Raw genomic sequence first — 72,089 nt, 5'->3', positions numbered from 1 at the left:
AACACGAGTGGACGACCCTGAAGCAACAGGATGCGGGGGTACAACGGTTTATGGAAACCCTGGACTTTCCTGAACGTCTAGAGCCCCGGGATGCGTTATTTGGGGGTCGTACCAAAGCCCTCTGTTTACATCATGAGGTAAAGGAGGGTGAGAGAGTAGATTACTATGATTTCACCAGTCTGTACCCTTATGTCAACAAGACCAAAATGTACCCGGTGGGGCATCCAACCATTGTTTATCGTGACTTTCTCGAAATCGGACAGTACTTTGGTTTGATCAAAGTCACCATGTACCCTCCTCGCGAGCTGTTCTTACCCGTGTTGCCTTACAGGTGTTCGGGAAAATTGATGTTCCCTCTGTGTAGAACGTGTGTGGAAACTGAAAATCAAAATACCTCTTGTCTGCACAGTGATGAAGAGAGAGCGCTGACGGGTGTCTGGTGTAGCATTGAGCTTGACAAGGCGGTGGAGAAAGGTTACAGAGTCGGTAAGGTGTATGAGGTTTGGCATTTTTCTGAAAAATCTGATACTCTTTTTGCTGATTACATTATGACCCATCTGAAAGGGAAACAGGAGGCATCGGGCTATCCCTCATGGTGTGTTGACTCCGCGGCCAAAGAGCGATACGTTCAGCAATATTTTGAAAAGGAAGGGATCCGTCTAGAGCCAGGGAACATAGCTGTAAACCCCGCCAAGAGACAAATGTCCAAACTGATTTTAAACAGTCTGTGGGGTAAGTTTGGGGAAAGAAATAACCGTCTAAACACAACCTTGATTAAAACCCCTGAACAGTTTATAGAATTTATGTTTTCCAAACAACATGCAGTATCACACTTTCAATTCTTAAATGACCACGTGGCACAGGTCCAGTGGAGGGCCCCTAAAGATTTCCCCACCAAACAGGGGAACGTTAATGTTTTCATAGCGGTTTTTACCACGGCTTACGCCTGGCTTGAACTGTGATCAGTTGCAGGAACGCACGCTCTATCATGATACTGACTCTGTAATCTTTGTCACCAGGCCAGGGGATTGGGTCCCTCCCCTCGGGGACTACCTTGGGGAGTTAACGAGCGAGCTAGATCCTCAGGACCACATAGTCTGACGACCCTGGTACAAAGTTTTGTAACCGAGAAAGACACGCCTCCTCGCGAGATTATTACAGCCGGAAATCAGATCTATCGCAATAAAAAGGAGTACACGTTGGAAAATAGATCACTAAACAAACGGTTCAGGGTGGTGTACAATAAAAGAGTGTTGAAGACTGATTATACCACTCTGCCTTATGGATATTAGCGGTGGTTTTGATAACAGACTTCAACACCCTTTCTCCTGTATTATAGCCGGTCCCTCCAATTCGGGTAAGAGCTATCTTATAAAGAACATCATAGAAGATGTGGACGCAACCGTGTCCCAAGCTCTTGACAACATAGTGTGGTGTTACTCTTGCTGGCAACCTCTCTACGATGATTTGGCTTCGAAAAAAAATAATCTGAAATTTGTGCAAGGTCTCCCCGCCTCGTTGTGTGACGATGACTTGTTCCCACCCGGTCAAACTAATCTAGTGATCCTTGATGACCTGATGGAGCAGGCCGGTGACAACAGTGAAGTGGAAAAAGCTTTCATTTATTTAGTTCAAAATCTATATTTTCAAGGTAAAAAAAGCCGCACTATTAATTTAAATGCCAATTATATAATTATTTTTAAAAACCCCAGAGATAAACTACAGGTCACCGTCTTGGCTCGTCAAATGTACCCTAACCAGACCAAGTTCTTTTTGGAGGCATTTGAGGATGCCACCAAAAAACCCTACGGGTACTTGATTGCGGACTTAAAAGCACAAACCCCAGAAGACTTTCACCTCAGAACAGGTTTGTGCCCGCCCGATTGGCTGGCAGTGTATGTGCTAAAGAAAAGGAAATAAATAAGAATGTCTGTTCGGATTAAAAGAAATCTGCCGCTTTTGCAAATGTTATTTGAGGGGAGCCCACGCCATAGGAAAGCTGTGCTGGCAGGGGCCCCCTCGGATTTGATCGAGACCCTGTGTGAAATAGCTTTTAACATCTTACGCGGTAATATACCCCTAACCCCTTCTCAACATTCTAAACTCAAAAAACAAAAAGCGGTTATCAAGATCATCGCTAATAAGAAGTATTCTATTAAAGGAAAAAGAAAGAAGATTAATCAAACCGGGGGTTTTATAGGACCGCTGTTGAGCATAGCCGTGCCTTTCCTAACCAGTCTTCTAGCTTCCAGAGTGGGTTAATAATGGAATATGCTCAGAAAATGTTTTTGATCCCTCAGGAGCAGCTTGAGAAACTGAGAAAAAATGTTGTCGGGCCAGAGCCCATTAGACAAACGGCCGAAAACAACCTGGACTCTGAAATGAAAGCTATACTGGCCAGGGCCGATTTAAATCAGTATTCCAAAGCCCAGTTGTATAGCAACACGTTACAGCGCTACCTCTACGTCTGGTTAGACAGGGTGAAAAAGATCAAAACATTTTAACTTTAACCATGGCCTCTCAAGAAAATGGTTCTGGGGCTGATGCGGGGGGTACGGTTGATAAAGATGTTGCGGTGACCGAACCTGTTGAGAGTTCAGAGGGAGATGTTGTAACGGATGTTTTGAGAAACATGCCGGCCAGAAGCAAAAGACATGCAGAATATATCGTGCACAAAATGGTTCAGAAACCGCGGGTAACGGCTTGGAATGAACAGGGTGAATTTGTTTTTAAAGGACAACTGATCAAAGGTTCACACATGTTTGATTTGTTGAAGAGTGTCACTAGCACTAATAAGGTACCCGATAGTCGCCGACCTGTAGGCTGGAATGCTTTCCTACAGGCGATGGCCTGTCTGAACATGCCCCAATCAACAGTTCCTAACCAGGAAACGCGACAAAAAATCCGTCTGTGTAAAGAGGTGGAGACTGATCTGACTCCGATATCTCATTACTCTGACCGAGCTGAGCGACCATCCTCAGGATCTATCCATCGTTGGGAAGCTTATTAATCTCATGTTTTTATTTGTCTCCCCTGTAAATAATGACCCGACAAACAATTTTTTATTTTTATTTTTTTTTTTCAAATGTTGTACATTTATTTATAACATAACCCCTGCTTTGTATAAGAATTGTGTTGAATAAAAACAAAACTAATGATTCAATGGCTGTTTTCATTATTTTTTCACCTTAACACGCATGACATCTTTTAAAATCCTCACAAGAACACCCCATCTGTATACATGGCTGGCTAGGGTCGTAAGTCATTGTGTTATAAGGGGGGGTCCACAGTGTCCTGACAAACTCTGCCACTTTTTTATCATTTTGGTCTAAATCCTCACTGTACAAGGCCATAATATCAGGGTATGACCTTCCTTTAGATCTATGATATAAGAAAAACACAGTGTTGACCACAAGTGAAGGTCTGAAGACTTTGTACTTGAAGACCGCTGTAAATGGTTTCTTGACAGTTGTTGAGCAGAAAGTTATTGATCTTCCGAGGGAAAGGTCTGAAATCCGGGGGGTTTCCATAGGAATCAAAAAATTCACCACGGTGGTCCTCCCTTAGATAAATAGCCAGCCAATGTTCTCCGGGCATATTTTTAGGGTGTGTGTTGATTATGTACATTGCAGGTAAATTCTTGATCTTAAATTTAGGCAGCTGGTCGCAGGTGTAGACTCCTTGAAACAGTTTCCGTGAGCCGGCCAGGGCATTCATGATGTGGTTGAGCTCTCTGGTGTTCATTTTAATAATAATCATACAGAACGTTTCTCCTCTGATTCACCTCAATAATGTTGTCAAACACAGCATACACGACCACATTTACAGTGTGTGGTAGAGGCTGCTTGAAACACATCTCCAAACGCATATTGCCCGTCTTCATCAGTGAAAAATGTTGTCCACACTCTTCGTCAGGGGTCAGGTTGAAACCGTACAGGGTGTAACCGCTGCAGTATTCCCGGCGATCGATCAGCAGAGGTTGATCCTTGAGATGGCGACCCGTAGCCAGTACTAGACTGTAATATTCACGAACCGTGTTGCCGTTTTCAAAGTCAGGTTGAAAAGGTCTGGATGGAACCTGCACACCATCGACGTACAATGCTATAAATTCCGCGTTATAATGTTTAAAGTTAAAGGGGTTCTTGTTGTAAACCCCGGTAAATGCATCCTTATCCACGAGACCTATAATAACCTGTTTTGGGAGCTGTCCTAGATACAGATTTTCCTGGTTCATCACCCGTGTCCCTGCGGGGATACTGTGGACTTTCATATAGACTCTTTCGATCGGGTACTTGGCGTTTGCCGTCATTAACGCCTGCGCGTGTCCTAGTTTAACCGCCGGGGAGACGGACACTTTTTTCACAAACAGCGAGGCCGATAATATGGTCAGTTTATATTTTTCAGTATCAGGGGTCATCAGACAAAAAGCACTTTTACTACGGATCATTTTAATTTTAATGTCTACCCCGTTGAGCATGAGTTTTTCTTGGAAAAATATGTCTGCATGGATATGTCCCATTAGCTCAAAGGTCCTCCCTTCTGTTGAAAAGGCCGTTCTTTTTTGCAAACCCTTATTGAGTCCCTCTGGATCCTTGTCGTCTATAGCTTCCGGGGTGTCTTAGAAGAAAAGGCCGGGGCTGAACTGTTTGCTTAGGGTCTCCTCACTATAATTAAGGATACACTCCATCATGGCTCTATAGGGGTAAGTATTGCTGCTTTGACTAATGAGCCGATCTCCCAGGGTCACATCCACCTGTGAAAACATGGTGGCCACCGGGTAATTGATGACCCCAGCGTTGGCCGTCTTCTCGATTGCATCGCCATCCTCATCAGTCACTTTACAGTTCATTAAAATAAATGTGTTATTCAAATCAATATAATCCTCGCCATTGCCAGCTATAAAAAACTCCAGAGGGGCCGTGTCTGAAATTGCGGAAAGAGGGGGAATCTCTACATATATGCTCTTATCTATACTCGTTTGAGTGTATGGAACTGTAAACAGATCCAGTTCTGATTTGACGCATTCTTCCGATAGACTGTGGACAAAAGACATGTTCCACGATATGTTGGAGAATGAGAGATTCTTCATTTTTTGTTAGCCACGGATCTTCGTCGCCCTGGTGGACACATGCTGTTTCTTCTTTTACCCCCCCTCCTCGCCATTACCATGAGACCCGAACCCTCCTGATGCTCATGGCTAGCTGCCCGGTTCATAACATTGGTGAACACGTCACTAACAATATTTTTAGCCGCTGATTTCAAGTGGGGTCTGGCTATAGCAAAGCCTCTCTTAAGCAGGGGTACGGCCATTCTAAAGAGACCACGAAAGAGTCCTCCTAGACCGGCGCCATACATTGTGGGGGCTCCTACAAAACCGGGCAAGCCGTTCCCGGCTTGCATCTTGTAACAATCCACATAGGTGCTAGGATCTACATAACCCCTCGAGGTAGCCATTTTAATAATGTACACACTGTTTCAGGGGTCGAAAATGTAGTTTGACAATAACTTTACCGAAGCGGAAGGGTACGTTGATATTCTGATCCGATTTTACTTCGATCGTGATGTTGTCAAAGTGGGTCTTTGAGACTGGTACGTAGTGTGGCTTGTCATAAGTAATTGTGACCATGTCATTGCTTTTACCTTTAATAAGTACATTTCTCAAAAGGGGGACATAACTATCCCCGACCCTCTGGTGTGTTATGATATCCGTATACACATAAAGAGTGTAAAAGCCGCCCCTGATGTCAGCCGGGAAGGGGGCCACCACTTCTGAGAACCTGCTCTCTGTGTCAGAATAGAACCCTAATATACGCCCCAGTTGGCCGCTGGTTTGAATGCTAATACCTGGTTTTGACACCTTGTACACTCTGTTTTTAATAGGGTTGTAATATAGCTTGATGTTGGGGGTGCCTTCTGAGAACTGTTTATGCATCTCATCTAATATTTTATCCACATTGTCATAATAACCTCCTTGTATCGTGAATGTCCATTGACTCTTTTTAACATCATCAAAAATGGTGGCATCCTTATCTTGTAAAACAGCCCAAGTGTAAGGATACTGTATTTCCGCTAACCCCACTTCCCACGACCCCCTTAGATCTATAGATTTTCCAAATTGTACCGTGTAACTGGATATTTCATTTTTAGGGTATATATCGAGAGAGGCGTTACTGGGTAGAGTCACGTAGAAGCCTCCTGATTCCATCTTGAGTATCGAAAGTAATGCCCCCAACACACCCGCGGGCATGTTGTAATAAGGATTGAATATCGCAAACCTGTTGTTCCGGGACCCAACTATTGAACTTTTCAGGCCATCCAAGCCATTTCACCAACACATATTTTTTCTGGTTCTGGGTTTTTTCAGCTAATATCTTTTCAACTCTGTATACACTGTCTTTACCCACAATAACTTTTTGTAACTCGAATTCGTAAAACGTTCCTTCTATATCCTCCCCGTCATAGTCTTTTAACCGGTACACGGGGGGATCTCTAGCCAACTGTTCGGTAACTGTAAAATATTCGTCAGAAAATGTTTGTTCATAACCTTTGGCAAAAGTACTCCTTAGCTTTGAAACGCGAACCACATCACCGATGTTGAACTTATAAGTAATTTTTCCCTTCTTAATAAATGGTCCGTATAATTTTTTATAGACCTTAAAAGAATTACTTTGATCAACATCTATAGGCTTCATTTTAATACTGGTGTGATACCCTTGGTTGTAAGCATCGATAAAATCCTGAACTTTATCAAAATACTTGAACGTGTTGACCGCTGTAAAATATCTCCACATTTTGGTCTTTATGGTGCGGTTAAACCTCTCCACTACCGAGGCCTTAAACTCATTACCGGTGGTGAAATGATGTATTTTGTGTCTCTTCAGTAGATTCTGAAATTCTCTGTTGAGAAACTCTTTAACTTTATCAGTCTGCAGTTTTTTAGGACATCGACCCTGGGACAATATATCCTCAAAGGCCCTTGTCACCGCCCGACCTGTTTTATTATGTAGAATGCGAGCCCAGGCATATTTTGATAACACATCGATACACATCAACATAAATTTGTGACCATTGTTATGTTTTGATAAATTTGACATATCGACTAGATCCATTTGCCATTGTGAGTCTATGTCAGTTGCATATACGCGGTTTCTTTTAAAGTTAATCCTGAGAGGTTTATGTAAGGTATAGGCGTCTTGTTCCCGTAACCATTCTGAAACAACCACATCATTAACCTTCACTCCGGCCTCAGCGAGTCCTCTTTGAAAACCCTTCTTACCCGCCAAACCCCCAATCTTGGCTGGGTTGTAGTATAGTTCCTGCATTTGGGGAGCTTGCCGAGTCATTCTGTCAAATAACCACACAGACCCACACTATGTGCAAAGTTTTTATACAAGGTTTTTTATTTAACTTCAGGAGAGCAGATACACCTTTTTAGACATTTGAGAAAAGTATAACATACACAACAATTTTTTCTACGGTCCAGACAAAAATAAATCAGATGATTGGTTACTTGATCTATATCAACAAATACCTGTTTCTTTATCTTGTAGGCACACACCTCAGTTACATATGTAAATAAAACAACAATATGACCTATTTTAAAAGTAAACAGAGGGGTATTAAACATGCTCAGTAAAAGGTCATACAGATGTTGATGAAATGGCCTAATATCATTCTTGGCCCCCTTGAGCACTTCATCCCAGTGTTCGTACCCCCCGGTCTTTGTTACAGCAGCCATTAACTTTTCCAGGTTTGAAAGTTGATCCTCATCGATGGTTAAATCTGTAGAGAAAAGGCTCGCATTGGCTACTTTTCTGTCAAGCACATGGTGTAATAGCGCTCTCAGGTTAGCTGCAGAGTGTTGATGACAGAACCAGTTGCAGAAGCAGTCCAGAACATTCCCCATGTTCAAAGTCCCTTAGTTCAGGTCAGAGTCTGAATCAGTGGCGTAGATGTCGAATTCTTCGTCGCTGCCCCCAGCTTTAACTTCTTTACAGAAGAAATAAGCTTTTAGCTTGCCAGCGTTTTTTCTACTCGGCTCATCCAGGTCATTGAGCAGCTGACCAAGTTTCTCTATTATAAACGGCTCCTTTTTCAGCTCCAGCAAAATCTCATCTATGATTTTCTGGACTTGTCCCGCAGTGACATGTATGTGGGAGTAAGACAGCGCCTTGATTAGTGCCGGTTTCAGCCACGGTTTGTTCAGTCTTCTGTAAAACACGTTGAAATAGAACAGGAAATAGTAACGGTCTGGTTCAAACAAACAACTGTGTCTCAACTGACTGGGGTGATTCACTTCACACCCCCGACAGACTTCTTTCAGAGCTCGGTCGATGAGAGCACTCAGAATATACACCAGGGTGCTTTTAACCACTCTGCTTACTTGGTCACATACCCCAGGCATAAATCCTGCATCTTCATCACGCCCCCGGGACAGTCCGATGCTCATTGGGTCGCCTGGTGGTTTGTGGGGTGTTTCTACATCCATTGGACTGACCCCCTCCTGAGACGCACAGACGGTAGACAGTTCGGCAAAATCGAGGCCCTCCATGAGCTCCAGAGGCTGGGGATCCCCAAGACTCATTTGGACATCCATCGCTTCGCATGTTGTTTCGTCCTGAGGGACCGGGGTCTGAGGTCTTGGAGGGTAACCGCAGGGTTCCGGAGTGTATACAAAATCTGGGGAATAGAACCAGGGGTGATCCCGGGTTTGAAGAGGCCTGTAGAGCCTGTCGACGTCTGCAGCTTTCGGGTAAGACATTCTCTTTAATTTTAAACCATGAATGAATTGTTGCGCCTTTTATCCTATCTCTTCACTACGTCACGACACACCGCCCTCTTAGAAGAGAGTAGCCCCTGAGCCATCAGACCCCCCTCCAAAACCCCACACGTCGTCTGTTTTATCATCGTCGTCGTCATTCAAGGGGGATATATAATCCATAATCCAGCATATTCTCCTTCTAAACGAATCCAGTTGCGAACATTTGGTCAAGATGTCAAAACCATCATTTATACAGTTTATGACCTTTTTCAAGAACGGCCAGTCCACGGCGTCAAACATAATTTCAGTAACCTGTTTTTCTGGATCCTCCACACCCCCTTCAATAGGGTTTGTAATCAGGGTACTGCTAAACAAAACCTTACGATCTGTAGTTAGAGATAGACTCTTCACCACTCTACCGTAGTTCTGCAAGCTTTCCCATTCACACCTTTCAAAACCCTGAGTCGGAGACTCCGTTTCGCATTCTCTTGGACCCTCTTGCAAGCCTTCTAGAGTCTTATCCACAAGCCCCAGGTCTCTCCAGGCCATCACCTTCAACCAGTCCTCATAAGAGTATTCAATCACCGTCTCAAAATGTTCCAACGTACCCTCCTTCTCTCCCAAAGCAAAAAGCTCCACTCCAACATAGCTGGGATCCCTTTTAAAGCGGTAACCCCGTCGAGCCCCCCAGAACAACACCCAGGAGCGTTCAATCTTCAAATTGGTGAGTACAGGAACCCTTGCCCGGGATTGTTTCTTGCGGGGTTTCATGTTGATGTCGCTGGACATGTTGAAGAAGCGGGATGTTTCAGATGCTGAGAATTAAAGAGGTATTGCCTAAAAGCAGCGTGGGTTCTTAAATAGAGAGGAGAGTTTCGGGGCGTTGCCTTCAGAGGGGTGGGGGTATTTATGGGTGGCCTTGTTGTTCAGGGTTTTATGGGTGTACACTTTCTGACGGATATGACGTAGGAAATAACTCTACCTAAAATCACGCCCCCCAATTATGACGTAGGAATATTAATAAGCTTAGGGCATACGTCATAACAAAATAGGCCGCGCCCAAAAAACCCTACTATCTACTTAAGTCTATTGGAATTGGCCTTGGAACAGTGTTAATTTTGTCCTAACTTTTGAGAAAATAAAGATGTTAATGTTTATACAAAGATCTGTACAGCAGTCAACACAAGGTTTAGTTTGTAGAATAAGGATGGAATTATGTAACCCATTATTAAAGATGAAGGTTTATTCAAAGAAAAAAAAATGGGTAAAACTAAAATAAAGACAATGGGCTTAGATATTTAAATTACATACAAAGGAAAGAGACAAGCACATTGTTTTGAAAGTTTGACAGCTCCACACAAAAAAAGTATTTACACTAGGAAGTAAAGTTGATTCAATAAAACACAGGAGATATGATGCTGCTGACGACAGCTGAGTGCTATACTGAAATCATGTGATAAATTGGAACCAAGATTATTATTGTTTTTAATTGTCCCTATACTGTAAACCTTATAGATTGTGCAAATGTGAACTACTGTACATCTGTTAGAGATGCCTTTTATAAGGAGGATCTCCAATGTCGTGCAAATCTACACATTGTGTCTTCAGATGATGGATTTATGCCACATGGAAGATATGCACAATAAGAATCGTATACTGAAGGAACCGATGTTGCCATTCTGGCAAAGGTACATATGGAGAAGACCGTGGTGTTCTCATTGAGACACAGTAGGCCGAGGTTGTGGCTTTAAAGACAGCCACACGGCATCTTGAACAGACCTGTCATGACTGCCTATGCAAACAGTCAGGAAAGTGTAAGACTCAGGTGTGGGAAGAAGCATGTATAACAGTCCAGGTCAAAGAGACGGCAAACAAAGCAATGGAGGCAATAGGAGTAGTGGGGGCCACAGGTAGTAGAGCGGGCAATCCAGTGGGCATAAACAAAGGTCAAGAACACATGTAATCCATACACAAGCGGAACACTTGGAAATGCAAGTAAACTGACATGACTTAGCATTGAATAAAACTAACAGGAGGTTTAAATACAGAGCAGAGGGAAGCAGGGGACGGTGAGGTGTAGTGCTGGTCCAATGGGAGTAGAGTGTTGATGGTGCATGTGCACATGGTGCTGAGGAATGTTAATTGGGTGATTGATCATTGTGCTGGAGAATGTGAAAGACAGGGTTAGAATTCAGGTGATGATGACCTCTGTAGGCAAACTGGGGAAGTGTGGAGAACTGATGTAACAAGACTGATGGTTGATTAATGGAGAAATAAGTTAAAAGATTATAATTAAAGGTTTCCCAGATTATAGAAATCTACAATACATTGTGAAACAGCTCAAATGGCGTCCACAGTAGCATACAGTAAATCCTTGTTGTAGAACCGTCTCGGAAATAAGTGGAGAAGTCCTGGAGATAAAGCAAATAGAACTTTAATCAAGCTGGCTCGGAAGCACCACGTCAGGAAAATTCCTTCAGTGAGAACTTAATGTTTACAAACATGAGTGCAGCTTTATAGGAAAGTGACGTGAAATCTTATGGTCGTTCATCCAATCAGAAGATACAATTCCGGGTCTGTTTACGATCTGTCGTACCGCGATGGATCCAAAAAGCAGATGTCTGTCTTTGATGTGCACTAGGAAGATGCGATCCCACAGTCGTCATTTACCTAGTGTCAATCACTCATTAACAGAAACAATTCCTGCCTATCTGGAGAAACAATTAAGTTACAAACAGATTTTCAACAAAACAGCAGTAGGCTATTTCGGCACTGTGTGATCTTTTATTACTGACAGGAGTTTCTAACAAATGAACCTTGTTGACCTTTTGCTTAGCCTGCTAAAGCTAATCTGCTCAGTCTGTATACAAGCTACTTCTAATGCTAGTGTTAATATAAAACACTATACAATTATCACAAAACACTTTCTTCAACTTTCCTATACAGAGTCTTCACTTGTATTGATAGTTTAATTCATAATGTACTTTTGGGAGAGATGTCAAATTATTCAAATGAATAGAATAAGAGCCATGAAGTAAGAATAAGTCCATTGCCCTTCTCTTAAGAGAGATTTCTAGAATGTGCAATGTTTAGAAGTAAAAATGCAACAGAAGTATATGTAAACTGAATTTGTAAAAATAACAGATTTTGCTGACTTTTGTATACTATATGTAACAACAGGAATTACTGAGCAAGAAAGTGACAACTTAAGATTTACTTTTGTATTCTGTAAGAAGCAACACAATGCATGTAATATGTAGGTAGTAGGGCTGGGCGATATGACTTAAAAATAATAGCTCCTAATCTCAGCTCGTTACCTGTATAAAAGACACCTGTCCACAGAAGCAATCAATCAATCAGATTCCAAACTCTCCACCATGGCCAAGACCAAAGAGCTGGCCAAGGATGTCAGGGACAAGATTGTAGACCTACACAAGGCTGGAATGGGCTACAAGACCATCGCCAAGCAGCTTGGTGAGAAGGTGACAACAGTTGGTGCGATTATTCGCAAATGGAAGAAACACAAAATAACTGTCAGTCTCCCTCGGTCTGGGGCTCCATGCAAGATCTCACCTCGTGGAGTTTCAATGATCATGAGAACGGTGAGGAATCAGCCCAGAACTACATGGGAGGATCTTGTTAATGATCTCAAGGCAGCTGGAACCATAGTCACCAAGAAAACAATTGGTAACACACTACGCCGTGAAGGACTGAAATCCTGCAGCGCCCGCAAGGTCCCCCTGCTCAAGAAAGCACATGTACAGGCCCGTCTGAAGTTTGCCAATGAACACCCGAATGATTCAGAGGAGAACTGGGTGAAAGTGTTGTGGTCAGATGAGACCAAAATCGAGCTCTTTGGCATCAACTCAACTCGCCGTGTTTGGAGGAGGAGGAATGACCCCAAGAACACCATCCCCACCGTCAAACATGGAGGTGGAAACATTATGCTTTGGGGGTGTTTTTCTGCTAAGGGGACAGGACAACTGCACCGCATCAAAGGGACGATGGTCGGGGCCATGTACCGTCAAATCTTGGGTGAGAACCTCCTTCCCTCAGCCAGGGCATTGAAAATGGGTCGTGGATGGGTTTTCCAGCATGACAATGACCCAAAACACACAGCCAAGACAACAAAGGAGTGGCTCAAGAAGAAGCACATTAAGGTCCTGGAGTGGCCTAGCCAGTCTCCAGACCTTAATCCCATAGAAAATCTGTGGAGGGAGCTGAAGGTTCGAGTTGCCAAACGTCAGCCTCGAAACCTTAATGACTTGGAAAGGATCTGCAAAGAGGAGTGGGACAAAATCCCTCCTGAGATGTGTGCAAACCTGGTGGACAACTACAAGAAACGTCTGACCTCTGTGATTGCCAACAAGGGTTTTGCCACCAAGTACTAAGTCGAAGGGGTCTAATACTTATTTCCCTCATTAACATGCAAATCAATTTATAACTTATTTGAAATGCGTTTTTCTGGATTTTTTTGTTGTTATTCTGTCTCTCACTGTTAAAATACACCTACCATTAAAATTGTAGACTGATCATTTCTTTGTCAGTGGGCAAACGTACAAAATCAGCAGGGGATCAAATACTTTTTTCCCCCACTGTATCCCACCCACTGACATGTGCCATGATAACAAGATTATTCACCTGTCAGTGGTCATAATGTTATGGCTGATCAGTGTAAGTCTGCTTTACAACCAGTTCTTCAGGCACTAATACGAGTTAAAAACTATTTTTTTTAAATCAAAAACAATCATGTATTTATGAATTATAAAAACTATATGAAGCATTTTACATTAGCATAGCAGTCAATGTAAAGTGGTACATTTGTTACATTACACACCACTCACCCATTGCTTCACTGTGGTCTGAAATGATGAGTACAACTAGTCTTCATAACCCATCACATTTAATTATCTCCCAAGATATCCAAGTGTCACTGAACTCCAGGGAGCTCTCACACTGTATATAAGTCTGCTTTACAACCAGGAGTCAACACATTCAGGGAATCCAGAAGATGGGAAGTACACACAGGGTCTTCATCAATGAAGAAGTTGTTATGTGATAAGGTAATGTATTTTACTAATAGTAGCACACAAAATTTTGGTTATATTTGTGTTTTAAGTTCATTATGTAGATTGCAGTGATTTGCTTTGTCTTTTAGTGAATTACAGTATCCTGAGAGTGAATAACCTCAGGCAACACAGCAAGTTATAATGCAACAGCAACTTATAATGCAACCATCTTCCTGATTTTTTCAATATTATAAGCATTTGTATTTTAATATTTAAATAGATTAAAAATAATTAGACATTTTGGATTTTATGAAAGTAAATGCATTTAATTTAAACATCTTTCTCTAAACAGATTTTTATTTTCTTTTACTTCTGACTGAACTTGCATCTTGTGGATTCACCAATATCTCACTTCCAACCTCTACAAGATGAATTCATCCTTCATTCAGATGGACTCAGTAGAGTACTGCTATGAAAATGTTACCAGATCCTGCATTAAACACTCCAGATCAGTTGTTGAAAGAGCAGTTATGTATTTTGTGTTTGTGCTAACATTGCTGATCACAATTGGTGGCAATCTGGTTGTGATTATTTCCATCTCTCATTTCAAGCAGCTTCATTCACCAAATAATCTGTTGGTTCTTTCTCTAGCAATTGTTGATTTAATTCTCGGCATTTTTGTTCTTCCATTCAGTATGATCATTATGGTTGAAAATTGTTGGTATTATGGATCATTTTTTTGCTACTTTCATGTATGTATTACAAATTTGTTTTGCAATACTTCCGTTTTTCACTTGTGTTTTATTGCTATTGATCGCTACTATGCAGTGTGTGAGCCTCTTCATTATGCAAACAAAATCAACATCAGAGTAGCCTGGATTTTTATTAGTTTTGCGTGGGTATTGGGAGCATTATATAGCTTTGCAGTGTTTTTCTCCTCATCCAATGACCAAAGTCTTCAGGAATTGGCTGCAATGTTATCATGTGAGGGTGCCTGTGTAGTTCTTTATAATAACATTTGGATATACCTGGATTTACTAACTTTTTTTTTACCTTGTTTTGTCATGATTGGGATATATGCATGCATTTACACTGTTGCCAGAAACCAAGCAAGACTAATACAAATAATGGAAGACAGAACATTTACACTTGAAAACAGTAGAAGAAGAGCACAGCGCAACAGAGAGCACAAAGCTGCTAAAACGCTAGGAATAGTAATGGGTGTCTTTATAGGTTGCTGCCTCCCTTACTACATAGCTGACATGCTTTACTTATTTTTCAATGTAAAGATTCCACGAGTAGTGATGGATGCTGTTTTATGTTTGTCTTACGTTAATTCCACATTTAATCCACTGATTTATGCTTTTTTCTATCCATGGTTTCAAAAAGCACTGAAGCTCATTGTTACTTTAAAAATATTTCACCCTAATTCCTCTAGAAAGAAACTGTACACAGAATAAAAAAATAAAAAACATATGTATACATATATACTATATATAGTGCTGCAAAGTTACATATTGAAACAGAATGTGTTATTTTAAAGCCTTTTTTAATGTATCCATTTGCATGCAGTATATCTGTGGTATATCTTTTTTCTTAATCAGGCTTGACAATGGGTTTATAGAATATGTTCAAAATTGTAAGGTTTTGTGTTTACATGAATGTACTGTGCAGAGTAAGTTGATTATGGCAAGCCAAATTACCATTTAGAGATATCTCTAAATGCATTTTAAGATATCTTCAAATATTTAGAGATATCTCTAAATCATTTCAAGATATCTGCAAATGACTTCCTGTGTTGTTGGATGAGCATATCACTACACTACATCATTTCATGTTCATGGTATTTCTTTGCAAAGTGCATTATCAGGGCACAAACGGAAGCTGTGATATGAACTCTCAGATGAATTAAGAATGTTGAGAGAAGGGCTCTTTTCAAGTTGGCAGTTCAAATTTTAGATTGCTACAAAATGTTTGATCGAATTTCCACAAAAATATCCAAATGCATTTGAGAGGAAATAGCAAGCTGTATTCAAGATTTATTGACTTTGCTTAAAAAGTATTCAGTAGAAGGTATTTATAATCTAATTGAGTGTATTATTATTATTATTATTATTGAAGGATTTAAATTATATATATATATATATATATATATATATATATATATATATATATTATTTATATGTAATGGGGTAATGTAATCTTGGAATTTGACGGATTCTGCATTGTAATTGTTATCTGTATTGTTAAAATGTGTTTAAAGGGGAGAATAATAGAATAATAGCATAGCTTCAGCTGAACCTCCGGCGCCGCGCTGCACCTTGTTCTAGGTATGAAATTGTAAGGACTGATCAAATCATTAACTGCATGACGGAATAATAATAATAATAATAATAATAATAATAATAATAATAATAATAATAATAATAATACAAACAGACTCCGATTTCAAAACAGTTGGAGACATTTCGGGTTGTATTGGTGCAGACTGTGTTCTCCTCATCATAGTCTATAGTTTAATTGCAGCTTGTGTGGCTCAAACTGCCCTCTTGTTCCCATCCTTGACACTTTAGTTGCGGGACTCGATTCATTACATTTCCCCCCCTCACTATAAACCTTGATTTTTCCAAGTAATCTATTCTAAATGCCATTACTGCCTACATTTAATCAATATGCATTGTTGGGGTAAAATTGCCCCCTATGTATTGTACATACACTTTCCAGTAAGTTACTAGTTAAAACTTGCTCTTATAAGGGTTTCTTTGTTCTTATTAGGATTTCTCTGCTCAGACTTATCTGTGTGGCAGATAGAGATAATTTCTACTGCTGTGGACATTCTTTAGTTAACAAACCAAAACTATATAACATGTTCTTATCAGTATAGTGTGTGCTGTGTCCTTGGAACCAGTGCTTCCATGTCTGGATGAAATATTGTTTCCCTAATTATAAAGAATACCTCATGAATTATTGCTTCCCGTGTCTCGGAGCTGCCCCGGGACATATGTCAAGAAAATATCATCCAGGTTCGGGACGGCCCCGAAACTCCTTTGAAATATTGCTTGTAGATGTATAAAAGGCCATGTGAAACTTTCAATAAACGAAGATAAACGAACAGACTTTATGTCAGTGACTTTACTTCCCAGGGCTGTGTCCTGCTGAGAGTCTACACTGTTACTGGAAGCACTCACTGGGGTGCCTAATTCACTGGGATCAGAAGGGTTGCTTCAACTGAAGCGTTGTACCTTAACATGCATGTAACACATAATGTTTAGCATATTTAACATATATTAAAAGGCTCTCTATTTGTCTTTACATTTTTTTATTAATGTGTTTTTATTTGTTGTTCTCACATGTAGTATTCATATTCATTGCTGGGTGTCTTTTAGATTGTCTGGAACATAATTGCTTTCTGCAAATATGTACAATAGATACCAGTTCACACCGAAATGTGTATACAATAATTCCCACATTTATTCTATACTTCCCAGATAGCACAGGACGTTGGGCCAACGTCGGCATATGGTTGGCATGGTCGGACAGTAAAATGGTCGGGGGAGTGACGTATAGCCAATGTCGGCATATGATTGGCATGGTCGGATAGCAGTAGCCCAGCTAACACACAACATGCTCCCAATGTTGTAGTAAGGTTGTGGATTAGTTGGGGCCAACACAATGTTGCTACAATGTTGTTACAGTGTTAGAAATGTTACTTTACTCCAAAAAAAAAAATGTTGTGGCAATGTTGCTACAATGACACTTAATAACATTGTAGAAATGTTTTGTATCAACTTAATCAAAATGTTGTGGTATGGTTGTGAAAACAGCTACGTTGTGACAATAGGCCATAGTACTGATCCCTGTGGAACTCCACTAACAATGTCACTGCGGTTAGAAGCAACTCCTCTTATCAACATCCTCTGTATCCTATACATCAACCAGTTCATAATCCATCTGCTTACATTACCCTGAATGCCTACAGCTTCCAATTTGAGGATCAGTCTTTGGTGTGGAATCAAAAGCTTTCTGAAAATCTAAATTAGTAAGACATGATCTGCCTTGTCTAAACCCATGTTGACTATCTCCAAGAATATGGTTTTCATTAAGATGCTCCTCTATTTTCTGTCTAATCATTTTTTCCAGTGATGCAGGTGAGACTGATTGGTCTGTAATTTCCTGGCTCAGTTTTGTCCCCTTTCTTGTGGATTGGTATTTTTTTTTGCCATCTTCCAGTTAGTTGGCACATCCCCTGTTCTAAGTGTCATTTGGAATATTTGAGTTAGGGGCCTATACATAATTTCCCTCATTTCTTTAAGTACTGTTGGAAATATACTATCTGGCCCAGGTGATTTGTTTGTTTTTAATTCTGCTAGTCCCTTTAGTACCTCCTCCTCAATTATCCTGATCTCTCTTAGGGTTTGACTGGACTGGTTGTTAACCTGTGGTATGTTATCTGTTTTTTCTTCTGTTAAAACCTCTGTGAAATACTCATTTAGAACATTTTCCACATCTTGTTCGTTTTCCAAGATACTTCAATTTTTGCCCTTTATCTGTTTCACTTCCTCCTTTATTGACCTCTTGCTGTTGTAGTATTGAAAAAATTATTGAAAAGTATTGAAAAAGTATTGAAAAAAGCTCTTTGCATTAGCTTCAGCTCCAAGAGCTATGTTTCTTTTTATTTCCCTCTTTGCTTTCCTGATCCCTTTCTCTTTGCAGCTCAAAATATTCTATATATATTGTTTAATCTCCATCCCTTTTGTATGCACTATACAACATTTTCTTTCTCTTGATATTTTTTTGCATACTTCTATTAAACCATTTTGGCCAATGTTTGTTGGTCTTCAATTTGCTAAGTTTTGGTATAAATTTCTCCTGAGCTTCAAGTAATATATTCTTAAAATATAACCATCCATGTTCAACTAAATCTGTATCCAGTGTGCTCCAGTCAACCTCTTCCAAGTGCCGCCTCATACCTTCAAGGTTTGCTTTTCTAAAATTGTAGACCATTTTTTTAGACTTGGTCCTGTTTTTTTGAAAGAATGCCTCAAAGTTAACCATATTGTGGTCACAGTTTGCCATTGGTTCACTAACTAGTGTCCCTCTGACTCTATCTTGGTCATTTGAAAAGATCAAGTCAATGCATGCACTCTCTCTGGTTGGTTCCTTGACAAATTGAGTGAGAGAGTAGTCACCTACCATCTCAACCATTTCTATTTCTGCTTCTGTAGTCCCAACTGGGGTTTCCCAGTCTATGTTTGTGAAATTGAAGTCCCCCATTAAAACACCCACATCCTTGTTGCATGCAGACCTGATTAAATTGTACAATGCAACATCCTGCTGAATATCTGAGTTGGGTGGTCTGTAACACACTGTAACACAACACCACTAATCCTCTGGATCTTTTATTCAAAAGTTTTACCCACAAAGATTCTGTTCCGTTACTGGGATCTACAGTTCTTCTGCCTCAATGTTATTTTTCACATATAATGCTACCCCACCCCCTCTTCGATTTTGCCTGTCTCTCCTAAACTGTGTGTATCCTTTCAATTTGTATTCATCCCCAACATTTTCTGTAAGCCATGTTATCTTTCAAGTCGGAAGATCTGCCCAAGGGGGAGGGGTTTCTGCGCACTTCCGCGGGAACCCGATTGAAATGTCACTCTATCAAAGCTGCCATTGGCCCCTGCGCTCGTCACTCAGAACAGGTCCCTTCCCACTTCCTGTTCTATAAAACGTGACGTTAGCGCAGGTTCATACTCTTTTGCCTCTTCGCTTGACTCAGGAACATAAGCTCTCTGTGTCTGTGTTTGTAATAAACATTCAAACTGCGTATTTCGGCTGCCTGGCTCACTTCATAGTGTTGTTCACCACCGTTTTCGCTACACATCGTCTCTGTCTTGTGTTTGTTTAGTTATTATTGATAGCTAATCCTGATTCTGTCCCATCCGCGCACAGGAGGACCGGTTTCAGTTTCGTTCACAAGAAGAGACTTTTAAAAATAATAGTCGTGTTTATATAGTGCTATATATATTCCGACTGCTTGCTGTGTTGGTTTTTTGTCCACAGGGCTTTTTCCTCCACAGCAGGAGCGCTAGCAGCGGCAGTAAAATCCGTGACACGGCTGCCCGGCCGGAGCCGCGGTGTGTCGTAAGAGATCTCTCCCCCATGTGAGGTGCTCCTCGTCCGGCTTGCGCACGCACTACAGCCCGCAGCTGCGGCTGTAGGAGATCTCGCTCTCTCAGTTCACCAAAAACAAGTACTGCTAGCCCTCCCGGTCCATGCATGCATGCCTTGGTTTTAGATCCCGCTATGGCTGGTGGTCTACTACCCTCAGCCCCCGCGGACCCCAGACTCCACGTCACCCGTTGTCCCCGGAAACCCCGGCATACACGGTGTGGTTAAGCCTACGGGCCTACGTTGCGCTTGTATCCAGCACCTTGTGCTTGGTATACACAGTGTTCAGTCCGGCAACAGCAAGGTTGCGTGTGGTTGGTGTCGCAGCGCCCCCGTGTATATAAACGTTGCCAAATAGAGACGCACTTACAGCAGCGGGCCCACTAGGCGCTCCACTTGTTGCAGAGGTGTTCCAGTTGTTGTGTGCCCCCGGTGCAAACACCGATCGGCGCCTCTGCTGCACGTTTCCCTGTGCATGCGCGTGTGCACTTGGCGATGAACTCCTCTCGCCCCCGCCACTGTGCCGCTTGCGGCCACCACACCTTGCCCGCCTGGAGTGGGGAAGTCTTATGTCCCGTCTGTTTGGGCACGGAGGTCCGCCATCTTACCAGGCGCCACCGCACTCGCCGCTGTGCCCAGCGATTCCCCACTCTGGCGAGTGACGGTGGGGGGGGGGTCTCGGGGGCGCTGGATCTCCGCCTCTCCCTGAGTCCCTCCGTCCCCTCCTCCAGGATAATAGTGCTGGGGACAGCCGCGCCTCCTGCACCCGCGTCCCCACCTACTCCCGCTGCTGTGCTGGCTGCCGCCCCCTGCCTGACGTGCCCGCGGACGAACGACGAGGAGGAGCTGTGGAGTGATGCCCCCGGGCTCCCTCCCCCTCTTCTGAGTCTTCGCTGGCCTCCTCCTCGCCGCGCCGTCGCCAAAGGAGGTCAGGCTCAGTGGATAGAGAGCGCAATGAGGCTATCCTTGCTCTCAGCAGCAGGATGGACCAAATCTTCACGTTGAAATCGCCGCTCTCCTGGAGAAGCGAGCAATCCGCGAAGGCCATCAAGCCTGTTGACTGATTCACCACGGTTTCTCCGCTTCGCCTTCAAGGGCCAAGCATTCAAGTTTGCTGTTCTCCCCTTTGGCCTGTCGCTAGCCCCACACACTTTTTCCAAGTGCATGGACATCATGCTAGCCCCCATTGCCAGGGGGTCCGCGTCCTCAATTATCTAGACGACTGGCTGGTTTGTTCTCACTCTAGGGAGCAGGTTCGGATACACACGGACCTGATTTTAGGCCGCCTCTCCAAATTGGGCCTTCGGGTCAATCGAGAGAAGAGCCGCCTGACGCCAACTCAGCAGGCACAGTTCCTCGGACTCTGCCTCGATTCCGTTGCCATGCTCGCCACACTGGCGCCAGCGGCTGCATCACAGACCCTCCCCCTTGGCCTCCTCCAGTTGAGGCCGTTGCAGTGGTGGTTCAGGTCTCTCAGGATGCACACTCGCCACGATCGAGCATGCCGAGTCACAGTCACTCCGGCGTGATGGAAGGCGCTCCGTTGGTGGTGGAGCCCCCACAATTTGACCCTCGGTGTGCCCCTGGGGCCAGTTTACCACCAAGCAGTCATGACGACAGACGCCTCCAAGCAGGGCTGGGGAGAAGTCTGCGACGGACGTGAAGTCCAAGGCAGGTGGACGGAGCCCGCACGGGCCCTCCATATCATCATCCTGGAGTTACAAGCAGTACTCCTCGGACTGACTCGTTTCCTGCCAGTCCTGCGGGACAGACATGTGCTGGTCCAGATGGACAACACTGCGGTTGTTGCCTATATCAACAGGCAAGGAGGTCTCCGGTCACATAGACTGTACTGTCTAGCACGCCGTCTGCTTCTGTGGACGCAACCACGGTTCCGCTCCATCAGAGCAGTTCACCTCCCAGGCCTGTCCAACACTGCGGCGGACCTCCACTCTCGGGGAGGCCCCCCGGTCTCGGAATGGCGCCTCCACCTGCTTGCGGTACAACAACTGCCGGTTCGGCAGGGCGGACGTGGATCTCTTTGCCTCGGCAGAGTACACACACTGCCCACTATGGTTCTCCGTCCAAGACCTCTAAGGAACCCTAGGGATCGACGCGCTAGCCCACACGTGGCCCACATGTCTCCTTTACGCGTTCCCACCGTTCCCCTTCTCCCGGTGGTCCTGGAGAAGGTCAGGAGAGAACGAGCGTCAGCTCTACTGATAGCCCCACGGTGGCCTCGCAGATTCTGGATCGCGGACCAGATTGCCCTCCTCCATGGAGAGCCTTGGCAGCTCCCAGTGAGAGCAGACTTGTTGTCCCAGGTGCAGGGCACACTTTGGCACCCCAATCCGGGCCTCCTCCGGCTTTGGGCCTGGCCCCTGAGCGGGAGCGGTAGTTGCCACTATTCAGTCGGCGAGAGCTCCTCCTACGAGGTCGCAGTATTCCTACCGCTGGCGGACGTTTAGCACGTGGTGCCAAGACGGCGGTCAAGACCCAATTAATTGCCCCATCGGGGTCATATTGCAATTTCTACAAGAGCTGTTGGACCAGGGCAAGTCCCCGTCCACGCTCAAAATGTATCTGGCAGCCATCTCGACATGTCATGTTTGGATTGATGGCGAGCCCCCTGGGTCTCATTTTCTGGCTGTGCAGTTGCTAAAGGGAGCTCGACGCCTATGGCCTCCTCGAACCTTTTCACTGCCTGCATGGCGCCTTGATGTAGTGCTGGACTCACTTTCCCAAGCCCCATTTGAGCCACTGAACTCAGCTGAGCTGAAGCTGGTGTCACTTTTTGCAAAACGCGTGAGCGAGTTACACACCCTGTCCGTACACCCATCGTGTGTCTGTTCTGTGGGAGATGGCTTCAGGGTCACGCTACGGCCTAACCCTGCGTTCCTCCCGAAAGTGCTGTCTCCATTTCATGTCAAGAGGCCTATTGAGTTGATGGCTTTTCATCCTCCTCCCTTCGCTTCAGAGCAAGAGAGTCAGCTTCACCTGCTCTACCCTGTGCGGGCCCTCAGGTGCTATTTGGAACGAACTAAGGACATTCGACGCTCAGACCAACTGTTTGTGTCTTATGGAGCGCAGACACAGGGCCAGGCACTTTCAAAGCAGTGCCTCTCGCATTGGATTGTGGACACCATTACCATGGCCTACGAGTCTACCGGGACCCCGGTGCCTGATCACCTGGTGGCCCACTCGACTCGAGACGTTGCCACATCGTGGGCCCTTTTTCAAGGTGCCCCCTTGGCAGACATTTGTGCGGCTGCAGCTTGGGCCTCACCACTTACATTTGCCCGGTTCTACAGGTTGGATATGATGGGACCGGTCCCTTCCATTGGGAACCCGGTGTTGGCTGCAGTCGAGCCCCAGTAGCCTGCAGGCTCTGGCTCCTGCCTTTCCTCTCCCAGTCTGCCCCTGTAAGTGCATCCTGAGGGAGCTAGTGAACCATGTCTTTCCCTTCCACCGGACTATACCTTCCAGTCGAGCACCCACGCGAGCTGCTCCTGGATGTATAGACAGTGTTCCAGGGGCTTGTCGTGCGGCCTACAGGCATGTTGCCTTATGAGGCCGCCCTGTATATAGTTTGAGAAGTTTCAGAAGTTTCAGAAGTGCGCAGAAACCCCTCCCCCTTGGGCAGTGCTTCCTTTTTCAGATAACCGGGGTTGCATACGCAACCTATTGTTTCAGTCACTCCTACAACATCATAGTCACCCACCAGCACTGTGGCTTCTAGGTCTAACATCTTGTTCCTTATACTCCAGGCATTTTGTTTTGTTCCTAACTCTTTAAAGTTGTCTTGCAGAACCTCTGTCCTACCTTTTCCTATGTCATTGGTTCCAACATAGACCATGACCAGTGGATTCCCCCCAGGTTTGGCCAGTAGCCCGTCTACTAGTTTAGGGAGATCTGCAACTTGAACACCAGGCAGGCAAGATACCATGCGGGTCTCCTTATCACTAGAACACACTGTAAGCCTTCGCCTCTAAGAATTTAATCTCCTACTATAACTACCTCCTTCTTCTGGCGGGGAGTGGGCACCATGGTGCTCAGGTGCTCAACTGCCCTCCAATCACCCTCTGAGCTGTCACTGTCCAATTTGGTGTCCAGCAGTTGGAACTTGTTGGGCAATTCTAGCTCTTGGGGTGTCTCTAGAGCAGGGGTGGGGAACCGTTTTCCTATCAAGCGCCATTTGAGTGTTCACAAATGTATCCACAACCTTAATTAATACACCTACATCAAAACATTAATACAGATTAAACTTACATTCTAATGCAAGAACAAATCACTTTTTTCTAAACGCACACACTGCAGTCAAAACATAAATAACTAAATAGCCTACAATAAGCAAAAAGCTCAAAAAAGGCATACAATAAGATAATGAAACAAGTGTAAACGTAAATATTGGAATAATGCTCAAAAGCATTATTAGTTCAAAAATAACTATTGCATTGATCAAAAGATAATTGTACACTAAAGTAAACATTTTCAACACTGTGTAAACTTTGTTTCGACATACAAAGCTACAGTGAATAAAATCAGTGTATTTCAATAAACCATTTACTATATATCTAGCCTGCATACCTGACAGCTCAGGACAGTCCACACAGGACACGTTTCTCCACTTTCCCTGCAGGAGCTCATACCTCACACTGCATTTTGACAGCCCTCTCCAGGTGAACGCTTTTACTCGATGAAAATATAGAGCGTGCAATGTGCCTGCGCTATTGCACTCTGTTCTACGTGTAGTAGCAATCACGTATTGATCAGTGGAGTAAAAGCACTCATTTGGAACTGGCATTTCACTCGCAATGTTTTCACAACACTGGCACAAACCCACGAATGATCTGTCATTGCCAGTATCACTGATGCCCCTGAATCAGTCATGTTCATATACACGGCATTTCCAAAAGCTCTCTTCAATCTCTGTTTCGAATCCATGTTTATTTGCGGGTAATCACTGTAACCACTCAATTTGACTACAGTTGTAAGAAAACACCTGTAATGCTGTACAATGCGTGTGCTTTTCAAGCACATGAAAGACTGTAGACAGGTAGACATCGCCACTTGAGCACCAGACTGACTGTATTGTAAAGGGCAGGCAGGATTATGTGTTATATTTGAGTTATTATGTATTTTAATGACTGGTGAAAATAACCCGATTTTGGCTATTCTATGTAAATGTGTTTATAACTTATTTACTTTCGTGTTTATGCAGTTAAAATGCAGTTGAGATGTTTATTACATAAGCTCGGCGCTTCTAGTGTTAAGTGTATGTCACAGAAATTATTTATTTCAAATTGACTCTAGGGCCGGAGCAAACAGTCTCAGGGGCCGTATACGGCCCGGAGGCCAGACGTTCCCCACTCCTGCTCTAGAGGTTGTGCGCGCCCTTTTCTGTGGTTACGACCTACTGTAACCCAGCAGTTCTGTTCACTTTCCTGCTCTACGGTCTCAACTCTCCTAGGTTTTGGCGTGCACACCATCTCTCTCATGGGCTAATTGACCAATTTTTCTATATCCCTAATACAGCCCAGATCAACAAGCTGAGCCTCAAGATCACAAACCTTGATCTCTAGGATTTCAACCTGCTGACAATGTTCACAAATTAAACCTTCTTGATGAGTTCATCCAGGAAGGCAATCATTCTGTAAACCTGACACTAGTGGCCACATGCTTCTAAATGTTATTTTTTGTTTTGTTTTGTTTTCCCCCCAAGTCTCTTGGTTTCAGATCCCTAGTCAACTGCTTAACTTTCTGTGACCAAGAAACGGCCCCACCTGGCTCCTCCTGCAACAGAATTCCTGCTAGTCCTTTAATATATCTCCTTTATACAACCCGTTTACTTTCACCAACTCAGCAGCTGAACTGAATTGACTTCAATTTGCCTCTCACCTCTCTCTGGATTTCCTCGCTCTCCCTGAGACATGGATCTCCCCCTGAGATCTCAACCACCCCTGTTGCCCTATCCTCTCTGTTTATCCTCTCCCACTCCCCTCGTCTTACCAGGTGGGGAGGAGGAACAGGGCTTATGCTCTGCTCTCCTCTTCTCTCTCCCACCCTTGTTCTCCTTCTATCATGGCTAACAGCTCTGAATTCCACGCAGTGGAACTCACCTCTCCCACTCACCTGTTCCTTCTAGTTCTCTACCACCCTCCTGGTCCACCCCCTTCCTTCTTGGATGAACTGGATGACTTCCTTCTCTCCTCCCTCCCCTCACTGTCCTCACCTACCTTTCTCTTGGGAGACTTCAACATCCACCTCTCCAACTCCTCCCACTCTGCTGCATTTCTTCCTCTCCTTCACTCCTTTAACTTCTCTCTTTCCCTGTCTCCCCCCACTCACAGTGCAGGTCGCCAGCTAGATCTAATTTTCTCTAGAGGCTGCTCCCCTTCATCGCTCTCCATGACACCCCTGGACATCTCAGACCACCACTTCATCTCCTTCTCCCTTTCTCTCCCCTCCTTCCCCATCCCACCCTCTCCCTCTTTCACCTTCTGCCGTAATATCCACTCCATCTCCCCCTGCAACCTTGCCCCTTACCCCATGCCCAAGTCTCCCACCGATCAAGCTTCCTTTTCTTCATTCTCACCTCTTTCGGACTCTGAACTTTCCTCTCTCCTCCTAGGTCACAAACCCACAATGAGTGCCCTGAACCCTCTCCCCACTCGCCTCCTCCAAGCGACTGCTCCTGATCTACTCTCTTGAACTACTCCCCTTCTCTCTCTGCACTTGCTCCCTGGGCCCCCTAATCGCATCCCATGGTTTCTCTTAACATTTTTACACAAATGATCCCCAGATCTTCCTCTCTACACTCATCTGACACTGTCATCCCCTCTTTATCTGTTCCTGCTTGTCTGCTATCTCTGGCTGGATGAACTCAAAGAACCAGTGTGTCTGTGTAAACAAGGTCATTGTCTCACTGTGCTACAGTACTGTGTTATAGTTCAACCCTTATACCTAGAAGAACAGAGTCTGATAAGAATCAGTTTTCACCAGCAATTTGGGCTTGATACATCATACAAACCCCCCTTATATTAAACATTATGTATGCCTTAATTCTCCCCAATTTGACTATATATGGATCTTCCTGAGCAGGTGTCAGGCAGAAACCAAACTTACACTCATCACGGGACAGACATGTGGGTCCTGTTGTCTTTCTCTCCTGTCTGGTCTGCATAAAAGTACCTGTAGTTTGTAACTTCTCTAAGACTGTTCTCGAGATTGCCTCTTGAACCTCTTCCTTGCAGCTGCTTGTAATAAAAACATCTCTCTCTGGATTTCTGTGACTCTTCAGTTGGCGTCACGAAGAGGATGGTGGCTTTGGTGACCCAGACTTTGGTGCCAGTACAGAGCAAGGGTGAGTTTAGGATTTTCCAGTACCACCCTGTTAATTAGTGTTCTGTACGGGGGGGTAGGGTGCCATCCCACTGTCAAGAATACAGAGTGAAATAAGTCGAGAGATGTTTATGTTTCCAAGTTAAAAGGTCCTGGGTTTTTGGGCTTTGCCCTGCACCAGCTCCACAGAGAGAAGTGGTGAGCCATATCCCCAGAGAGGAGTGGTGAGGTTGTGTGCAGCCAGTAGGGTGACCCTTAAATATGGGAAATATTTAAACTTTTGAAAATGTTGACTCTCACCCTCCAGACTATTGCTACACTACGAAATATTTTTGCATTTGGGTAATATTTAGGGTGTGCTCAAGTCGTTTTCATTTTTATATTGTTCAAAAATCTCATTTGCAACTGCAATTGCTTATTTTTGGTATTTGTTCACTGCCACTCTCACAGCTTACTTATTTATTATTTATTTTGTATGCTGTCTCCTCAGTGATGTCATCATGAGGTCACTTCCTGTCGCCATTTTGTAATAAACATAAACAAAAACTACATTAATTATGAAAGTGAATTGTAGATTAAATTTCTGCTAGTGTTAATTATGGCTCTAGTAACTCGTAGCAAAGATGTTATTTATCTTCTGGGTCATATGAAGGACAGTCTGGTTGGAGCTAAGCTGCCATAAGTTGGTGATGTAATGCGCCTTTATCTGCATAAACTTACGAGTAGTGCTAAAACCAAACATGAGGCTGCATCTCAGACAATACATGAAGTGGAACCATTCTGGCACAAGGCAAGGATACCAATAAGACCTCGTCATCATGCTATTGAACAGTTGGAACAGTTAATTTCCAGGTGGGAAAGGCTTAAGAAAAACAAAGGACGTCGAACTAAAACACAGATATCAAACGAAGAAAGCTTAACCGATACATTCTCCGATTTATTTGACATTGCTCACCAGGATGCGTTAGTATTAATCACAGTTGAAGAAGACAGAGCGTTCCTGCTAGCACAACATGAATAAGGTAGGAAAGGTGCAATGGCAGGCGTGGATACAAAACTGGTGAAGAAAGAAGCAGAACTGAGGCAAAAACTGGATAAACGCTGCAAGTGGGAAGAAAAACAGAAAGCAGAACCAGATATTTTCAACCAAAGCATTGCACTGTCATCAAGTGATGATGATACTGATTCTGAACCATTTTCAACAGAGAAAGAATCTGGAAGTTCGATTGTAGGAAACAAATTAACCAGAAAGAGAGGAAGAAAAAATATATTAACTGCTGTTGTAATGGCATCACTTGACCGCACCAAATCGAGCTCCCGCAGTGCCGTGCACACACTTTCTGCTAGTGTTCATGCTTCTGGGCAGAAAGTTGAGGACTTCAATATCAACCGCTCTTCAATCCAGCGTGCATGCCAGAATCATCGTTTACTCATCGCAAGTGATCTGAAGGCAAGATTTGATCCAAAGAAGCCATTAACCCTTCATTTTGATGGCAAGCTGATGATGGATTTAACTGGTGATGAAAAAGTTGACCGTCTTCCAATCCTTGTGTCAGGGTCTGGAGTTGATCAGCTTCTCTGCATTCCCAAACTGAGTGCAGGCACCGGTGAAGCCATGGCAAGTGCCATGCTTGAAGCTGTTGAATCATGGGGAATCAAGGATCAGATAAAAGCAGTTAGTTTTGACACCACGTCGAGCAATACTGGACGAAAAAATGGTGCCTGCGTGTTATTGGAAGGCAAGCTGAATTCACACCTGTTATATTTGGCTTGCCGTCATCATGTACATGAAATAATGCTAGAAGAAGTGTTTGCAGGGGCTATGGGTCCATCAAGTGGTCCAGACATCGGACTTTTCAAACAGTTTAAGTCATTTTGGCCTCACATAATTATCAGTGACTACAAGGCAGGAACTGATGACCCACAAGTAGCAGCCGCAGTGCACGACATCAAATCAGAAGCTATATTTTTCGTAGTTTCTCAATTGGAAACTACTCAGCCCCGTGATGACTACAGAGAACTACTTGAGCTAGCCATTCTGTTTCTGGGTGCTGAGCCTCCACGTGGTGTTCATATAATCAAACCTGGTGCACTGCATCAAGCCCGCTTCATGGCCAAGCTGATATACGCTTACAAGATATTCTTGTTTCGACATTCTGACTTCAAGCTGACCAACCGTGAACAAAAAGGCTTGGCAGAAATCTGCATATTCGGTGTTCAGGTCTACCTGAAATCGTGGTTCTTGTCTCGGCTGCCAACCATCGCTCCAGCTAATGATCTGAGGCTTCTGCAAACACTGGTTTCGCTCGATTCACAAGCAGCAAAAGGTGCACTAAAGAAGCTATGTGGCCACTTGTGGTACTTGAGTGAAGAGCTATTTGCATTATCATTCTTTGACAGAGATGTTTCTGCTCAGGTGAAAAAGTTGATGGTTTCAGCACTTCAAAAGCCAGCATCCGAAGATCCACCAAAGCGAATAACAGTTGACATCACCAAAATCCATGAAATCCAGTTGCATGATTTCGTGACGATGACTTCAAAGAAGTTCTTTCACTTGTTGTCAATCCCTGATTCATTTCTGCAAACTGATCCAGACAAATGGATAACCAGCCCGGACTATTTGAAGGCTGAGGAAATTGTACGTGCTCTACGGGTAACAAATGACTGCAGAGAGAGGTGTTGCCATGATACAGGAGTACAGTCTACTGACTAAAAGTGAAGAACAAACACAGTTTCTTCTACAAGTTGTTGCTGAGCATCGAAAGCTTTTTCCAGACAGTAACAAGATGACTGTACTTCATGGACTTTCTGCATCTACCATCCGCAGAATGACTGGTATCGTGTTTGCAAGCGTCGAGCGCACTAGTATAGTTAGTTATTAGCTAAAAACTCTGATTTATTTAATTTGTTGTTTAACTTACAACTAATGGTTATGACAATTTGCAATTTTGTGAGCAGGATATCTGTAACATTATAAAATGAGCAGTCATGTAGTGGCTACTGGCTATATTTTAATTTACAGTCTGTTACCTAAAAATCACGTTTTCGCGAAAAAATTGAATATTTCTGTATGCTTGAGCACACCCTAAATGTCAACTGATCTCAATAAAATTTTGCATATTTCTTTCATTTGACATGGAGACTTGATTGAGAGGGTGAGAGGTTTAAAATTCCAAAGTTGAAATTTGAGGGTCACCCTAGCAGCCAGGTTATCATGACAGTGAGCATTCGAACACTGTAGTTGAGACTGCAGTGTGGTTGGGGGTGCTCAAGTGTGCATCCGGAGAGGTGGGTGCTACTGAAAAGTTAGATTTTCCAAAGTGCGACTGCAGTGTTGCAGCATATTGGTGTGACATACATGTTAAAATCAACAAAGGTTACTTGGGTAACCTGGGTCTGCGGAACAATTGCAGGAGGCAATCTAGGTGTTAGGATAGTGCCAGCTGATATTGTTAAAATCTAAAGGGGTTACTCTTAGCACGGGTCTGAGGTGGATTGCATATCAGGTGATTGAATAGTGCCAGCTGACATTGTAATTTCGGTATTACAGTATTACGTGAAAGACCGTGAATACGGGAAAGACTGGGACGGGATGTCAAAACTGAAGGACGAATCGGTGGTGGATTATCTGTTAAGGAAGCATGAGTGGGATTGGAGTGCCACATCCAATCAGAGGAGTTGATTGGGAACAAAAAAGAAGAAAGGGTTGTAACTAGGTGTTACACAATAATAGGTAGATTAACAACAGGTGTTGGGATAATGTATTAGAGCAAAATAAAATAATAATAATAATAATAATAATAATAATAATCATAATAATAATAATAATAATAATAATAATAATAATAATAATACATACATTTTGATATATAGAGAGAGACAGAGTGACAGAGAGAGACAGAGAGAGAGAGAGAGACAGACAGAGACAGACAGAGAGAGAGAAACTGGAATCTGAGGAAACAGCAATTACTCAGTGAAGGTGTCTTAGATATGGGATAAAGCAATAACCTTCGGGAAATTATAATGCTGTAATTTAACTTTGCAAGTCATTTCCACGATGGAGAGTTTGATTTCCCCAATCCGAACACAACATAAATGGATCCATAAAAAACACTGAGTAGGTAAGAGATAAACTATTGATCAGTAAAATCTGGCTTCAGTAACACATACCAGTGTAGATTGGACTTCAATAGGAGGAAGTTGAAACAATGAAGACCTATGAGCCACACAGGTGGAAGTGATTGACATTTCATGAAACTTACTTTCCTGAAGTACCTGGGAATCATTAGATTGAATAGAACAATTATATGGGTTTTCTGGGGATAATATTAGTTGAGGAATGAGTGCAGATGAAGAATTTATTAATATGTAAAAATACACATGGGGAAAGATTAGGGGAAGATAAATAAGTCATGAAACTCCAGGAAATACAGGCTGGGAGAGATGCTGTGAGACAGGGCCACACAGATAAAGGATTCCCCCCTAAGGGGTGGGGGGCAGTGTTAGTGGCTGCAGCCTTGACCTCCCAGCTGTTTGCCTGCCAGACAGCATGGCATCACACAAGAAGTTGAGATCCCGAGTGAGAGTGCATCTTCGTGTCTTTGACTTGTAAATTAACGGGTTATCATATTATGATAGAACCAATACCTTCGAATACAGCACGAGTCACGAGTCACAAGCACAACAGATGGGTACAGGAGGGAGTATGCAGAATGGATGCACGCACTTCAGATATGGGATTCTGTGAGTTGGCAGAAGCAGAAACAAAACATTAGATGCACTCACACTACAATATACACCACAGCTCACATCATATATCACTACATGAGACAAGTTGACCACAAGCCTGTCAAGGCTTGGCTTGAGATCTACTTGTTAGTTCTGCGCCTAGCCTAGCCAATGTTCCTGGATGAATTCATCATGGGAATCTACATATTCCCCCACAGAGACTGCTATCATAACTCCATCTCTGAGACCGACACGAGTGTTAGGAGGGCATGGTATAGGTAGTACAGAACACTCCAAATGAAAGAAGGGCAAAGGACATGAACATTGACATTAACCGTAAGAGGTGAATAATGGTGAATGCTGCTATGATCACTGTGAGTGCATGGGTAGTAGTGTGGACAAAGAGGATATCACGGCACTAAAGGAGGGACTGTTTTGTCTGGGGTGTAACAGTTGCTTTCACATTTATACTGATAATCAATATAAGCATGTGCTTCTGTTTAGGACAAGCATTTGAAACCTACACTTCATGGTTTACATGCACACATTTACTTATAGTCTATAGCTGCCTGCTCCCGGTTCCCTGCTGAAGGGGTGAAAGAGATTGTTGTTATCTCCAAGGATTAGCAAAGACGCAAAGTGTCAAAGTCAAATGTTGCCAAAGCACAAACAAAACAGGCAAAATATTACAACCAAAACTGTAGGCAGGTCAACTTTAAAACCGATGATAAGGTCTGGGTATGGACACATCCCATTTCCGATGCTAGGACTGGGTTCATGGCTTAACTAGCTCCTAAATGGAAGGGTCCAGCCACTATTAAAACTAAATTAAATCCAGTGAATTTCAAAGTCAGTCTAGACGGTACCCCTGACACAGTAGAAACTTACCATGTAGAAAATTTGAAGTACTTTGGTTCAACGTCCTTGACCCCTCTTAGGGGGGGGGGGGGTTATGTAACACCGTTACACAGCGGTCAGAATAAGTTGACAGTTCTAAGCTGTCCTCTTTTTCCCCTGATATTTTATAGGCTGCCTGTAGCCTTCTCTGGAAAACCAGTTTTCTGGTTAGATGAGTCTTCTGAAACCAGAAAGACCAGTATATAGCCAGCTCTGGTAGTTTCAAAGGGAGGTTCCCTTTGTGTTTGTTAGGAGATGAGAGAGAGTTGTGTGTTTCTGACTTCTCTAAACTCTAGCCTACTTATAACCTCTGTCCATTTTGCATTATTGGTCTGCTGTCCTAAGTGAGGTGGTTCTTGCCTTTTGCTTTTTTTTTAGCCTTTTTGTTTTGAAACCTATTTGGTTTTTTGGTTGGTGTGCCTGGGGCTTTTTGTTATTTTTGTAAGGATTTCAGTCTTGGATTGCCTTTTTGGACTTTGCATCAATTTTTGTTCCTGTTAGAGTATTTGGGAAATATATTTTTGTTCATTCTTGATTGGATTACAAAGTCATTCCTGGTCCGGTCCTGGATCTTCGGCCTAACTCAAGGAGTGGTAAGACCAGCCAGTGGCTGAGAACTTTATTTTTTCGGGACTTCCATTTTGTCTCAGTTCTTTAAAGATCCTTCCTACTGTGCAGAGACTCAAAACTCGGGACACAAACAAATTGAATGCTGTTGTGAAAGACACAAAAACTTTTTCATATACTTCAGCGCGTACTCTTTTGTTAATTTGTATTTGTATATACTGTTTGTTGTGTCGGTATAGGGGAATTGTTTGGGATACTTATGTACATGCACAAATTTTGAATAATACACTTTGGGTTTACAACTATATACTCTGCAGTCCTTATCCTCCCTATCTTTAAGTCTGGTGATCCCTTCGGTCTTTATTGGGAATCGTTACAGCGCTTTGCTCCTCCTGTAAGAGAGATCTATATTTTATTAGGGGTTTAGATTTGTTTGTGGCTCTTCCGTTACTGAAAGTGTCCAGAATTATTGTTTTAAAATGTTACTAGGTGTTTGAGTAGGCTCTGTGTATGTTCTGTTTTCTCATGCTGCTAGGGTGGTACTACTATCGGCCTTTCCACTCTTTCTTTCTTTTCTCTATCTCCCTGTCTGAGTTTGTTTTTGTATACAGGGTACTCTGCTGATTAGGCTTTGTGTCCTTCAGGACTTTCCAGTCTGCCACGTTTTTAATTTCTTTACTGATGTTTTCATTTCTTGAGATAACTATCTTTGCTCGACCGAACAACAATCCACTTGATTTTTTATTAGGAGTTCGGAAACCAAATTAGGATTTCACTATTGCATTACCATAGAAAATTAGTGTCTAATATCTGTTTTCTTATTCTGCTACTGTGATTTTATTGAATGCTGTTATCGACTAACTGTTTGGAAGGACTGCCCTATGGCCTCTGTTGGGAGAGTCTGTTGGAGGGATTCCCCAATAACACTCTCCTGGGTGTGTGAGGCCTCTTGGTTATGGTTAATATGACATGTTGAATATTTGTATGAGAACTCCTCCCTAGTTTATCTCTGCTGATGCATAATTCTATTTCCATTCCACTAATGATCATATATGATTTCTCCCCAAACCTTTCCAATGCTTTCAAATTTAAACCCACAGGAACAGTACACAATGGCTCAATTGGGACCTACTAGCTTCATGTTGTTATTTCCAGATGGCCTTTATGACTACAATTACTGACTGTTGTGCTAAAACTGTGTTTTTCATGGTTTGTTCAAGTTCCACTCTCCAACCCTTCGGCAACACACCCTTTTCTGTCATCACTGCATATTATCCACAGGACACAAAGGTGGCTGAACAGGTGTCTACTACACAAATGGTGCTTCATTGCCCGCATACAGGTTCGGCCAACTGTTGTGCCCTACAAAACACAAACATTGTGTCTTCCGGTGACTGACACCCTGGTCATTGGAGACCCGGGGGCATCCTGAACGGTCTGGTGACCGCACCTCGGTGGCACGGGCCATTAGCGACGAACTTTGCACCTATTGCCCTGGCACATAGACCGCTTGCTGACACATTACAGACTCCTCCTGATTCCTTGCTCAAACCCTGGATGGAAATATAGCATGGACAATACTAGATGCAGCTGGGATCTGCACAGGTCAAAGACCTCCAATTAGTTGGAGCACTGTTTGCATGTTCTTCTGCTCTTTGTCTCTTGTAGAGTTTCTGCTTTCTGTCAATGTTATTATTTCCAATATCTTATTTTCTCTGCACCAAGAATAATGGAGGTGCATCTCTCTCTGGATTTCTGCGACTCTTCACAGCCAAGTATTTCACATTAGTGCTCGACTTGCATCCAAGAAGCACAGCTCTGCATCAGGCTGTCCTGCTCGCATTGAAACTGATGTCAGAGCTGTTAATTCAGTGTAGCCTATTGATCGACAGAGTGAGGGACAGGAGGCAGGATCTAGACTACCAGCTTGGGAGAGTGACGGTATGATATTGTCAATCTTCCATATTTCGAACCTGGATTGGCTCTTCTCAATGTTATAATCAATCTTGTTAATAACAGCAAGTGTGCTGAACTTCAGCCCTATTTTTGAGTATTTTGGTGTTACAATGCGTACCAGTGTACTTAGATGTCAAAATGCATACAGGTTAGCAGGTCTGAGTTATGAATTATAAAAACGATATAAAACACTTTAAATGTGTTCTCTCTGGTACTCTTTAACCCGTAAATTACATTGACTCCTCTGCTAAAGTGGTGCAGTTGTTGCATTACACTGCATTGAGAAGAAGAGAAGTACACACAGGGTCTTCATCAATGAAGAAGTTGTTATGTGACAAGGTAATGTATTTTACTAATGGAAGCACTAAAATTGGAGGTTATATTTATATTTTAAGGTCAGTTGCAGTAACTTCATTTGTCTTTTACTGACTTATAAAATCCTGAGAGTATATAACCTCAGGCAACACTTATTGTGCAACCATATTACAAGCTTTTATATTGTAATATTTAAATAGATTATTATTATTATTATTATTATTATTATTATTATTATTATTATTAAACGTAGCAGATTTTAGTAAATGTACTCAATTTAACAGGAGCTTTTTATTTACTTCCGACTGAACTTGCATCTTTTGGTTTCATCAATACCTCACTTCAAACCTCAGAAAGATGAATTCATCCTTCATTCAGATGGACTCAGTAGAGTACTGCTATGAAAATGTTACCAGATCCTGCATTAAACATTCCAGATTGGTTGGTGAAAGCAGCTGTGTATTTTGTGTTTGTGCTAACAGTGCTAATCAAACTTGGTGGCAATCTGGTTGTGATTATTTCCATCTCTCATTTCAAGCAGCTTCATTCACCAAATAATCTGTTAGTTATTTCTCTAGCAATTGTTGATTTCCTATCCTATCCTCTGGCTTTTTGTTCTTCCATTCAGCATGATCAGAATGGCTGAAACTTGTTGGAATATGGGATTATTCTATTGCAAACTTCATATATGTTTTGACATTTTGTTTGGCAAATTTTTTATTGCTATTGATCGCTAACTATGCAGTGTGTGAGCCTCTTCGTTATGCAAACAAAATCAATATCAGAGTGTCCTGGATTTTTGTAAGTCTTGCGTGGGTATTGTCAGCATTATATAGCTTTGCAATGACTTACACCGCATCCAATGACAAACGTGTTCAGGAATTAGTTGAACAATTATCATGTGAGGGTACCTGTGTATTTGTTACTTATAAGGTGTGGGACTACATGGATGTACTGACCTTTTTTGTTCCCTGTTTTGGCATGATTGGGATATATGCACACATTTACACTGTTGCCAGAAAACAAGCAAGACTAATAAAAATAATGGAAGACAGAACATTTACACTTGAAGACAGTAGAAGAAGAGCACAGCGCAACAGAGAGCAAAAAGCTGCTAAAACACTAGGAATAGTAATAGGTGTTTTTATAGGTTGCTGCCTCCCTTACTACATAATTATATTAATTGACCAGTATTTCAATGTTATGATTCCAGGCAAAGTGTTTGATGCTTTTATATGTTTAATTTACATTAATTCCACATTTAATCCGATGATTTATGCTTTTTTCTATCCATGGTTTCAAAAAGCACTGAAGCTCATTGTTACTTTAAAAATATATCACCCTCATTCTTCTAGAACTAAACTGTACACAGAATAAAACATGCATAAATATAAACTACATATATTACCTGCAAAGTTACATGTTAAAACACATTGTGTTTGTTTTAAAACCTTTTTGAATGTAACCATTTGCTTGCAGTATGTCTGTGTTATATCTGTCTTTTGTTAATCAGGATTGACAATTAATCTAGATAATATATTCAGAATTGTACAGTTGTGTGTTTATATGAATGTACTGGGCAGAATAATTAGATTTTGACCACTAAAGTAGTGTGAAAATTGAAGTCAGTGTTTAATTTTTATTTTTGTTCATGACCTTCCTCATTGAGCTCCATGTATTTCTCAGAAATATATGGAAATGCAATTTATAATGGGATTGCAAGAATTCAATAGATAATTTGTACATAAAACCCATCAAAAGAAAAAAACAAAGATCTTTGTGTATGTCAGTTTATTACCAAAATAACAAGTTAGCACACAATGAGTTCCACATTTTCACAATCCACAAAGATTACTAATAATCTTTTGAACTGGTTATATACAAATAAAACAATATTAATATGTATGTAGTGTTGATCTTAATTGTCAATATCTTCATTGAATGGGTTGGTATTTCAGAATACCAAGTTACAATAATTAATCTGGAGTCATTCTCTATACAACACAGTGTTAATGGTATTCCCTCAGCTAGCTTCTATCAGCAAGAAACATAATTTCTCAATATTAAATATGTAGTTCAAATAATCTTAAGTCAGATGTGGAAAAAATACTATGAAAGTAAGAAATAAACTGCCAAAGTAAGGCAAAACTTTCCAAATCATTCAGTTTCTTGTGTTGTGCAATGACATGAAAACTCAGATCTATATAAACACAACTTCCACACTATCCTGCTTTTCAGTTATTTTGTAAACATTATGATTATTTCAGTGGGGCAGATGTTCCCAAACTATAATAATAATATTAACACAACACAGACAGGGAGCTCCAGTTATAATCCAATAATGTTTATACACAAAAAAGATCAACTGACCACAGTGGGACAAGGAGGATCTCCACAACAATATAGCATATAAAAATCGAAAATTCCTATACTAAAAAATGGATTTAAATAAAACCTTCTAACATTATAACATTTCCATGATCAACCCTATTCCCTCCCCACATAAACAATCCTAGAAATAAAAGCCAACAACAACAACAAAATCCACCTGCCCTTGGCCCAGTCTGTTCACAAAGATCAAAACGGGGGAAAAAATCCTAGCTCCTAACTCTTGTTCCTTAGAAAAATAATTAAGAATCCATTTATTCCTCTGAAGTGATCTCCGATCTTATCCCAACAAATAAAAATGAAAAAAAAAAAAAAACTCGGAAAATACACACTAAAAGAACAATCCCAATCAAAATCCATAAAAGAACAAAATACGAGATTAAGTCACTATATACTCCTTCAGTTTACAGCATTCATATTCATAAATACAGATAAAAAGAAAGAGAAAACATTACAAAAATGAGTGAACCAGCTCAGGTTGTGAGTGCACAAGGGGATTGTGAGGAATGTATAATGTCAACAGCCCAGCTAACACAACGTTGCCACAACATTGTAGCGACGCTGTGTGTTAGCAGGGAGGTGTGCTTCTAAAATCCAAACTAAACCAAAATAATTCAGTTTGTGAATATTAAACAAATTTAGAAGAAAAAATATGATTTATAAATACATCAGTGCAACAGAAACACATGAATATAAAAAAAAAAACAGCTCTGTGGCACAAACATCCATTTATTGTTAACAAAATGATTGGAATTTAAAATGTTTTCGACAAAATGTTAACCTCTACACCAGCCATTCCCAGCCTTTTCAACTTCGCGACCCACTTGTACATCTAATTTTTTTTTTGCTTTCAATGTGACATCAATTTGAGTCCTCAAAGGAGAGGAAATGTCCAAACTACATCCATTTCTATAATTGCTTAACTTAAATAGCTAAATAAATAAATAACTGCTACCCAAGTTTGGTGTTTGCTCTCTCTATGAACTCAATCTATTCTCATCCCAGTCAAATTCATGCATCTCATGCTGAGCTCAGACAGAGCAAATAAAGAGCTCTCCACAAGCACTCTCTGAATTGTCATTGTTTTCTTACAAACATTTTTTTTTTAAAGAAACACAAATACATGGACCTCATTGTAATGGGTTTTATATGCTTGTCCATGACAAAACCAAACTTCCAAGACATTTTAAACAGATGTTTTGATATTTACATGGTGAAAATTGGGGTTACATAATGCAGACAAAAACAAATATAACAATATTTTCACTGGATATTTCAACATCAATAATCTAACAATATTACATGCTCTTAAATAGGAAAACTGGAAAACATGGAAAACTGCTTATTAGTAATGAGGATGATAATCAGTTAGATTATATCATTAATATCACTCAGCTCCAAGTGTCTTTCAAGTGTATAAAATTATCACTTTCATGTAATGCAGCCATTTAGACAAGCACAAGACAGCATTTTAGCTGTATCAAAGCAAAACTGCAAAAATCTCAGAACAGACTCATAACTGGTGTAAGTAAGTGTAGTATATTCAGATATTTGTATCTCCTCATGCAGGGCTCAAAAGCGACCTTTTACTGTGACAATAGATATGCCTATATGAAAAGATCACTGTGAGATCACTAGTATTTGTTTTGGTATGGCATCACAATACAAACTATGTAATATCTGTCCATCAACTTAGACTTCTAATTTTCAGGAAGAAATGTTAACTAGTTCTCTTAACTAATGCTCTTCTGTTCAGAATATGACCTCTTCTTTGACTTATGTTCAGTCCCTTTCAAGTCTGTTGGGGAAATGTGCAACAAACACAATACCAGACATTGAGGACAAATCAATAAACATCAACTTTCCCAAAATACTATGAAGTGCAACTACTGTCCTTTTTACAGGAACTTCTAGTAAGCTCACAATGTGAAAACATGTCCCATCTGTCAAGAGAATCCTGTAGAAGATTTACGCCTGCAACTGAGAATTCATTCACAAATGCAAATTTGGTCTCATTTTGACATTCACTGGTTCTTTGTAAGAACACAGTAATTCAATTGGGCCATATTTGATCTGCATCCCATCACGAAATAATACTGTATAATTGTTCCTTCGTTTAGCTTTGACATACTGCTTTGAAGTGTAAACAGTTTTCCCTATTTCAGCTATGTTATACGCCTTCACAACATTATTATGCGCAGTGAAGCAGGCCCTGTGGGAGGGACGGAACATCTGTCTATTCAATAAGCAGGAGCTGGACCCGATTGTCATCGCGCGGAGGGGCATGGTGCTCGTAAGGGACTACGTCAATCTGGAGGTCCATCAGAGGGGCAAGGAGGAAGCCTATAAGAACTGGCACATACAAGATCTGGGGGAGCTCAGGATCCCATGATGGGACCCACCTCCGGGGACGGTCAGTTCCCCCTGCTGGAGCCCGAGTCCAAGATCTTTTAATTAATTTTATGGATGATTGTTTTTAAAACGATTTTAAAATGAATCTTAACTGTTTTTAAAGATTTAGTTGTTTTTAAATCACTAATTGTTTAGGGGTTTTTTGGTTTAGTTTTGTTATATTCTTTTGTCAAATACATTGTCCGTCTTGGATTTAATTTTAAATGCATTGGACCTTTTTTGTTTGTTTTTTATTTTTACCTTTTTAATTGTTTCTTTATTTTGTCCAGTGCATTTTCAGTTATTTTCAATGTATTTGACTTTTATGTTGTTGAGCAGTTTTGCTTTAACCACGTTTGTTTTGTTGTTTTGTGCACATGTTTATTTGAAGTTAATTATTTTGTTTTTTGTTAAATCACAAAGATTTAAAATTTTTTAAGTGATTTTAAGAATTGATTTTAAAAGTTTTTAATCACAAGTATTAAAAATTTGAATTGTTTTTTTTCTATGTCATGTAAAATACTATACACAATAAAACAGTATTAAGTTAAATTTTGTAACATTTAGAAGGTGTATATTTGAAGAATCTGGTCCACATATACTGCATATACTAAGGTTAGCTAGCCTTAAACCTTGACCATATGTGGCTATGAACTTGTAAATGTTAGCTAACTATTACTGCAGCATGGTAGGGTTAAAACCCGCGGGAAAGCCCGTGACCTCGGCCGAATTACTCTCTTTCAGAGGGTGTAGGGGGCTCAGCTTTTAAGCTACAGCTCCAAGGTAACCTCTTAAACCTCACAGAGGATGCGGGTTAGTGATGGGTCGTTCGCGAATGAGTGGCTCTTAAGAGCTGGCTCTTGTAGTTGAACGTTGGGAGTCGGCTCGCATATCAGAAGAGCTGGATCTATTTATAAAAATATAAAAAAACAATTAAGATATGAATAATCAAAATATTTCAATGAATAGAATTGACTAATTCAAAGAACGAAAAATAAATAAAATAATATAGGCCTAAGTGCTCAAGTGCACACACATTCGTTCTTCCTGTCTGCTCATGCCGGGGTCACACTACATGATTTTAAACCCGATTTGGCTCTCAGGACAGATCAGCACTGATTGTCACGACAAGCAGTCTGGTCTGGCGCGATCGTGGAGAGTGACGTCATCAGCAGCCAATGAGAGGCGAGCTGACTGAAGAAGAGAAAAGAAACAGAAGAATAAACATGACAGGAGAATAAGATTTTCATACGTATTTATTAAAATACTTCAAACACCAATGGTTGTTTCGGGGCAGGTTATTTTAAAATAATATACGCTTTTTGTGTTTGTCTGCACAGACGAACACAAACAGCAGCAGCGGCTTGTGGTCGCCTTCTTTCCGCAGTTTTGCACAGATCTGCAGAAATCCTCTGATCCCATTGGTGGAGCAGTGCAGATCTGCGCTACACAAACGTGACCTGTACATGTGCACGTCCGTGTCTGTTGACCTTTTCGCTGTGTGGATCACGCGTGATTCTGCGAGATTTGGAGGCTGTGACGCAGATCGCCACGACAAGGATGTTAGATCAGTCGTGTAGTGTGTGTCCCTTTACTTGGGTGTGTGCGCTGCTTCACGACGCAAAATACATCAATTCGGTGCAAAACAGTTGTTAAGTGTGAGCTGCCCACTGTTCACAAAATCGGGTCGGACAGTAGAAATCGTGTAGTGTGACCCCGGCATCAGACTAACAGCCTGTTGTTCCTGTCAATCAGACATGCAGCATCAACCAATGAACCAAAGATGCGCGAGGGAGGACAGAGCCAACTTGCTCACAGACACACACTTAGCAGCACTTTGTTTATATACATTAAAAAAAGTTATACTTTAAATGCATGTGTAATAGCATCATTCTTTTTTACATTTATTTCAACTTTTGGGATGCTGCAGTTTGCAAATTGTTATTTATTTTTCTTTAATATGGTGCAATATTCTATTATGTTGTTCAGATTGTATTCATTTTGAATGGTTAGATTTATATGCACTTTGCTTATATACATTACAATTGTATACTTTAAATGCAAATGTTTAATAGCATTCTTTTTCATAACAAACCAATGCATTTTTAAATGCATTGTGGTTAAGGTAGAGTATGATTTCATTTAATAATTTAATTAGAATTGTTTTAACACCAATCATAGTCAAACTGTCGCAAACTATTTGACTTGAAAAAATACAAAACATATTTTTTTTAAAGAGCCGCTTGGGACCCAAAAGAATGCCCATCTCTATTGCGGGTGAAGATACCTATCAAATGAAACTAGACGACACAGGTTGTCGGGGGCTAAATAGTGCACCAAAGTTAGGCTACTTTGGCATTGGAAAAACTGGCATTGTCATTTTCAAATGGGTGAAAATGTGTTTTATGAGTATGACTCTTTATGTTAATAAAATGCAGTATGGGCAAAAACTGCTTTTTTCATTTACATGTGCTGTACCTATATGTATTTTACAGAATGGAATGCCAAGCCAAGAGATTTTATGAGCCCCAGGACGGTAACTGAATCATTGTCATTTTACTGCACATCTTTTTAATTTGATGTTATTTCTTTAAATAAATGTTTCTTAATTTTAACTATTGTTTTGGATGATATTATGATAACAAAAATCTACACAAAATGATATTTAGTTTCTAGGGTTAGGGCCGCAGTGGACTGCATGAGTGCACTCTACCTGGTAGCCAAAATTAATTATAAATAAACGTAAAACCCTACTTCATTTGCAGCATATTAAACCATTTTATTTTTTTCCACACTCAAAACCAATAGGGTGTAGCATACTGCAAAAACTCAAACTTATAGAAATAATACAAATATATCTCAGTTTTTCAGATCTCAATTTACCAGTCTATTTATGTTCCACCACTCATCTATAAGACGAAATACAGGGACTAGCTTGTTCAGGACAGCCAGCACCAGTTATTGTACCTTAAATGCAATCTGAAGTCACTTATTTCTGAATATCTAAAAAAAATGTTGTCAAGCTTATAGCCCTGTCATTATTCTGCTTGTTCTGTTCAAAACAAATCACTAATATGCATAGCATTGCTGTATCTTGTGTAGGGTAAACTTGGCCATTTTAATAAAGGTTTCATTTGTTTCAGCATTTGTGAAAGTGTCCTTGATTTATTTACACATATAAAATGCATTACTCACATATTGCTCCATAGTAGCTCTAGTACTGCTCATTTTCTTCTCCTAAGGAGAAAAAAAATGAGCCATTAATGAGACTGAGCAAGATATCTCCCTCAAGTCTCAACTATGACTGCTGCTGCTAAATGCTCTGTCTCACCTATTTCTCCTAGTGAATTTTAGGAGCAATGTATGAGAAACAGGTCAGACAACACTGAAACTAAAATGAGGCTGAAATGAGAATCACAATTTTGTCTCCTGAACATAAGAAGATCAATCATTGAGCAATACAATTTTCCTCTGGGACAGCCTATTGAAGTTGGAATATGCACTACTCATGTTAATATTCACAATCTCATGTTAATCTCAGAATGCCAATACAAGAAAACAATGCATTTGGATGATGTTGCTCACTATTACTATTACTATCAGCACATCATACAAAAAAGCAGACCAAAGTCACGGCAAACTCAGAAGAGCGCAAAAAATTTAACACCACACTCAGAAAAGATGAGGACAAAAAATGTACCAACTCCAAGGAGCAGGGGAGCACACTTAGAAGGTATGCTACACGAAAACAAAAGCAAAACTGCTAAGCTCATTTACTGACAAGGTGAAAGAAGAAATGGCAGGTTGAAGCTGGCAGGAGGAGACTTTTCACAGACGCCGGGGTGGGACTTCCTTCCAGCAGGGCCCCTATAGGGCAGCTTTGGTACATGTGGTGCGATTAGGCCTGTATGGCCCGTGCGGCACTTTGTTCGGCGCACTTCGGCAGTGCTTGGTGTTACTCCTCGGGGCCTCCCGTATGGTTGCCACAAAAGAAAAGGCACAACTAGTTTTTCAACCCAGTGCCCCAGTCAAGTAACGTTTGTTTAGTGCCCTTCCCCCACTGTTTTGTGTTGCATTGCCAGTGGAGACACACTTACAGCAACAAGTCCTGCTAGGCGCTCCACTGTCGCAAGAGCACCTCGGCTGCTTGTGTGCCTTCGGTACCTGCGCTGACCAGAGCACTTGCTGTGCGCTCACGTGTGTAGCACTGATGGGATGGAGAGTTCTGTTCCATCCCCCTCCTGCCCCCGTCGCTGTACCGTTTGTGGCCACCGCACATTACCCGTTTGGAGCGGTGCTGTGGTCTGCCTCTCCTGTCCGGGACCGGACCAGGGGGGCTGAGCAACTATGGGCCACGACCCAGGGTACACAGGGAGTAGGACTGATGGATTTTCTTCTAGTCAATTCCACCGTGTCTTTGCTCCCCCTCTCTGTGACACCAAGGGGCCTGTCCTGTCCTAGCAGTCAGTGCAGGGTCATTGAGGCAATGCTCCGCCGAGCATATGAGGCCCAGGCGGCCTGCCTCCGCAATACAGATTCCCTGCTGTCCCTCTATATTGCTCAGCTGGCGGAGGCCCCTGACGCGAGGCCCTCAACTTCAGGGGCCCACAACCTACTGGGGAGTTGGCTGCAGCGGCAGAGTTACCGGTAACGGTCATGCACCATAGTGCGCGAGCAAATGGCCGTTCCCTGGCAGCCACTGTAGCAGCATGCCGTCAACTTTGGATGTCCCAGGCGAGGCGAATCCCGGATGCAGACAGGACCGGCTGATGGAGGCCCCCATCTCGCCTGGGTTCACATTTAGACCATCCGTGGAGGGCATGCTGGAACGTTCCCTCCAAGAGAGGGAGCAGTCGCTACAGCTTGTCAGAGTGTACCCCCAAGCAGCACCTCTGGGCCAGGCCCGCAGACAACCTGCAGAGCCTAGAAGGCCAGCCACCAGGCAGCAGCAGTCCCGCCCTCTTGCTGACCTTTGCCAGCAACTCACCAGCAAGCAGGCACCTACCCAGGCCTATCGTGGTAGAGCCGGGCCAAACGCCAGGAACCGTGGCAAGAGGATGGGCAGCAGACCCCCACTCACCCACCTCCCAAGCCGCGGCCCTGCAGCGTTCCAGCAGCCTCTGGCCCACCCATACACCCCCCTCCAACTCTCCAATTCCTGGGTGCTTCAAATTATAACAGTTGGCTACTCCCTGCAGTTTCAAACACGTCCACCCCCTTCAGAGGCGTTATGTGGATTTGAGTGAGGGACCCATTGCAGTGTGTGGTGCTTTATGTTGAAATCGCCATTCTCTTGGAGAAATGCGTGATCCTCGAAGTGCTCCCTCCGGCGCAGCACCATGGATTCTATTCCCCATACTTCCTAGTGCCCAAGAAAGATGGCAGTTTCCACCCCATCTTGGATCTGATGCACCTGAACAGCCTCCTCAAGGTGTTGCATTTCAAAATGCTCACCCTGCTCGCCATGTCTCAGGATATCAAGCCTGGAGACTGGTTCACCTTGGTGGATTTGAAAGATGCCTACTTTCACACCCCTGTTGCACAGGCGCACAGGAAGTTTCTCTGCTTCGCCTTCGAAGGCCAAGCGTACGAGTTTGCTATACTCCCATTCGGCCTGTCTCTAGCCCCTCGCACTTTCTCCAAGTGCATGGACGCAGTGTTGACCCCCTTACGTTGCCAGGGAGTCCGCATCCTCAATTATCTAGACAACAATGCTGGTCTGTTCGAACTCCAGGGAGCAGGTTCAGAACCACACAAGCCTAATCCTCGACCGCCTCTCTGAGCTGGGCCTTTGGGTCAATAGGGAGAAGAGCCTTTTAGAAGAGAAGAGCCACTTGTCTTCGGAGTGTGGTGCTTTTTTGTATGATGAGCTGATAGTAATCCTGTTTTGAGCAACATCATTCAAATGCATTGTTTTCTTGTAGCGGCATTCTGGGACTAATATGAGGTTGTGAATATTAATATGAGTAGTGCATATTCCCACTTCAATAGGCTATAGCAGCATGATTTAAGTTAGGCAAGCATAGAAATGGATGTAGTCTGGACATTTCCTCTGCACTCAAATTGATGTCACAGTGAAAGTGAACTGTTCATGATATGTTTAAGATGTTATAAACGTGAAACTGAAGACAAATTGAGATGTGCAAGTGGGTTGCGAAGTTGAAAAGGTTGGGAATGGCTGGTGTAGAGGTTAACATCTTTTCCAAAACATCTGTGACGATGACAAAGAGGGGAACAATTGCCAACGTCACATGACCACACCAACCCTATTTTATTCAAGTGAGGAAGGGTCTCACTATTCCCCCCCCTCTCTCTGCACAGGCCTTAGTAAGATCCCAACGTACACACCACAGAGTCAATACTTAGAGTTGCAAAATAAAATAGTTTATTTCCAGTGGCGGGCAGGGCACGAAGTCCACCGGGCTGGAGGCCCCATTGCTAATAAAACCCTAAACTAAAAGCTAAGCATGTCCTGGCTCCCCCAAAGTCAAAGTCCAGAGAATACGGTGCAAACAAACAAAAGGGGAGTCTCATTCGAGAGAGAGAGAGAGAGAGAGACAGAGAGAGAGATTTCCACAGAATATTACAGTACTAATCCTGACGTGAACAATTCCCCTGTTCCAATCAGCAGCTTCCGCTGTTCCTCAAGGCTCCATCTTCCTGGCCTTTACTGTTCACAATCACTGCACATACTCCTGCCTTACTCCCTGCAGTGCTGTCCTGTTCCCTTCCCAACTCTGGGCTTGACTGCCTGCTGCTCTGTGCACTGCTCTTTTAAAGCAGGTTTTCCTTGTTATGGGTGAGGAAAAGATAAGTAAAACAGGTGTGCTAGCTGAAGGGGCGGGGAACACCACCCAATCAGATGGGTGTGTCCTTAATTAGTACCAGTAGCATTGTTCAACATGCTTTGCACCGTGAAAGAATAGATGTCCTGTCTCATTCAGAGCTATATCTGTATGAGCGTTATCATTTCTCTGCGCAGTCAATCGTTTATCTCAGCAATCTACTGAAGCCACACATTTCCAACGTCCCACAACGCGGATTTGCACTCACGCCGATACAGACACTGTGCATTGCCCTTAGATTTTTTGCCAATGGAACCTTTCTGTACAATATACGCGATGCAGAACATGTTGGAAAAGTCACGGTATACAGGGCCATTAGAAGAGTGTGTATTGCATTAAAGCGGTATTTGCACATTTTTGTTATGTTCCTTGGCCACTCCTCTGCCATTAGAGAGGAGTCCTACAGAATCGCAGGTATTGTACAGTTGCCTATTGCCTCAGTTACACTGGCTTAAGCATCTGTGCCGTGCCATGCCATGCTGGACGTGTCCCAGAGCTTTTTTTGTAAAACCAGGCCGTTGTGAAGTCCATCCCTCTTATGGGAGGAGCAGCAGCTGTGGGTTTGGTTTGTGTTTCGTTTTCAAAACAAAGACAGGAAACACTACGAGTGATACAGCCTGACGTGGAAAGGACTTTTGTGTCTATTTTATTCTCTCTGCTTTACATGATTGTAAACAGCATAATAAATATAAGTTTCTGTTAAGACATATTAGGACGAGCTAAACGTGTATAGACAACATTATATTCACACAAGCACGGTCCCATAAGAATACGTTTCCATGTGCAACAATATGTATTGTTATTTATCGTCATATTATTTATAATTTACTTAGCAGACGTCCTTAACCAGCATAAGTTACAGTTGAAACAAAATACACACGTTTCACTATTAATCATCGAGCTACAATATAGCAGGTTATAATTGAACTAAAGTGTGCACATTTCAGTCATGGCGTTTATGGACTTATGGACACATTTATTAAACCAGTCCTTAATGTTTTAGAGGGAAACCCAGATCTGCTGTATTTATTTATTCGTTAATTTAACTTGTAAATGGGCACACTTTAACTGAATCGTGTTTGCCTTCATACTGATTGTCTTTGCGGATTGTCCTGCACACCATTCACAAAACATAGCCAGTTGTTCATAAAATATTAATAAAATCGGCTGCTACGATCCGATTATTATCCTTCAGTCTAGTGTTCAGTCACGGCACTGCACCGGTCCTGTTAAATCCAAGTTTTTAATACACTCGGATATTAACTGTAAGCAGTCATTGTTTCTGTACATGGATTTCACTCCATGCTCCTAATAAAACTGTAATTTCTTCATGATCGCACACGGCACTATCTTCCGACATAATGTAGCTGATCTCTTCCCTGTCTGTCTACAAGTCAAGCTCACATCTTCGCTTTCAGAAGTGGAGATATTTCCTCAGTGGGTGTGACGGATGCTTACGGACACGTCTAGCACCAGATATTTAACCGGCCACAAAACACAGATGCGTCCGGACGTTTTGTATTCATGTTCGTATCCATGATTAATCATTCATTTTGTGATCGACAGGTGATGGCTTCTTAAATGCTACGTGAACGCGCCTAATTTCAGTTCAACCTATCTGAGATTGTTTGAACTTGATTACTTAAGCTGGAATCAGCCTTTGTGGAACCATGAAATCCTGAACTGTCATGTCTCGCTCAATCAATTCGGATCAGGCTATGGTTTAGGATTTCTTAAGCCACCTTTCTGGAATACCCCCCATAAGTAGTAAAACTAACAAGTGTAAATGTAAACCCACAACAAAACACTCCATAATAAAAGAAAAAAAAACATAATAATAATAATAATAATAATAATAATAATAATAAATATAGCTTCAAGCAGTAATGCAGGGGGCCAAGTACACATCTACAAAGTACCATCAAGTCTAACACATTGTAATGTTGTTCAAAACTAAAGTTTATGACACCTTATGGAATTTAGCCATTGCTGAAATGTGATTGGCCCATGGCGGTAATCTCGTTTCATCAATCACATTGCCTTTAACAAATCTGATGGAGGATTTAGCCAAGGACATGTGTTCAAAATTCCACATCAATCCCAACTGCGGTTTCAGAGAAGAAGACGTTTGAAAATTGTATCACTTAAACCAATCTGGCCACCAGCCCATGTGACATATGGCTTCCATATTACATATGGCATCTCTCTACACAGCCGTCTATCATGGCTTTTCAATTTGCAGTTACCTTCTAAACCTCATTTACTTTGTTTCATTTGGTTGTCACATTGATTACCGATGTGCATGTTATATATAATTCCAGCTTGTAAAAGCAATGTTTTTCATTAACACTGGAAGCGCTGAGCCAGTCAATTTGACCGATTTGGTTATTAAAATTTGAATTACTCTGTGTTCCTAAATACACTGCGCATACCCGTTCGTGATTTTTCCTAAATATATGTATTAAACATGCCTACAGCGTTTCAGCTGGATAAACGTGAATATAAATAAGTTATAAACACATGTACCTAGAATAGCCAAAATCTGGTTATTTTGACCGGTCATTTAAATACATAATAAATCAATTATAACGCATAATTCTGCCTTGGCTTGGAGTCAGTCTGGTGCTCCAGTGATGATCTCTACCTGTCTACATTCTTTCATGTGTTTGAAAAACACGCATTGTACAGCATTACAGGCGTTTTCTTACAGCTGTATTCAGATTGAGCTGATACAGTGATTACCTGCAAATATACATGGATTGGAAACGGAGACTGAAGAGAGCTCGTTTTGGACATGCCGTGTATATGAACATGACTGATTCAGGGGATACTGGGAATGACAGATCATTCGTGGGTTTGTGCCAGTGCTGTGAGTGAAACGCCAGGTCCAGATGGCACCGAGTGCTTTTACTTCACTGATCAATACGCGATCGCTACTGCAGTACAGAGAGCAATAGCGCAGCACATCCACCAAAATAATGATTCATGGACATTATCAGCGGAGCAGCATTTATTGCGATGCTATATATTTGTGGAGAAAAAGAATTGACCTGGTAGGGCTGTCAAAATGCAGTGTGAGGTTTGAGTTCATGCAGGGAAAGTGCAGAAACGTGTCCTGTGTGACGAGCTGTCAGGTATGCAGGCTAAATATATAGTAAATAGTACAAAAACAGAAGAAGAAGCATAGAGAATAATTTCAATAGGATGTATCTTTAACAACCACTTTGTTGGTTTTGCTAGGCTAGATAAAGCTAATTTGCTCAGTCTGTATACAAGCCATTTCTAATGCTAACATCAATATAAAACATATAATTATCACAAAACATTTTTTTCAACTTTCTTATACAGAATCTTCATTCCCTCCTGTTTGGCAATAGAGCAAAGCGAAAAGAAGCCAAAAGAATCGTGTTTGTCAGATACAATAATTTCTTCCTCCTGAGGGGCAGGTGGTATAGTGCTGCATTTTCAGCTTCCATCCATCCCAACCTGCCACCTACGAGATGTGTATGTATGTATGGCGAGGTATTCAAATAATCAGGGGATAGGAATGTCTTTTTTTGCCTAGTCAGGCAAACAATTATGTCATAACTACACCTTATCGAATATTGAGCTCTCTTATGGAAATTGCAGTGGCCACCTACAATTTCCTGGAGCATTACCGTGTATCTCAAATTATGTTTCATCCTGACCCAGGTCATAAAGGTCAATCCCCAGTTACTAAATACATAATACATACATTTTGTTGCTTCTAAGAGAATACAAAAGTCAGCAAAATGTTATTTTTACAAATTCAGTTATTCACATATATTTCTGTTGCATTTTGATTGTACATTCTACAAATCTCAAGAGAAGGGCAATGGACTTATTCTTACTTCATGGCTTTTATTCTATTCATTTGAGTAATTTGACATCTCCACCAAAAGTACATTATAAATTAAACTATCAATACAAGAATATATGCTACTGTGGATGACATCTGAGATGTTTCACAATGTTTTGTAGATCCCTATAAACTGGAAAACCTTTATTCATTAAGTCAACCATCACTTCGGCGTTGTGGACCTCAACATCGGTCTGTTCAAGATGCCATGAGGCTGTCTTTAAAGCCGTGCCCTCGGCCTACTGTGTCTCAATGAGAACACCAGCATCTTCTCCATATGCACCTCTGCCACTACGGGTCAGACATCGGTTCCTTCAGGACACAATTCATAATGTGCATATCTGCCATGTGGAATAAATCAGTCATCTGAAGACACAATGTGTTGTTTGCACAATATCAAAGATCCTCCTTATAAAAGGCATCTCTATCACATGGACAGTAGATGACATTCACACAATCTATAAGGCTTCCAGTATAGGGACAATTCAAAACAATAATAATCTTAATTCCAATTTATCACAAATTATTTCAGTAGAGCACTCAGCTGTCATCAGCAGCATCATATCTCCTGTGTTTTACTGAATCAACTTTACTTCCTAGTGTAAATACTCTTCTGTGTTGAGCTGTCAAACTTTCAAAACAATGTGCTTATCTCTTTCCTTTTTATCTAACTTAAATATCTGAGACCATTTTAATAATTATTACAGCAGTTCCTTCAACAACATAGTTAATAGTTGTTTGGTAAATGATGGCAGTTATTAATCTTTGTTTCTCAATTCATTTTTTACCAATAAACCGTCATTTGAAATTATTTCCATAGTTTCATTAGGAAATTATTCCTATTTTCATTATTATTATTTATTTCTCTAAAATTTCCTTCCAACATTACCATTGTCTTGATTTGTATTTTACCCATTAATGGACATTCATTGTCTCAATATATGAATTTACTTTTAATAAACCAGTCTATACCATCTATAATAATATATTACATAATTCCATCCTCATTCTACAAAACTAAACCTTGTAATGACTGCTGTACAAATCTTTGCATAAACATTACCATCTATAATTTCCCAAAAGTTAGAACTGAATTGGCACTAATCTAAAGCCAATTATATCGCCCAATAGACTTGTTATGATATAAAACCTTTTTAACTAGAGCTAATATGTATTATTCGTTCATTACAAAGCATTGGCTTTGTTATCACATACAATTTTAGAACTAGTTTTTCACTCAATTCCCATATACAATAATGCAATACACCATAGTAGCATTAGTCAGTTTGTATCCACTTACATCACATTGAAACATCACATATCATTTCACACAGCCAAACAGCACAACTCTCTCAATCCAGTAGTCACTCTATTAAACAATGCAAAGGATAATTAATGCAATGCCCATAGTCCCACCAGACTTTGTATCCTTCAGTTGCACTTAGATTTAAAAGATTTATAAGAGGTTGGAGTTGTATGACTATTCATGTTTCCTTTTAATCTATTTACATATTGTTTCTTCAGGCCTTTCTCCAATTTTTCCTGAAAGATAAAATTGTTATTTTCAGCACCTGTGGAAAAATTAATTGTTAATGCTCTGTCCGTCTATTCCTGGACATTGCCACCCTCCTGTTGTCAGTTGGAATCAGCAGAGTTAGTTAGTTAGTTTATTGCTTTTATGCAATAATATGGTAAGCATCGTACAGTGGGGGAAAAAAGTATTTGATCCCCTGTTGATTTTGTACTTTTGCCCACTGACAAAGAAATGATCAGTCTATAATTTTAATGGTAGGTGTATTTAAACAGTGAGAGACCGAATAACAATAAAAAAATTGAGAAAAATGCATTTCAAAAAAGTTATAAATTGATTTGCATGTTAATGAGGGAAATAAGTATTTGACCCCTTTGACTTAGTACTTGGTGGCAAAACTCTTGTTGGCAATCACAGAGCTCAGACGTTTCTTGTAGTTGGCCACGAGGTTTGCACACATCTCAGGAGGGATTGTGTCCCACTCCTCTTTGCAGATCCTCTCCAAGTCATTAAGGTTTCGAGGCTGACGTTTGGCAACTCGAACCTTCAGCTCCCTCCACAGATTTTCTATGGGATTAAGGTCTGGAGACTGGCTAGGCCACTAGGCCAATGTGCCTCTTCTTGAGCTACTCCTTTGTTGCCTTGGCTGTGTGTTTTGGGTCATTGTCATGCTGGAATACCCATCCACAACCCATTTTCAATGCCCTGGCTGAGGGAAGGAGGTTCTCACCCAAGATTTGACGGTACATGGCCCCGTCCATCGTCCCTTTGATGCGGTGCAGTTGTACTGTCCCCTTAGCAGAAAAATACCCCCAAAGCATAATGTTTCCACCTCCATGTTTCATGGTGGGGATGCTGTTCCTGGGGTCATTCTTCCTCCTCCAAACACGGCGAGTTGAGTTGATGCCAAAGAGCTCGATTTTGGTCTCATCTGACCACAACACTTTCACCCAGTTCTCCTCTGAATCATTCAGATGTTCATTGGCAAACGTCAGACGGGCCTGTACATGTGCTTTCTTGAGCAGGGGGACCTTGCGGAGTAGTGTGTTACCAATTGTTCTTGTAGCCCATTCCAGCCTTGTGTAGGTCTACAATCTTGTCCCTAACATCCTTGGACAGCTCTTTGGTCTTGGCCATGGTGGAGAGTTTGGAATCTGATTGATTGATTGCTTCTGTGGACAGGTGTCTTTTATACAGGTAACGAGCTGAGATTAGGAGCACTCTTAGGGAGTGCTCCTAATCTCAGCTCGTTACCTGTATAAAAGACACCTGGGAGCCAGAAATCTTGCTGATTGATAGGGGATCAAATACTTATTTCCCTCATTAACATGCAAATCAATTTATAACTTTTTTGAAATACGTTTTTCTGGATTTTTTTGCTGTTATTCTGTCTCTCACTGTTAAAATACACCTACCATTAAAATTATATACTGATCATTTCTTTGTCAGTGGGCAAACGTACAAAATCAGCAGGGGATCAAATACTTTTTTCCCTCAATGTATATATATATAATGTAATCTATTTTTATTGGCAATTTAGGAAGGATGATGGGCCATTCATTCCTACACAGTGGACCCTGTTTATCTGGCCTGCAATACTCCATGTCCTTTTTGGGGGATCACCAGAAACTACAACAGTCCAAATTGAGGATTGCCCTGATATTGACATCCGTGCCACTACCCAATTGGTAAGAATTGTGGTTGTCTTATTTGTTCAAATTAACAGTATAATATATATACATACACTGATGAGCTAAAACATTATGACCACCTGCATAATATGCTGTTGGTCCTCCGTGTGCCGCTAAAACGGCGCCGACCCACCGAGGCATGGACTCTACAAGACCCCTGAAGGTGTCCACTGGTATCTGGCACCAAGATATTAGCAGCAGATCCTTCAAGTCCTGTAACTTGTGAGGTGGACCCGCCGTGGATCGGACTTGTTGGTCCAGCACATACCACAGATGCTCAGTCAGATTGAGATCTGAGCTATTCGGAGGTCAGGACAATATCCTGAACTCTTCATCATGTTCCTCAAACAATTCCCGAACAATGTGTGCAGTGTGGCAGGGTGCATTATCTTGCTGAAAGAGGCCACTGCCATCAGGGAATACCATTGCCATGAAGGGGTGTACCTGGTCTGCAACAATGTTAAGGTAGGTGGCACCAGGGTTGGGAGGGTTATTTTTAAAAAGTATTCCGTTACAGAATACTGACTACCTTGTTTTGAGAATAATCTGTAACCTAATCCAATACATTATTCCAAGTTAGTAACGTAATCAGAATACTTTTAGATTACTTTTGGAATACTTTTTTTCTTTATTAAAAAATAAAAGCAGCTGAGTACAATAAGTGAAACAAAATGCACTACACATTCTAATATGGATGACGGATTGAAAATGTTTATTTGTATCCACAGTTCAAACAATTTAAAATGGTAATTTCAGATTTGACATTATACTTTTTGCTGTATAAATTGTTCAGAGATCTTCTATAAAAAAGTTTTATTCCTGAAATGAGGTTGTCACTCCAAAGAATTTAGAACCATTACAATCATATCTGTTAAATGTCTTCAGATAAATCAGAGGAGCTAAATTAAACCATTGTTCTTCCTGAAATGAAGTTATCCTTTTCAAATGCATCAGAACTATACTGTATTTTTTGTATGTTTTATACAAGTTACTTTAACTGAAATACATTCACAGAGAACCAAATTAAACAGATTAACTGTTCTTCCAAATATACCAGAACTAAACATTACATCTACATTACAGAATTAACAACACAATATTTTACAGCTTCCAACCTAATATTTTATTTCCAAACAGGTGTATCAATCCCAGTTCCCGCCATGCTGTGTGCATGCCTCGACCCACCCAAATCCCTAATGACCCAACTCCTTTTAGTTTTCAAGCCAATCATCACTGGCAAAGGACATACATCACGATTGTACCTCAACAGAAGGACTTGCTCAAAGTGTTCATCAGTCATGCGATTGTGATATGGTGTAAGAAGATATCCACCATGAATAAAAAGGCTTTCTACAGGAGCACTTGATGGCAAAGTAGTATTTTATTTCATGAATAGGTGTTTCACTATTGGATAGTTTTTCAGGGAAGCAAGACTCTTGTCTGTGTCAAGTAGGTACTTTCTTATTTCTTCTTCTGCATTGCAGGTGACTTCATTTTGGGTGTTTGTAAAGGTGAAGAAGTTCACTAGGTCACTAGGTTCACTAGGTCGCCCCCCTTACTGGAGAACTGCCTCGTCCACCAACATTCTCTTCATCTCTTCTTTCTGCTCCGTGTAAAGCCACAACAGACAGAATTTAGGAATAGTGACAGTTGCCATTTTAGCTGCTCGACTGCACAGTAGCTTTTCAAAACGACTGTCAATTGACTTGAGAATATATTAAGTATTTCATTGTTAAGGTCACAGAACCAGCTTACACAGGAACTATTTGTACTTTACATGGATTTATTTTAAATTTAGAAGAAGGATAATGTATTACATTATCAATAGTTTGTATTTGCAGTTTTTGATTATTTTTGATTGAAATGTTTTAATTCATTCTGAATCAGCCTCATTCAAATTATAATAAATACGATTAAATACGATGGCAGTATAGGCATAACGTATAATCAAAAACTGCAAATACAAACTATCGATAATGTAATACATTATCCTTCTTCTAAATTTAAAATAAATCCATGTAAAGTATAAATAGTTCCTGTGTAAGCTGGTTCTGTGACCTTAACAATGAAATACTTAATATAATACTAAAATAACAACATACAATGTGTTTATAGCCTAAAACAAATCACACAAACTGAATAAACTAGTGTTAACCAGTGGCCTGCCTTCAAACCTTTAAACTTTTACAAACCAACAGATATCACTTAAAAGAAGGCTAGATGTCAATATTAATTGCAGAAACAAGGTGCATAACATTCCTCCCGCATTGATACTTAAAGATAACGCCCTAATTGCATCGATTTCAATGTGTGTTTTTGGTACCTGGTGAATTGGAAACGGTGACTGCATTTCCCATTTATAGAATAATGTAATTAATGTAAATCCCTTTAAATACTTTAAATAAAAGTAACAAATCATAAGTTTCAAGTACATATTTTTTTGTATATATTTAGTAAGCATATTGTCATGGTCTCAAGGACCGCAGGGCATGGGAAAAGGGGACCCAGGTGCAGAACTTGTGGAGGTGGCAATTCAGGGCTAGGCAAGGACATGGTCGAGGTCACAAGCAATGGTCATCAAGGAACAAGGCGACACGGAGCGAGGAGACAAGGCTTGGAATCGCAGAAGAACTGACAAGACTTTGCCCCGAGTGAGGGCAGTGGGGGGTTTAAGAAGAGGAGCAGGAACTGGGAAGGCAGGTGCAGGGCCAATGGAAGCAGAGGTATGGAACAAATGTGCACATGGGTGAGAAGAATGATAATGGAAAGATAGATAGAAGAAAGCAGTGAGGGGAGAGAAAAGGCAGGGAAACAGTGGCCTCTAGAGGTGATAGAGGGTACAGACTGGGAACCATGACACATATTTATTAGCCAGCAATGGACTTGTGTCCTGGGTGTATCCCTGACTTGTGCCCTGTGTCTGCTGGGTTAGGGTCCTGCTCCCTGCTACCCTGTATTGAATGAAGGAATTATTGAGAATGAATTAATTCATGGATATTTGTTGTCTCTAAAAAGTATTTGTTGTGCTAAAAAGCAGAATTTATTATGAAATCTACACCATTTTCGAGTAGTTATTTCAATGTTGGCGCATTTTCATTAAATTAGTTAATGTGATGTTAGGCTGTTTTTTTGCTGAACTATACATACAATCTGTGAAAACTGTTAAGTAATTGTTAAAATACTCCTATTTCAGAGAAAGCATCCCACAAACTATGCCAGTCATCTTTCAAATAGTTCTTCAAGCAAAAGGCATTCTGATGATTCTGTCCAAGGACCATCTGAAAATGAGAGAAACCTTTTCACCAACAACTCCACATTGAGCAGCTTTCAAGAGAGACCACTGAAACAAGTAAAGCTTCAAACCTCAATCAGATCATCTGCCCAGAAGAAAATAAATGCACTTGTGTTCAACTTCATTATTGAAGATGTACAGGCCTATTCAGTGTTAGACCAGCCTGCCTTCCGTAAGCTCATTGAGGGACTTCAGCCTGGTAGAACTCTGATGTGCTGCAAAACACTGATGGAAAGGATTGAAAGGGCATTCCAGTCCATGAAACAAATCCTAACTACAAAACTAAAGAACATCCAAGCACTGTGCACCACAGCAGACATCTGGACATCTCACAATAGAAGCTACCTTGGGATGACCTGCCATTGGATAGAAGAAAGCACCCTGTAGCAACAATCAGCAGCCCTGGCATGTGCTAGATTATGAGGTAGGCACACATATGATGTGATTGCCATGAAGCAAAATTAAATTCATGCAGCATTCAATATTCAAAATAAAGTACAATGTACAGTAACAGACAATGGGAGCAACTTTGTGAAGGCATTCAGGGAGTTTACTCAAAATGAAGAAAATGATGACATAGATGAGCATGGAAGTGACTCAACATTTGAAGATGTGAATTCAATTCTTGATATTGAAATTCAGGAACTCCATTTCCTGCTCACTCCACACCAACGATGTGCTGCTCACACACTCAACCTTATTGCTTCCAAGGATATTGTTCAAGCAATGTCTCGTGGATTAACACACACATTGTACAGAAATGCAATGGCAAAATGCTCTGCTATATTTGGAATTTCACTAGTTTCACAACACCGATTTGTGTGGGGGCGGGCGAATGGATTTATTTGATTTTGGCTTATTCTCTTGGCTACGGGAATGACCCCCCCCCTTTTGCAGGGACTGAGCCAAGAAACTGCTGCAGAGGCGGTTGGTGACAGGTGAGGTGGTGGGATGCAAGAGAATGAAGTGCTGGAGGTGTGCATTGATAACGGGGTATTTATGCCCTTTGACCAGAAGCGAGTGTGATGACATTGGAGTTGTTCACTCCCGAAATTGATTTACAAATTCCACAAAGCTCACAGATCTCTATTGGCTGCAGAAGCTGTAGAAGACATTGCTAACATGAAACTCAATGTGTAACAAGGTGGAATTCTGAATATCGCGCTGTGCAGAAGATCACTCATTAGTGCAACATTTCAGTCTCAGTGCTTTTCTCCTTCGTCATTTCGCAAAATATATACATTTTCCCTCTGCCCAACTTTTTTTTTTTACTGGAATTTTAACTTAAAAGTTATTTACTTTATGGTCATTAATAAATAAACCGGCATATGATTGTATATATACTTTCAGCATCTGGTTATAACCAGTTCCTGAGTGTGCAATATATTTTTGAAATATATACTTCAATTAATGCAGGTGTGTATTTTGAGGAGTGTTTAGAAGTATACATCATAGTAAAAATAATACCAGTAGAAAAGCCATAAAACACTGGCATCAGCTGGCATTACATTGAAGTTCCACTTGAAATTACTTGCTAATATTCCTTTGGGAACAGTTAATTTTGTTTTTATTTTTATGTTAATGTTGTTGTTATTACTAGTAATAATAATTATCAATACATTTAATTTATTATGGTGTGATATTATTTGTCATATTATTATTGACCTTGACTATCTGTCCCTGTCTGATTTGGGTTACATTTCACCTAAAAACACACCTGGACATAAGTAATGTATTTGCTCCACTTTAATTATTACGTCTCATTAATACAATTTGATTTAAACAATTGTAAAAATAAAATAGTTCACCAGTGTTATTATATATTGTACTTTCCAAATACAAAAATGCAACCTGTTGGATTTGTTTTATTTTTAATAATATTATCTATGAAGGAATACATTTTTCCATAATGGATATAAATGGGAATTCTGTATCTTTAAAAAAAAAGATATTATACACTGATTTGCAACAGTTAGTACGTATAAATTGCCTATATAGTTTAATATTACCTAATAAAGCTAAATATACTGTTTATTGTTTCTTTCTACAGTAACAATCCCTGATAATCAATGTCCAGGATAAATTGTGAAATATAAAGAACTTACTGTCAATGTTTACATATTTAATAGTATGATGGTTTATTATAATGTTATTTAAATAAAAATAATAAACAGTATTAAAATAAATACATATATAAATAAATTGAATTTAAATTTTACTGGTTACATTAAGTGCCACAGTTGAGTATCATAAAAATAGATTAAGGATATTTATTGTTTGTAGTTTGTAGTTTCTCAACATATAAATACATTTTATTAATTATTTTATCTTTTCAACTTTGTAATAGAACATATGTCTTGTTAAATTATCACATAAGTTCATGACCTTTCTACATTGTGAACATTGAGCAGCTAATTCTGTGTTCATAACTTGCAAATGGTGGTGCATCAAAAAATGTATTTTAACCAAGCCTTAGTTTTTAAGCATTACAGTTTTAGAGAAACAGAAATTAAGGCAGCACTGTCAGTAAACACGCAACCAAATTGTGTTCAAACATCTTGGTCAGTGAAGTGATATCAAAGGCAACAAGGTGGAGTGCCTTCTGCTGATGTCGACTGTCAATGAAGAGAACTGAAATGTGGAGTGACGTCTATCAAAATAATGGCCTAATCATACTATAGTGTTTGCTGAATGTGTTTTTTAGCACCTGTGTTTTCGCTGTAGTAATTATATTCAGACTAGCTGTGTTTTCATCAAAACATTTCTAGTATTGATCAGCAACTATATTGAACTTATCCAAATTAATTAATTATTTCTGTGCCTTGAGAAGTCTGTAGCAGACAGGGACACTCAGTTCTCAAAACATTTGATTTAATTAATATTATGATGATGATGATGATGATTTATTTTTTAGCAGATGCCCTTATCCAGAAAAGTCCATATGTGTGATTAATTGAAAATATTAATTGATTATTTTAATTAATCACATATGTGGATTTTTTCTTTGCTCTGTGGTGATGAATAACACACCTGTTTTTCTCGGGGCTCAGAAGCTTTGCTGAGTCCAGGATCCTCTGTATCTTTGTCTATATTATTCTATTACCATTAACTACTAAACATCGTATTGATTCACCGTGGTCCTCTGTATTCCTTATGAATTAGATTTCTTACTACACCTACACTGTAGAAAGCCATTAGTTGTCCTAGTTATACATTTGAAATAAATGTGCAATGTGATAACAATCTTCATACATTGCATGCTTTTCTAATATTCAATGTATAGTTACAAATCATAATCTGAGTATAATCATTAGTTTGAGTTTTAGCACCACCATCTGGTAGTTCAGAACAATATTGCAATAGTTTTCTTAACTTCCTGTCAGAACCAAGTAGCAGTATTCTTGAGTTCAACTAAGTGTTTACAAGGAAAATGTGGTAGCTCCATTAGTATCCCTCTTCATCCTTCTCCTTTTGGCCTTGTTAGAAGCAATGTCTTTTCACACTTAATTCTTCTAAACTTATAAATGATATGAACATTCTGGAGTTATTGAATGAGTGTTTAGTTGTTTTGGATACCTGAATATGTATGTATTCTGCTATGTAAACAACATATTCGGACAGTGAGTGTTGAAAAAATATCAGGACAGGTACTTTTGATCGAATGTTGAAACTTTTTTTTTTTTTGTGAAGGATGTATGTTCCATTCCCAAAAATTAAAAAGGGTTTCCTTTGCAACTAAACATTAAATGATCTGTAACAACAAGCTGTCAGTTACCTTGCCTGCTACAGACAAAATTCCTCCCCTTCACTGTGTTTTTGCACAGATCATAAACCCTGTGAATATTTCAAATAATATGTAAAGCAATTACATTTAGAAAACAATATAAATTTAGAATTTACAATAGTATAAACATAACACATAAACAATAGTGTATAATACAGAATAATACAGTAAGATATGAAGTGAATCAAAATGTATTACAGTGCCACACATGTTTTGAAGGATTATAATACAATACCAAGAGATTGTTTATTTTTTTATTTTTTCAAAAGTAGCACAGTGCTGGTAACACAGAAAAGGTTTATAAAAGGCCTCTGCTCTAACACATTGATTGGAGATGATGATGATAATAATAATAATAATAATAATAATAATAATAATAATAAATATTAAGAAGCCCTATTCATAAACCTTTAAACCACAAGTCTGGTTATATTCATTATGTGAAAGATTAGATCTCAAGACAAGAAAGATCACACAAGACAAGTTAGAGTTTTGACAAATGTCATACGTATTATGTTAAAATCTATTATAATCGCAAACAGGTATCAATGTAACTATCTAGGTAACTATTTGCCTATAATGGAATTGTTTTCTTATGTTTTTGTTTGTACATTATACACTATTTATTTAAACACTGTCCTAAATAAATACAGTACATATACATGAACTAGAACATAAGAAGTAAAGTATTTCATAAGGAAAATGTTTACTAATTTATTAAACTGAACTTTGTTTGTGTAATTCACTTTTAACAGTGTTGAATTTTAAACCCTTATTCGGCAAGTGAAAGTAGTGCTGTTCTAATGCTCATGTCTTTATTCTTCCTTCAAATCTGAATTCAGGACCACATGAATCAGGAAACAGTACATTTTAAAAACATTACAGATATGTCTTAGGGTTGTTTCACATACTCTACCAGACCAACAGCAGCACTTATAAACAAGATATCATAATGTATTGTCCTTACTGCTCATTGCCAATTATTTGTCAGGATCTTTACACATACTGCTCACTGCTTTCTCATTTCTCAAACAACATGCAATTACCAAATTGACAGGACATGCACAGCCTCAAAGGAAAGACAGTTGCAAGAAAACAGGTCATTACATCACTTGCCATGTTTTTCTGTTTTTGACACTTCTGATTACCATGAATCCTGGGAGAGTTTAAACACCACTGATGTAGAAAAGCAAGCAGAGGTGCTAATAGTGCCCTCTGGTTGGAACATTAGGTTTGCATTATTGCAGTAAACAACATGATTATGAAGGTGTTTGTGCAGCTGTCTCGTCAGATTACTAATCTAAGGCATTTGTTGATGAAGTTGGAAAACATGAAATGATGTTCCTTAGCTACAAACAGGCCACAAAGGGAATCACTCTGCAAACATAAACTGGCCCTATTAAGATTACAGGCAGGTGCTTTTGCCAGAGAGCCTTAACTGAAGATTTTTTATCAATTTTTCTTACTTTAAAGATGTACATGTTATTATTATTACTACTACTACTAGTACTACTACTACTACTACTACTACTAATAATAATAATAATAATAATAATAATAATAATAATAATAATAATAATATTATGTTATTATTTGGTTAAACAATGACAGCTTCCTTGTTTTGTCTTTTTCTGATACCTTTATCCAAAGCAACCTGCAAGGGTTATAGTAATAATAATACTCTTGCTAAAGAAGACATTTTCTTATTGGGGCAGAATGTTTTTAAAAATCTAGCATGTTATAGTTATATTTTAATCCTATAATCAATCTCATATGAGATAGCATTGGGTTTATAATGAATGTTAACATTTACAGCTACTGCAAAGTATTCTTTGTGCAGTACAGTGAAGCCCAGAAGCATAGTACAATAAAAGACAAACAAACATAAACAACGTCTTTGGCCTCAGCCAAAACCAGGTACACACTACAGGCTATTGAGTGTTTATAAATTAAACCTTAAGCAGTTCTCTTTGCATGCATGTATTGCATATATTTCTCACTGTTGTTGACTTAATGGGGGGGGGGAAGGTATGATTGGCAAACATAAATAATAAACATAAATAGCACAATTAGCAAAAAAACAACAACAAACAGCTGGGATCTCATTGTTAAAGGGTGTTTACTTCATTACACTGATTAGCAAAAAATAAAAAATAAATCTGTTAGAGAAATATAAAAGCTAAGGTTATATTTTCCAGAACGCCACTAATGTCTCTTTAATATGTGGCAATTCAGTTGTCAAACTGGTAATTCTTACTTATTACAAAAAACATAATCTCAAAAATGGCATTGCTGTCATACATTGGCTCCCTCTCTCTCTGGAGCCACGTGTTAAACAGTGCACAGAGTTCCAGCAAGCATAGTGAGTACCAGAAAAAAACATGCTTAACCTTCATATTGTAAATTAAAAATAATCTAAAACAATGACTGGGTTTATATGCGCTTCTTTAAGGGCAGGGTCAACTACTTTCCCACATTAAAAATGAGTTATGCTACCCAGAGCAGGAATAAAACGTCTGTTGTGCAGAATATTAACAGTCAATGTCCTGTTTATATGTCTAATGTTACTACCTACCCAAAAGACCCAGGTGCAGGAGTGAGAGTAACTTTCACTTTCTAATGGTATTGTATTACTTGCACCCCCCATACACATCCAGAGCCCTACACAGTTTATTTTTTTATTATCTAAGGCTTATATAAAGAAATACTTATATAATTATACTAACAGTGTACATGCTGCAGTAGGCCTGAAATGTATTCAGACTCTTGATGATGTACCACAACACATTTATTTGGAAATAATATTGCAGTTGTACACTCAATACTTTTTACTTTTTTATGCTAATACATTAAAAAGTAAAGAAATGTAAGATTATAAATATTAAACTAATGTACAGATATTACTCTCACTTGCTCTCTCTCCCTCTCTATGTGTGTGTGTCTATGTGTATATATATATATATATATATATATATATATATATATATATATATATATATATATATATATATATCTGGCCACGTGGTACCAATATAATTGAGTAATTCAGATGTATTTTGCTGAATTCAGGCTGCTTCTTTTTATACAAGCAGACCAGCAGCATATTTGGTATCACAAAATTAAGCTAATTTTGAGAGAAAGGCATGCCAACTGTGAAGCATTGAGGGTTGGATGCAGGGGTGGACTGGGCGGGTCTGTTTGGACCTGCGTGGGCCGCTGGTCTATATTTAATTTATTTATTTTATTTTATTTCTTCTTACCTGTTACATGCTGATAATGACACAGTTATTAACTGGACATTCTTGCTCTCTCTCTCACGCACACATCATCACTCCAATCATCGCTTGTGGGAAACAGCATGAATGGGGAGAGTGTGGGTGGGAGTGTGTGTGTATGTGAACAGAGTGCTGCATGCATCGCCAGTGCGACTGTAGTAGGAGTGCAGCAGGCAAAAGAGAACAACCCCCGAACTTGCACTATGCACACATCATGATGAGTGACTTGTTACGGTTTGAGGGAACAACTTGCAGGCAGCACTAGTTCCTTTTCAGAAAAAGGAAAATACAAAAAAGGGTTGAAGTTTGGTTTCTCTAAGTGGCTCACTAGCTAGCAAGCCAAGCAACATTAGCCAAAAAGTTGAAGTCACAGTGAGAGAGCACGAGAAACAAGAGCAGAGGTGACGAAGGAGTTTAACTGATTTTATGATAAACTAGCTTGCTGGGCTAAACATAATTCCACTGTAAAAAATGTCAGGTAAATGGGCAAAATATGGAAGAAAAAAAAGACTGGGAAAGGGAACGCATACTGTAAATATTGCAAATCCGAAATACGAGCCCACCACACAGATCTTATTTCTTATGCACAGAGAGAAAAACACAAGAAAAATGCTGCTCCATTATTCATAGATATTCACAGAACAGCGCTCAAAAATGCAGTTATAGGGCCTGCAGTGCACGATGAACGAATAAATGAGAATGGGAATGAGTCTTACTCATTGATTATTGATGAAAGTACTGATGTGACGACCAAGAAGCAGCTGGTATTGATAAGTTAATACAGCAAGAAAATCTCTAAAATTATAAGCACATTTGGAGGAATAATAAGCATTACAGCTGGTGATTCACTAACCATTGCCAATGCCAAGTTTCTTGATGACAATAAATTGTCCATTGACAACTGCATCGGGCTAGCCACAGATGGCTGCAATACAATGTGTGGCATAAATAATTCTGTCCTCACAAAATTTTAAGCACAAAATACAAATATCATCTACATTAAATGTGTGTATCATTCCCTGCAGCTTTTTGCCTCCAAATCAGTGAATGTTCTTCCACGAAATGTTGACTATACTGTATGGTGTCACAGACATATACATGGTTCTCCAATGCCACCCAGCGACTCTTGAAATATGAGGATATATACACCACCATCATTGTTGGAGAAGCCCCTCTGAAGATATAGCAACTCTCTGATACCAGATGGCTTGCAATCAGTGAGTGTGTCAATTGTGTATTATCACAGTATGATGAGTTGAAGCTGCACTTTCAGATCACCAAAGACAGTGAGAGAAACTTTCCTGCAGAGCTTCATTACCAGATGTACGCTGACAAAGTTTTTTCAGTTAACTGTGGGAGAGTTGAACAGGATCAACAAACTTTTCCAACTAGAATCAGCCATTCCAGGGAATATATAAAAAAATAAACAAACTGTAAATAGTTCTTCAAGTTGGGAATAGTGTGGATCTTTGGAATATTAAAAAGAGTGTAGCTATTAACAAGAGAAGAGTGCTCTGGATATGGACAAAAGGCAGGGTGAGTTACCAAGTTATTCTCAAGTTCATAACCCACACACTTTCTTTAGTAATGTGTCACATCCCACTGGTGATAGGAAATGGCATGATTAAATTATTTGTGCCAATGAACCAATGAAAAGGGAGGAATGCAGAAAACAAGGAAAATATGTATCCCCCAGTTATTTTTACATTGTAACTATGGAGGCACCTATTGGATAAATGTGTAAACTCCTCTGTTGTACACCAAACCAGTATTCTGGGCTGGTTTTGAGCAGTCAGTGGGTTGGAAATTTTTGTTGGACCTGGTAACACTGGTAATAAGATACTCCACTCCGCCTCAATTCCCATCATGCTGTGTGCAATGAATCTGGCGTAGAGGGTTTATGACTGAACTGTGGTGTGGACCTGTGCGGTTCAAATCCCATGCAGGCAGCTCTGACCTGTGCCGACTACATTAATAATGTAAAACCGTTTGATATTGTATTTACCGATACTTCATCATGACGGCACGCTGCATGCACTGACTTATTTCAGTATGTTGATTTTGGCATAAATGTGGGCCAGTCGACTTGAACTTCCCAGGCCGATTTTGATCCCAGGATGTTCTGTGTTTGATTATATAGTATACAGTATAATTCCAAGGAAATTGAGTGTTTGTGGCTGAGAAAAATGTTAATGATTAAATATTTTTTCTTATTTGTAAATGTGCAATTAATGTTAATTTAAAAGTTCTTCTACACACTTCTTGCCAGTAACAGTGGTTGGAAGATTTTTAATTGGGTAAGGAACAGGTTTCCATTACCTTAACCACTGCTTAAAATTAGTAATTTACTGTTCATAAGTCAAGCATCATAAACCATGTAGAACCATGTAGAAATCATATTAGGATCAGCAAAGAAGCAAATTATTTTCTAATAAAACCAGCCCAAATTGAAAATAATCATCATCAACTTATGCACTTCCACTAAGTTCTGATGTTGATCACATTGTATAAACCCTAACCTCAAACCTGGGGCAGGATTAAATCAAAAATGTTCACAAGGTGCAAATGCAAAAAGTTGCAGAAAAGTCGCAGAAGGGAATTTTGCAACTCAGCTTCTCTCTGAATTAAATCTAAAATATGAGGAGCTGCGAGTGGGGAGGAGACGTGTTTCCACCGGAGGTGGAAGAGCAGGACGGTCCTGTGAGAGACAGCGAAGAGTCAATTAAACTTATAAATACAGCGATCTGGCGCTCCGTACTGTAAATACACAGCATTAATCTCCCTGCTGATACAAAACTACAAGCCTGTACTTCGCAGCGGTTACAAATGAGTAGAAGAAAAAAATATAAAATAAAAACCGAAACTGCCATTGATGACAGCTGTGTAGTTATTATTATTATTATTATTATTATTATTATTGGCAGACACTCTTATCTAGGCGTTATCTATTAGCAGGTGGATCAATGGTGATGTGTTCGCTCATATGTGAATAACAGAATGTAAATATTTTATTCAGCATGCATTTATGTGTAGCGGTGCAGATTAAATACAAACTGTGACACACCGGCTACAAAACTGTACATATAGTGGTTACATTTATTATTAGAAAAAACTAACAACTACAAAATAAGCTGCAAAGGTTTAAAATTGTGTAATTTTCTATTGCGTGTCAAAATGTTGATGTAATCCGAGCCCTGGGCATGTGGGCGATTTAATCAAAACTTTGACCAACCTGCTAATAGAAAACTTCAAAACTTTACTCAGTTGCGTCATAATTTTTTGTAAGATGTCACTTTCTTCTAATCATAAATGTAACCGCTATGATGTACAGGTTTGTAGTTTGTTCTTAGCGGGTGGGTCAAAGTTTAGATTTAATCCGGTCCACGGTGTTGTGATACAAACGCCTATTGCAATTTTTATTATCATCGCTTCAAATTGAACAGTGATGTGTACATCAGTACAAAGTACATAATTTTAATATCACTCAATGCCATCTACTGTAAGAGGCAATAAGTACAAACTTATTGTGCGGTGTCTCAAGGGGCAATATATCCTGACAGTAGACCCTGCGGTACAGCACGCCAGCACACTGGTCATATTCTCTCCAAAGAATGTGTGTACTGTGACCACACTGACAAACCAGTGTTCAATGTTTAAAAATACATGTTAAACATATGAGCGTGTTACAAAGATGTATTTACACTTGTGCCATTGTCTAAATGCTTGCTTATCTTACAGTACACCTTGTAATATGTCCTGATGTGTGTTTGTGTTTGGCGTTCCGACGGCCCACCAAGCCTGCGTCATGTATTGTGTGTGTGTAAATGTAACACGTATAGTTATCACTTCCACTTTGTATACCGTGCCTGAGTTAAAGTCAAAGCGTTGACCACCACCTACAAGATTATCTGTTCAGTATTTTTCTAAGATTACATTTTCATCCAATACTAAATGTATGCGCTATGTTGTGCAAGTTTGTCTTTAGCAGGTTATTTATTTATTTAATCCACCCAATGTGAAGTGCACAAAAGTCATACACTGTTGGCATGCAAGTTAGGCAACCATATATTCCTTTAACAATATTCTATAAATATAATCCAGACGTCAACATGCTTTACCTATGTGTGTAAATATTCATAATTACAATTATTTTGTATATTTACACTACAGCCGCTTTGACAGACCGCAGTGTCACTCGATGCAGTGGTTGTCTCTTAAAAGTCGACTTCAGTGCTGTAGAGCCATTATTAATGTTTTATATAAACTGTATTATGTTTTATATTAGAAATAATAATAATATGCAGACTGAGCAAAGTAGATTTGTCAAGCTAGCAACAGGCAGTTGTCCAGAGGATATGCTCTGGACATTCTCCTCTCAACTTTGACTTCTGTTCATTATGATAAGAGGAACACCCAAACAGATCAATAGCCCACAGATACCAGTTTGTTTGGGGTTTCCTGTTATTCTCTCAAGGTTGAAGATGCTACATTATAGTGATTGATTACCTCATTGTGCATTGTTAAAGAAATGTGAGATTGGGCAGTTGGTATGCCACAACAGGAAAACACCTGCTTCCATGATGACCCCCACTGCTTAGGATGACCACCACAAACATTCAGAAACCTGATCTCAAGACAACACTTTGGGAAACCTGTCTGTGCCCCTGCCCACAGACCAACATGTCATGCATTGTATAAAAGGCTGTCCACTTTTGCTGTTCAATAAGTCTCTGCCGAGGTAGAGTGCTTCCATGTCGGGCCCCTTCCAGGCCTGGCATGTTAAATAATTACATTTATCATCTATGCATCCAGACTGGGTTCTTCACTTGGCGTCACGAACGAGGATCTGAACTTGCCAAAATGGGTGAGTATTTTAATTCTACCGCCCTGTATATTTAGATTTCGTCTTGGGATTTTACGAGGCTCTCAGAGTGTAATTTAAAATTGAACCAATGAAGGAGATGCAAAGATGATAAATGACAAATGTGTGACTGTACATTTTGTTTGTTATGTATGTTTTGTGTTATTGACTGCGCAGCGGAGGTTCTCAGTGAGGAGAACTCCAGGTTAGACAGATCTGCGGGGAGAGATGCCAAGGGTACTGAGCGGCATGGCAATGCCTACTAAGTCCTATGTTATGCAAGGAAATCCTTGTACGCTAAGGCAGTTAGTGGCAGTCAAAGCTAGACGGAACCTGAGGTACAATAAAGTCCAATGATATTGCCCCATCATTGGCAAAGATAGGATTGGCATAATGGCATTTCAATACGTGTCTATATGTGAATTCCTACAAGTTTAAAAATGTTAAACTTAAAATGGTAAAGACAGAGTGGGATCCTGATGGGACTCCAAGGTAAAAACAAGATAAAAACCGACAAAGTTTCTATAATTCTTTGTCTGAATAATAAGAATATAGAGAAGAAATTGATCATAATGGATCAAGAAAACACCAAAGTAGTGAAATAATGGAAAGAGATTATTTTACATCTTATTTTAAATAATAATAAGCTTAATAAATAAATAAATAACAAATAAATAAATGATAAGGGCTGTTTGAGACACTGCAGGTCAACAAAACATGCCACTAATCTAATATCTGAATTGTCTTTGGATATCAATGTGTATGTGCTTTGTGTGTTTATGTACATATAGTCTGAAGGTTATGTAAGGTAAATATCTGTTTTGTATGCATTGTATTTTTAATATTGTGCATAGTCCAGAATAAGACGGAAGTAACCAATAATTTCAGAATCATATTTAAAATTATGCAGTTATCGATGTTTTAACAACAGATTAATGAGGATCTAAACATTTAACTGTATACAGAGTGCATAAGGCATCAGAAATAAGAAATAAATTATATATTCTATTATAAGAATAATGTTAAAGTAATACAAAATATACACTAAATAAATAGATTAATAATAATAATAAAGTAAATAAATAGTAATGGTGTCGTCTAAGACCCAGAAGGACAAGGATTTGTTTGTTAAAAATCATATTATGGACAAATTCTATGAAGTCAAATTAAAGGGAAATGAAAGGCTGAAATCCACAGCAGCAGTGCTCTGGTGCAGCCCTGACAGCCTGATGTAAAATCCAGGCAGGAGAATGTAAATAGTATAGTGACATATTATAGTCGTATTTTTAGAAAATATTTGGTAATTGGTGCATAGCATAAAATACCTGAAATAAAAGTTAAAATTAGACCTTGGATTTAACATGAGTGAAGTAGTCAAAGGGTAAGAATTTTAAGGATACTATAGAAATATAAAATTACAAGCATTGAATAAGTGACCTAAAATTAGTATTGAATAATTTAAAGAAGAAAATAAAAAATAAAATACTATTAGAATGATTTTTACATACCAGAAATAAAAAATAAAATGTTGAAAATTGAATTAGCGCTACATTTTGAAATGGAATCTGAGGAAACAGTAAAATGTGGTGAAGATATGAATAAATAGATAACCAGATACTCCAGGACATTACAAATGTGGTCATTTGGTAGCTGTGAGTTCCACAATGAAGAGTTTTTGAAATCCCTAGATATAAGATCCCTAAATACAATGTTTACTATTGATCAGTTCAATCTGGCTTTGGGAACAGTTCTTCTGAACCTGTACTGGTGTAGATTGGACTTCAATAGGAGGAAGTTGACACAATAAAGACATATGAGCCACGCAGGCGGACAGTCTTAGTGCCCATGCAGGCTCTTCATTGGGGAAATCATTGACTGGACACATTTTTTGAAAAAACTGTTTCCTGAGGTACCTGGGAATCATTATTGAAATCAATTAAAAGGCTTATTTTCTAAAAGATATTCTGTTAAGTAAATATTTTAGTTAAAATAATGGAGTGAAATATGTGTATAAATAGTAATAATACATGCCAATAAATATAACTTGAATTTTCTTGTAGGAAATTAGGAAAAGGAGAAAGAACAACTGTTAGGATACAGAGCGATGTTTTAAAAGGGTCTGAGCGATGTAGATGAAGGTTTGAGGACGTTGACGAGGGGTTTAAGAGTTAATATGGCTTGGAAAGCTGGAAAAAGGGAGTTTGATATGAGTGAAAGAAATGTGCTGCCACTTTTAGCACGAGAGTTTTTGATGGTGATTGAATGGAATGAGGGAAAATCATGACGTTACTGAAGGTATAACTTAATGTAAAATAAATAAATAATTGAATGAGATGTATTTTAAAGTCTAAAGTTATGAAATTGTATGGCAATAGTCCTTTCACTAACATAAATACCCTATCAATT

The 72,089-nt window shown here is 40.2% G+C and overlaps 1 protein-coding gene across 1 annotated transcript; it reads left to right on the top strand.

The window, feature by feature from the left end:
- The first annotated feature begins 14,142 nt into the window (after nt 1-14,142).
- On the top strand, nt 14,143-45,175 carry LOC136771841 (trace amine-associated receptor 13c-like). The gene is made up of 5 exons (XM_066687018.1): nt 14,143-15,217; nt 20,673-20,869; nt 21,535-21,600; nt 21,848-21,995; nt 44,968-45,175. Exons 1-5 carry the CDS (start codon nt 14,199-14,201, stop codon nt 45,173-45,175), a joined length of 1,638 nt encoding a protein of 545 aa, XP_066543115.1. The 5' UTR covers nt 14,143-14,198.
- Nucleotides 45,176-72,089: the final 26,914 nt, after the last annotated feature.

This window comes from Amia ocellicauda, chromosome 1, assembly GCF_036373705.1.
Source record: "Amia ocellicauda isolate fAmiCal2 chromosome 1, fAmiCal2.hap1, whole genome shotgun sequence".
In the NCBI taxonomy this organism is placed as follows: Eukaryota; Metazoa; Chordata; class Actinopteri; order Amiiformes; family Amiidae; genus Amia; species Amia ocellicauda.
Note: the sequence above shows the minus strand (reverse complement) of the source record. Positions and strands in the feature narration are given on the sequence as shown.

Coding starts and splice junctions, on each gene's coding strand:
- LOC136771841 (XM_066687018.1), top strand. CDS start 14,199: ATGAATTCATCCTTCATTCAGATGGACTCAGTAGAGTACTGCTATGAA. Junction 15,218..20,672: donor AATTCCTCTAGAAAGAAACT/GTACACAGAATA, acceptor CCCCTCCTCCAG/GATAATAGTGCTGGGGACAG. Junction 21,601..21,847: donor GGGAGAAGTCTGCGACGGAC/GTGAAGTCCAAG, acceptor CCGCTCCATCAG/AGCAGTTCACCTCCCAGGCC.